General features: G+C 40.5%; 1 protein-coding gene across 1 annotated transcript; it reads right to left on the reverse strand.

Annotated features, from left to right (window-relative positions):
- Nucleotides 1–4,010: 4,010 nt before the first annotated feature.
- Nucleotides 4,011–59,613, reverse strand: TAOK1 (TAO kinase 1). Its single transcript, XM_026055193.1, has 20 exons — nt 59,343–59,613; nt 40,610–40,836; nt 36,339–36,410; nt 33,305–33,406; nt 31,360–31,405; nt 30,342–30,438; nt 29,401–29,514; nt 28,418–28,509; nt 25,729–25,822; nt 24,247–24,328; nt 22,113–22,280; nt 21,008–21,211; nt 19,767–19,901; nt 18,914–19,150; nt 18,016–18,144; nt 16,177–16,380; nt 15,430–15,669; nt 11,449–11,661; nt 10,171–10,353; nt 4,011–7,042 (listed from the first exon to the last, which is right to left on the reverse strand). The coding sequence occupies exons 2-20, from the start codon at nt 40,739–40,741 to the stop codon at nt 6,581–6,583; spliced, it is 3,006 nt and encodes a 1,001-aa protein (XP_025910978.1). The 5' UTR covers nt 40,742–40,836; nt 59,343–59,613; the 3' UTR covers nt 4,011–6,580.
- Between the last annotated feature and the right edge of the window lie 12,028 nt (nt 59,614–71,641).

Here is a 71,641-nt window from a genome sequence, read left to right on the forward strand (position 1 = left end):
CCCGCGCTGCTCCGAGGGAGGCCGGACCCGCCGCTCCCGGAGCGCCCGGCAGCCTCGCGCCAAGCGGCGGCGGCGTGCTGCAGCTCAGCGACTGCGCGCTCGTTCCCAAACTCCGCTGAGCTCTGAGTTGCCATAGAAATGCAGGATCCTGGCACTGAAAGCAGGCAACGGTCTGAAATGAAATGCATCTTTTCCTCCAGTAGGTTTAGATTACCTCAGGTTTAAGACAAAAGCATCCAGAAGGGGAAAACATCTCGTTTCTATAGAGTTTGAAAAGCACAGTAATAAGACGCTGTTAAACTGCAGCGAAGAAACCGAACTCGGTTCGCAGTGAGTTCAGCCCCAGAAAAAGCTCCGAGCCATCGCTCCCGTCCCTCGTACTGACTACGTCACAGCGCCCGCACGGAAAACGCAAGGGAAAAGTTCCCCGGCAGCAATCAGGGGTAACCAGGCGGGCCGGGGAGCTGAAGGTACGGCCCGCCGCCCGCCCCGCGGCCTCGGCTCCCGCACCCCAGCTCCCGCAGCCCGGCTCGCGCCGTCGGAGCACGATTCCCTAGTGCCGCTCGGACGACGCCCGGGGGTTAGATGCACGCTGAACTACATCTGGCAATTACAGTAGCTTTTTGCTAGCTGGCACATACTGTATCTATAAATTTTAGTACAAAAACTTAAAAAATACAGAAACTAGGTCAATTTGTTAACTACATATTTACAGATAATTACAGTATTTTCACTCACAATAATTAAACTAATTGTCAGTGAAAAATTCAAACTGTGCATGTTCTGAGGTACCCGTACTCAGGGGGTGGGGAGCAGGGGCAGGGGGTGAGGCAGGGGCGGACGACACCCCTGGTTTTGTTCACATCCGCGGTGGTAACTCCCGCCTCTCCTCGGCGGATTACCTCCAGGTTTCTGGACTCAGTGTGTGCACTCGGAGAAAGCAAGCAGAGAGGGAACTGATCTCGGGGGGGTTTATTTGTGTTGTTTTTTTTTTCCTAAAACATGGCTTTAAGATGTTTTGAGGACACCAGACGGGTGCAAAGCAAATGGTCATGTACCAAACTGCCTTCCTCCCACCCCCCCAGAGGACTCTTCAGGTGAAGTGCAAGTATTCAGAGACCCACAGCTTGGTGGTTAAGGTGCTTGTTTGCTGGCAAATCCCAATTTACTAGGTCCCTCTGCAGCTGGCAAAGGCCTTTCCTTCCCCAGCAGTCGGGGAGGTCGGGCCCGGACGAGGGGCGGGGAGGGATGCGACGAGTAAACGGCACAGGCCCAACTGGTTGAATCCCGCCATGCGGCAGGAATCGGGGTTATCTGCTTCCCTCTCTCCCTGGTGGGGTCACGTTTAATACAACCGCTAGATCTATCAGCTTCTTTTTGGCTGTCAACAGCTACCCACAACCCTATGGACTGTCTTACACGCATTTCTCAATAGACTCTGGCTCAATCGACTCATAAAAGTGCAAATTGAAACGAACACAGCAGACGGACATCAGCCAGCGTCAGGCTGGGCATCCACCACTCCTCCGCTCTTGGCACACTACTCGAGGCTCGCCACGCCGTGGTGCCAGGGTGGAAAAGTCCCACAGGCAGAGCACAGGCAAGTTTAAGACGACACTACTTGTGAAAGGGCAAGGATGTCACAACCAAACCCAAGCATCTCCTAAAAAGCTCGCAAGAGACTTTTAGGAAGGGGAGAGGGAAAATTGCCTTCCATCTTTCCAGTGGCACAAAGAAGAGAGCCCCTGTGTTTGGCACGCTCTTAAGCCTGGCTGGGCTTTGATGCTGGTCTTGCCCACGGCGTAAATATCCTGGCTGGATACGCAGTTGTGATTTGACGCACCCAAGAACCATTTCTCCCCCAAACTGCCAAATGTCTCGCTAAGATGCTGGGGTCTTTAGAGGGCAAAGGAGAAGGGTAGAAGAAAGGGACTCCACAGCTTGAGAAGCTCATGGTTGAAGGCTGCCACTTGTCCAGCATGGCTTTTACTCCTCTGCTAAGAGAAAGACCATRGCACGATTTACTAGAATTGGACAGAAACATCAAGTAGGCATCCAGGGAAAGAATAAGGCTGTCCCCTACCTACCATGCTCAAGGAACAAAACCCACACGCCTAAGCTGGAGGAGCAGGAAGGGAGCAGAATAGAGAACAGAACAACTGTGTGCGTATGTGTATATACACATATAAAAACTTATATATGTATATATACACACACATTTTTTAAAATTTCCCCATTTCACTTCTCTTTCAGACTTTCACAAAATCTGTTCCAGTTATTAGACATGAACAAAGGTAGATGCAGTGTTCAGAGTTAGCGGCAGCTTAAACCCAGGAATGCCAAAAGTTAGYGCCTGTGCAGCGTGCCAAGACCTTGCTGGGCTTGTGATCTTCCGTGGTGAGACACAGCTGGGGAATCTGAGCTCAGCCTGCTGAGCACTTCACCTGCCCACTCACCGCCTCTCTAGCAGATCCGCACATTGCCTGAAGTGCTTTCCTATCGCTACACCATCTTGTTTTCTTCTCTGCTGCCTCCCGACTTTCTGGTACCCTTTGAGCTCCCTTTTCTCCTTTACAGCACACCAAGAGCAGCTATCCTACCCTCCCGCTCCCCCACAAAAGAAAGCTATAATTAACAGGGCAGTATTTAGGCAAGGGCTTTTCACCGTATTCAGCCCTAGCACATTTTGCTCGGATGCGGGAGCGCTTGCCCTAGCGGAGCCCTGCCGCCCGGTGCTGGTAGCTCAGGAGCAGAGGGAGCGCTAAGAACAGCAGCACTGAAGTGCCCTGACAGAAATGCACAGCGCGAGGCGTGTGCAGGCAGAGCTGCACACACATACACGTAGAGTAGATAAATATATACAAATGAGATATCATATACATATCCAGAGAGATGTGCGTATTCAACAGAGTAATGGTAGACAGTGGTACAATACAATTTATTGCCTCCCAAGAAATGGCACATAAACAGGGTCACTGTGGAAGGGCAGCCCGAAGTTCAAGGGGCCCTTCTCCCTGCGGGGTGAATAAACAGCATCATCCCAGGATCTACCATAGTGCTTTCTGCACCGGTTACAGCGAAYGTGCAAGGCACATTCTTCTGAAATGTGAGGGATGAACGGGATACAGGGTGAAGCCAGCCTGTTCCCAAGCCAGGCAAGGAATGGCTGCAGGGAAGTTTCTGTGGAAACCTTGGTATCGTACCACAACTTCAACCCCTTTGAGGCTCGCAGGCTTGGACCGAATGCAGGTGAAAGAGAGCTGACCTCCATTTCAATGCTGCATCCGAGGAACAAAGCACAAAACATTCAACATGGATGGGAGAGGTGGCTGCTGACTCCCTGGGACCATGGAGAACAAGAAAAACGTGGTCCCTTTCGCTCATTTTAATTAAATAAAATCAAAAGAATTCCAAATCAGATAAAGAGGTGAAAATGCTGGCTCCTCTGGTTTTATATCTCTGGGCTAAACTTCATCAGAACTTCAGGTGTTTGCAAAGGGGAAAGAAAAATAATCACAGAATAACAGATTTTAGGTGTCAAGCTGGTGATCTGAAAATACTGCAACAAAATTTGCAGAGTAGTCCATACAGAAGAATTTCCCCAGTGTTAAGTTATTAACACAGAAGATGTAAAAACATCTTTGCTGAGGTACTGGAGTAGTTTCCACAATTTACGGATTACAATATTTTTAAAACCAAGTTTAGGGCATGACTGCGACAAGTACAATATGGAGTAATTTGTCTTACTTTTTAAAACAGAGTTTGCAAACTGATTCAGAAAGTGTTTGCTTCTCTCTAGCATATTTTACAGTTGTTCATATATCTCACAAATATATTTGAGATATATCAAAATTCTCAACACCAATGACCTCCTCCTATACCTCCAATGTACAACCTGATCTTGAGTCTCTGGCTACACCTGCTTTCTCTTGAGATCAGGCTTATTTAGGACATCTTTCCTTCCCACAGGTACACACAGGGACACACACATTTAGACCAGTTGATCTGAATCAGTTTTTGCAAACTATTTTAATTAAAATATTAACTTGTTGGAATAGTCCAGGTCTGCACATGATATACATGTAAAAATGGTTACTACACAATTCTTTTTGAATACAAAAAAGCCAATATGGGATAGCCATCATTTGGATTCAGCATTCAGTCATGCTTGACATTACACAGAGATGGGTTGAGAGAATTCTGTTGAAGTAGCTCAATTTAAGCCAGAGACTTTGACCAAATTCAAACCATAACAGAAGCAAAAGAATGAACCCACTGAACTCGCAGGTACAGCCTGTCCCTGCTGTTGCTGCTGCTGTTTGTGATTGAGGAGCTGAACTGCAAAACATTGTGTTAGCACCACGCTCTGGGCACACCCTCCACACTCGCATTGTAAATTCCAATACAATTTGGGGTTTGGGGATTTTCATTTCTTTTTTTTTTTTCTTTTCTTCTAAACCCAGGAAAATATAGGTACCTTTCCTAAATCGGTTTTGCTGCATTTCAACAATGTTGCAATGCAAAAGAATGACCCCCAAAATCCAATTCCACATTAAAAAAAAAAAAACATAGCTGAAGAAGGAATAGGACAATCCACGGTCATCGCTTGCCACAGGGGGCAACCAAACCAACCCCCTCCTTGGGACCACTGCCTCATCCCAAGCTTCCATGAACTGTTAATACTACAAAGCTCCTTACTAAGGGGCTGCTCAAACAGATTTTGGTATTGTTTCCATCTTTGATTAGTGATATGTTATGCCAAAGTGCTGGAAATCCCACTTGGATTCACCAGACWTTGGCAGAGAGTTAAGGATTGGGAGTGGATGTTAATTTAGCTAATGAAAAAACATCGCCGTGTTGAGAGTACTGAACAGCAGCGAGACTAGAGCATTTACTAYATAAATATGTCACATGGACAAACACATTCGGAAAACCTTGCTTTTGAGCCCTATAAACATATTAAAGGCAAATCCTAGAGTTAGCAGCTAGTGTTTTCTTCAAGATGATTAGTGTGCAAGGAAAAACATTTACAAAGAACCCTGGCTGGTCAGTCCCCAAGACAGAAATCTTTGCCTCAAGCCAAACTTCATCTACCTGCTCTTCTCCTAACCCCACAGTGCTGGCTGACGCAGAACACGCTGCCACGAGAGCATGGGGGTATCTCCAATTCCCAGCACTAAGGGATGACACTGTGCCACAAAGTCATTGGACTCCCCGACCCTTTATCACTGGATTGATTTCACAACCACCTTTGCTTCCTTTCAGTAGTACAGCAGCTCCAAGGAGCCTCCGGAAGTAGTGCCTTCTCGCATGGTGTGACATGCTGCCAAACAATCACAGCATCTCAAGGGACTGTAAAAGTTGTAAAATATTGCAGCAACCAAAATAATAAAAAAGGAGCCTCACATGCAGCAAGATCTACAGTGGTGATTTGGGTTAGTCATCAGCTGGGAAAGAGTCATTGGCTCAGCTCCTCCTGGTACACTGTGGCAACTAAACATTTAAACAGTTGGCTACACTCTACATGTAAACAGGAAATTGCAACAAGCCAAAAAGGTAATAAATTGGTGGATGTAGTGTAATAATGAAAAACCCGATCAATGGCATTTTGCAACTATGGCATTCTTCAAAATACCTCTGGCATTTGAGATTGATTGGCTGAAAATCTAACATTTCTGAATGGAGCAAAAAGGACTATGCTGGGCTCCAAGAATTATTCTGATGCTTAGCTAAAATGAGATGTCACAGTATTAGCTATACAAGTGCATTACTTATGCTCCTCTGCCCAACCTCATCTGAGCTAACAGCAGCACAGTCAGGGAGTGCCAAAGCAGGAAAACAGCTTTGAACATTTCTAGCCTGTTCCCTCCAGACAGGTTTACCCATGCAGTTCTYGGGAAGCTGACCAGTGCCTTCTGAGAGAACGTCACTTCTTAAACACCACGGAGTGGGCACTTGGGTTGCAGGGCCCTGCTGAGCCCTGGTGTCTCTTGGCCTCTCTTCTCACCCTTCTTTCTCACCTACAAGTCTCTGAAAATGCCTCTTGGCAGAGGCAATACCCTAGAAATGTATCCAATTTAATGACAAATAAAAATGGAACAGAAGATCCAGCTGTTCCTCCCTTGGATGTTGGTTTAAAGGCAGCTCACCTGGTTTTTGCAGGGTGGCAGTTAGAAATTTATGGACATGGGAGGAGGTCTYCACTCTCGCTCAGACTTCCTATGGATGGCATGACAACGGCAGCCTGAGGCCCTGCTGTCACGTCAGTGTGACAATCACCAGCCAACTCTTCTGACTAATTGCATATATTTCTCAGATGCCCTCCCAARTCCCCTCCAAAAAGTAAAAACAAACAGACAAACAAACAAAAACCAACCCTCCCAACCCTGCAGCCAAATACTATGACATCCCAGTTAGTAAACACAAAACATAATGCTTTACAAAATGAATACAATATTCCATGTGCACCCAGCTTCCACACGTCAGCACCGCACTGAGGAGGCTGCTGGGCTGGTGTCTGTAGGCAGTTTCTGTTGGCAGACAGCTCCAGTGGAATTGCCACCCTCAGTTATTGTTTAAGTTATGTATAAGACATGTGTGAACCATTGGATATTTGTGAAGTAACACTTGTGCTCCTGCTCATGCCCTGTTCCGTCCGTCCCCCAGAAGCTGTCCGCCTCAGAGCCTGGGGGCTGTTGCGGACCCCTATAGCACTACCTCGAGGTACCCCCTGCATGGGCCCCGAGGGGTGACCCCATGGCTGAGGTCCACCTTGCATTGGATGGCCCCAAGCTTGTGGTGGGCCACCCATGGGATGACCCCAGTGAGGTCCTGCGCCCCCAGTAGGATTGTGGGACCAGCCAGAAGCTCCCGGGTAGCTGTGGCTGAACGCCTCGGGGGAGAGATTAGAAAGAACCATATTACTAAAACCTAGCCTCATGCTTTCTGAGTCAAAGGCTTCGATCTCGCGAGCTTGACGCTCCAGCAGGCTTCGTATCCGTTCGGTACGCTCGTTCTGCAACGCCAGCATCTCCTCCTCAATCTGGGAAGGGAAAAAGAAAAAGACATTCTGTAGCAGCAGGACTTCTTTGCAGGCATGGCCTCAAGCCTCTGAAGGACTTGTAACAGCAAGTTAACGGGGGGAACCTTCTCCCCATGTTTCTACAAAAGACTGAATCTCAATAAGGTGTCCCTCAAAACACGATCTGAGGAAAAGGATTAAAAGCAATGGCCAAGACTAACTTAGTTCATTAGCATCTCCCCTGCTGTCAGCAACCACACGGCCAAAAGGTTGTCTTGGTCTGTACTGAAGGCACTGGAGAGAGCACTGTACTTGTAAGCATTCTATTGCCTTAGTCAGGGAATATGCAAAGTGATTTCATCTGGAATTTAGGAAACAATCTGCTCCAGTGTGAGTCATCTCCTGAGCCATTTGGGGCTTTCAGAAACTGTCTTATTCACTTGCTGTTTCTTAGTGCTGGGAGAGCAATACTGATTCTCCACAGAGCAGCCTTGCTTACTCTTGCTGAAAGCTGCGCAGTGGTCAGCTGGCTCGGAAATGACAGAGTAGGAAGAAGGTGCTTTCTCTAATGTTAGCTCTTTAAAATTCTGCACTTGTTTCTTCCAATATTACTATCTAAGAAGAATTTCTCCTTTCCTTTCAAAACTAGTGTCCAGTATGTGAAGCTGCACATAATTTTCAGTCTTTGTGACAACATAACAAACAGGACTTAGTGTGACTGAACTTCACAGAAAGATATACCTAATGCACTGCATTAAAATAACATCACTTAGGAATGACCTCAGGATGCAGGACTCTGAAGATGAGGTGTCAGAGGCGCGTGGGAAAGAAATGAGTAAATCTAAAGTCTTTTAAAGACACTCTTGGGACATGCTCATTACCGTTGCAACATGAGCAATACAGAATCAGGGTATAACATGTACAAGTGCCTCAGTAAAACTTAAAAACTGCCCATTGATGGGGCTGGCTACTCCCTCCTTAGCCTAAGTCAGAGACACGTATGCTCGTTGAGTCACTATGGTGAAGGGCACCATCAAAAATAAAAAGCGCTACACTGAAAAAGAAGCAGAGTCCTATGCACACACTGACATCTGGAATCTGGTTTATTGTTGAGTATCAGAGACTGACCTTGCCATAGGCTATATATATGTTTGCGCATATAAATTCAGAGGTTCATCTTGTGCACGCACCTGACCTTCCTCTGGCTGCCAGACAGCTTCAGTTAGCACACATACGCAAATACCAGGTGACATYGCTGAGCTACCCACACCAGAATACTTGCAATTGTTAACTCTTCCAAAACAAAACCAAAAAACCCCAGACCCTAGCGACTGGAAAGCACATCTACCTGYGCATACAGGTAGTGCAATGTTTTCCCTTGAGCTGCCACTAAGTAACTGTAATCCCAGTAGAAAACCAGTGGCCCATGACTTGGTGAGTTGCAATGCACGAGTACTACATATATTTCTAAGTAAAGACTCCAGCCTATGGAAGCTGAAGGACTATCCAATTTTTTGCTATTCTAAGGCAGTAATCACATTGAAACCTGCAATAGGCTAAACTCATTATCAACAGCCAGGGACACTCAGSATACAAAAACTTAAATAACAACAACAACAACCAAACACTGCTGCAAAAAGATGCCTAAAGTTGATTTGCAGGGGCCTCCTATGCCCAGAGACTCTGATCCCAGCTCACACTGAAAGATTTGCACAACATTATTATTGGCTGATGTGTGTTTCCTTAAGCCACTGGCCTCACTTCAGCTTTTAACACAGCATTATGTCCAGTGTAACACAAGCTGATCCCACAGACACGGAGCAATGGCCAGCAGTAGGCTTGCTATGGCATACTTCTTCTCAGAGCTCCTGTTAGATCATGCCGGCAGAGGGCAATGCAGACCCAGCATAAATATATATTCAAATGCAGGGCTGGGATGGGAGCCGTCCTCTCCTGGATGGGAACAAAATAATAGAACCAGACCAACCTAGAGCTGGGGTTTAAATACAGGTATAACACCCTTGAGTGCCACAGGGGAATCTTGTTTTCACAAATTAAATTGCTTCCAGAGTTTCAACTTTCTGTAAGAGACCAAAGTGCAATAGGACTGTGCTGTCTTCTCAGAGGTGCTTTCTCTGCTGACCATGAGGTGGAGCAGTTTTATTCTGATGAGGCACCTCTACCAGCTAAGCATTCATCTGGTAGCCTCTGGGGGAAGTAAGTGTGAAGAACCTTGAGGCCACAGAGTAATTGTCATAATTTAATAATCGCTGATCAGCATCAAAAAGTTTGGAACTGTCATGTGAACAGTGACGGCTGGCACCCACAGGGCAAATCAAGAGGGGAAAAACTCGTAGGAGGAATGCTGACTGTGCATTTCCTTTCACAGACTAGTGCATTACCCTTCCCCTGTTTTGTGTAGGCCACTCGCACACATTTCTACACACACCACGTGTCTGGCACTGGATAGGAAAGCATGCTCCAACAGGAAAGCCCTTAAATACACGTAGTCAATTCAAGTTGAAATCTAGGGAGCAGCAGGTTCCATGCCTGTGTGTCTGGCTGCTTCAATTTGCTTAGAACAATAGTGCAGACATAAGCTTTTCCACAACTTAAATGTCATTTCACTGGAAAACTACAGCTCAGTGTCCACAGACTGACAAATGGAACAGAGCCGCAGTAAAATAAAAACTGTATTGCCATAAAATACAGGGCCTCAAATCACAAATTCATCCTAATGCATTCTACCTTTTTTAATCTCAAGCTACCTACTGCTGATACCATGGAAATTAAAACAAAAAACCCCTTAGTTTTGGGTTGTTGTCTGTCCTCTAACAAACTGGGGAAGTCAATCTGCAGCTCAGGGACTGAAAGAACAGTTCACTTTCCCTTCTGCCCAGAGAGGCACRACTTCCTCCAGCAGGCAGGGCTTCAAAAGCAGCCGGAAGCAGCTCACAAAGGCTAAACTTTCTGCCAGCTCAACCATCCTATGTGTCACTGAGCTATCATCCTGGAAAGTCCAATATCGAAATGATCTATGTTGCTATACGCAACAGGGTAAGAGCAATTTCTCTCTCTGCTGATGAGCATGGTGCAAATTAAGATCTGAAACAAGGACAGTGCTAATGATGCTCTCCTGCCCGTTTTACCTTCTGCTCAAGGAGGGCCCGGCGGAGGGATACCCTCTGCTCAAGGTCACGCAGCTCCCGATCATGCTGGGCTTCTGCCTGCATCTTGATTTTACTCTGATATGCATTCAGCAGCTCCAATTCCTGCTGCAGCTGCATCTTCAAAACCTGGCACTCTGCTTCCTGTGCTTCATCCAAACGCAGCTGGGAAAGGCAGACAATAGAGACATTTCACTATGGGGTAACCACTCATGACACTCTGGGGGAGGACTGCGGGGAGGGGAAGAGAATGGGATGGGACTTTGTTTTCTTAGCAATACAATTGGCCTCTATTGTACTTAGTTTCACTGAACAGAGAACCTATAGTGACAAAGACCGGTGACAGTGAGCCCACAGCGCTGATGCAAGTGATGCTGCTGAGCAGTGGTGCCTGAGGAATCATGATCCATACTGCAAAGACCAGACTGCTGGAAGTGGTAGCATTCACAGCTCTCCTTTTCATTAGGGGCAAAGTTTAAAGAAAGAAAAGCTCTCCTGTCCTCTGTTCAACTGGATTAACCAATCTCCTGTATGTGGGAGACTTAAGTCCATATCCCTGCCAATCGTGGACTTAGGATGAAAGAATAAAATGACAAACTTAGAAGCCTGTAAGCAACATGATACTGAACTTTTAAACTTCCCATACATAAATTAAGCCAGCTACCCTGCCTCACAGTGTTAAATTTGTGCACAGAGTGATGTGTGCAGGATGCAATGTGCAAGAAGTGCAAAGAAAATTGTACATTCATTGTAGCAGGGACTCAAAGCATTGCTCATGGAGTCATTCCTTAAAGGAGAGTTTACAGAACTTTCGCACCAGTTTTAACGTTATTTCAGATTTACAATCAAAAGTCTGAACTCCTCCATGACTCACTGAGCATCTTCCACCAGTGAGACATGCTTTGGTTGCTATCATTGAAAACTCAAAACCTCAGTGACTTAGACAGCAGCCTGCACGTTATTTAATGAAGCTCTAACAGGAGCTTTCACATTGCCAGACTTCATGCAAAAGCAGTCCTTTGGCCACACAGATGCATCATCTTGCATCTCTGCAACAGCGGCTTCAGTTTCAACCTGCCTGACGTGGGTAATACTTCTTTCCTATGAATTGGAACGCTGCTTTTTAAATACAGAGGACTGTGCTGTGCATGGCGTATGCAGCACGGAAGCAGATACCCTGGGCTATCAGGATACAGACTGGTTAAAATGTAAACATCCCCATTTGGCTGAGGAACCCTGGGTCCCTGGGAGGCGACTCACAGCTTGTGTAGAGAGCATTTCATTAATGCTGTGATCATACTGCTCAGCCAGGATAGCCAGCTTCCGGGTCTGCTCCTCCTTGAGCCGTTTGAGGACAGCTTTATGTTCACTCTTTGGCGTGGTCTCCAGCAGATGGTTTCTCAGTGCTTTGTACTGTCTGGTTTGGATCTTGCACGTATCCTGAAACTGCTTCTTTATCTGTAGTTCTTTTGACTGGAAAGATGGAGGGGACACAAACAAAAAGAAAAACAGCACATTTCAAATGGGAGAAATATCCATTCAAATGGATATTTAGGATTACATTAAGGATATGAGTTCAAGAATCCACAAATGTATATTAACATCTACAGTGCAAGGAGGGAAGCAAATACACAAGAGGCAACGACTACTGCTGCAGCTGCTTTGACACTGCTACTGTGCAAAACAATTACAATACAGACACTTTTATAACAAAGCTCCAGCCTAAATACAGCTGTCTCTACACAAAGAGCCTCACATTTGTCACTGGACTGGATCCAGTCCTGGGTGTTGCTTTTCAAGAAAAGTTCTTGAGGGATAGGACTAATATTTATTAGCACTGAAAGCCATACTCACACATGGTGGTGCTTGTATGGCACATATATATGAAGAGCACTTAATGTTATGAAAAGAAGCAGATCTGGTACATGGAAGGGACAGGGAAAAAGGGCAACACTTTTTCCATTAAGGTTTTCATGAATGAAGGATGTTCTAACCCTCTGATATTAAGAGTTTGATTTTCATAAGGATACTCAAAAATGGCTTGGAAAGATTAGACATCTGAAGAAGTGCACCACAAGCAACACTAGCAGCACGCTAGCTTAGCAAACAAAACAATTCCCCAGTCCCATTGGAGGCTTACTGGAGACTGATTTTTCCCTTTGCACTTGCTAGCATCTCTGTATTGTTTAGAGACATGATTTTGTGACTGCGCACAGGACTGAGACATTAATCCTGGAAAAGGTACCTGGAGTTGCCATCCACTTTGCTGTATCACCTTGGATAAACTCATTCTTTCTTTCACCTATCCTACTGGCCCCCAGAGCAGCTTTATAAGGGTTAAGATCTACAAAGTGTTTTAAGATCCTGAAAAGGAAGCTTCTCTAGAGTTCCCTGCATCTTTCTACATGAGGACTGGCTGGGATACTTCTAACTAAGCAAAATCCAGAAGTGATGAGTGATGGTGGTTAAATGATGGATAGTTAAGTTTCCCATGGGAAAGAAAAAAAAAAAAAAAAAAAAAAGGCAAAAAGCAGAGCCAGACACATCAGCACAGTCAGTACAGTCTGGGCCATTTATACTGTCAACCACCATGGTCAAATCCTGAAGTGCTGGGGACAAGCAACAAGTATAGGAACAGATTCCTGTTCCTTGAATAGCTTGGAAGAACTCTGGGTTCTGAACCAGCAAAGCAGATATGTGCATGTCTCCCGTCAGCTCCTCCACTGAGTGCTCCTGGCACTAACTCAAGGCTCAGCAGGGTAGGTGATAAGCACAGCACTTGCAGCTACCTATAAAGATTGAGAGCGATCAGACAATATATCCAGCCCAATTTAGATGTCAACATGCTTTGTTGCATAAACAAACAATTTGTTTTTGCTAAACTGATGCAGAAGACCGGACAGAGATGGTTTTGATTCAACCAAAACATACCATCATGGAGAGGAAGACATCACTTTTACCCTTTCTAAATTCACAGAAAGTTATTTTCCTCCAGGAAAACTTTAAGGTTGTTTCTCCCCCGTCCCTAAGGGAAACATCCACAGGTTGCATGCTCACATCAAGGATCTGGTCATAGCAAAACACTAACGATCTATTTTGTCCTCACTTTCTGTGAAGTTTCACTTGGACACCAGACCTCTGTTTACAGCCTTCCAATCCAAAGGCTTCAACAACAGGAAACAGAAGGGAGGGGTAAGGTTTCCAGTCAGACTTCTGACAAGATCATTTTGACCTAGCATTGTGAAATACCAGCAAGAGGGTATTTGCATCACAATTAAAACACAAAATAATAACAGAGCTGTTTTCACCGAAGGGTGAATTCTAGTCCTCATTCCTTCCAGTGCTGTAATAATTGCAACAGATACTGACCATTAAAAACCGCTTTCAGGACAAAGGACTTCATTAAAAACAAAGGGAAAGCCTGAAACCTGTGCTCTCCAAGGCAAATACTGCTGCAGAGAGAAACTAAGCAAATAGTTAAATTATCTAGTCAAATAAGAGCACTTGCCTGCGTTAGTCAGAAGCAAGAGAAAGAGTTAATACTAGGGAACAGTCTCAATAAATAGGGGATTGTACTACAAACTGAGCGATTGTCCAGCAGGCTGCATTATTAGCACTGTGTGTACGCGGAGGTGCTAGATTGACAGCTCAAGCCTGAAATCCTTCGCTAATCGCAGAGCGGCCACGCAAGGTGAAGTGCAAGCTTTCCATGCTCCTCACCAAAATGCTCCAGCCCTCTCCCCACTGCAAAGGGGAAGGGGGCCGAATAGTCTGCAAAGGTGAGAGGGGAGCCAAAACTGTACAGCCTGGGCAGACCTCCGATTTCACTGTCCCTGCTGCCAGCAAGGGAATGAATAGAGACATGCTGCCCACTCGTGTTTGCATCACATCACCTTGGGGAGGCAGATCTCATTCATGCTAATCTCGGAAGGATCAACCTAATGCAGCTGCTTCAGTTTTATTCAGCTCAGAGCGCAGTGCAGCTTCTTTGTGAAGTCACCAGCTATTTATACATTATATCCTTGGAGATTCTCAGCAGTGATCAGATGGTCCCTGGTACTCACAAGCTAGGTTTTTCACTGTTTAGTATTATTTTAATATTGACAAACTACACATTTTACTCTTGCTGCAATTCTATTTTCGGTTGGTTACTTTCCAGACAATCTCTGTAAGAAGATAGCTTGCAGGTGGTGCAAACTAAGTCAGATGGAAATATCACAAAGCAGGAAGACCTAGAACAATAGAAAACCCCATGCTCAGTATGCCATCCACTCATTTTGTTACTGGCACAGCTGAACACTGGGTGGAGAGAAGGCGGCTGCCTCCTCAAAGGAAACGTACCCGGCAGCTATGTGAAAGGCCTTATACTCCACTCTCACACTTCAGAATAAACCACTGGACTTCTTTCGATGAAGTGAAGGCTTACAATGAAAACACTAAGAGCCTCAATTACAGAGGCCCTATAGTTCTGGTCAGCCACCAGTGGCAAGGGCAGCGTGAGAAACCCATGGGAGCACAACACAGCAAAGGTCAGTGTTGGTATCTTGCTCTTCCTGAGGATGCTGCAATTGGTTGGTATCTCTCCCCCCACATCTGCTGGCATATCACATTAATACAAAAAGTAACGAGGTGTGCTAGCCAAGACAGACAGTGCATTTCACTTTGATGCACATGGCAACACAAAGCCTTAAAAAAGGCCCACACCCAAAACACTGCTTCTTCACAGAAAGACAGATTATCTTCTTGTGCGTGTGGGGAGAAGATGATCAGAAAACGGTGTAGGAGGAAGACGGAAAAAGGGCACTGCAAAGATTAAATGCATTTTAAAGTAACACAAAAAGGACGGCACATTGCTGAGAACAGTACGCTTTTCAAATTAAATGATGGAATGGTGTTGTTAGAGCCTGCCTATACTACACTGCAACCCTGATCACCATTGCTACAGTTCATACATACGGTGCTTGTAGGGCTGCAGTCACACAGCTTGACAAACATGACACTTCTCTAAGAACATATTAACTACAGAATTAGATACCTCTTCAAATTAGCAAGCTTCAAAATACCTTGGATCCACATGCACTGCAAATAAGAACTCAGCTGCAGCCTGGTCTCATGCTGCACCACTCATGTGCATTGCGTGCACAAGCACGCACACTGAGCTGCAGTGTACCACTTTCCCACTACCACCAGCGGTGTCCTGCTCCTGCAGCTCGCTCCCAGCGCTCCTGCATTACATAATACCTTCAGGCTCTTGGGCTGCTGCCGGACCTCCATGACGTGCTTACGCCGCAGCTCCCGCTCTCGGCGCTTGTTGTATTCCAGCTGGTTGGTGAGCTCAGTCTGGTGCTGGAGTCGGATCAGCTCACAGCGCATCTTCTGGATGGTACTGAGATGGCGGAACTCCAGCTCCTGCATGGACTCATGCTGACGCAGCAGCATGGCATGCTCCAGGTCCTTCTGTGTCTGCCTTTTGTTTAACTCCTAACAGAAGGACAGAGGGAATTATTAGATCCTTTGCTTACTCGGATTTGCATTCGTGATGTGACATTTCACTTGGTCTACAAGGTATTTCCCTCTTTCCAACGCATTTGAGGACAGAGCACAGTTTCTACACCTTATCAGAAGTAAACAACATTGTCATAGGTAGTTTTTCCTTCCTCATTTCACTTTTCTTTTTCCTGCCCCGGACGTTCAACAGGATTCACAGGAAGCATTTTCTGGAAAGGACGGTAATTGTTTTCCCCATTAACTTTTTGGATCTAACAGTTCTCTCAAAATAGAGCACTAAACTGAACATTTGATTCTGAATGATCATCCCTTAAATGCCATGTTGATTCCCATCACAAGTTGTGAAAAATATCAAGCCATTATTTTACCAAAAAAATTTCTGATTTGGTGATTAATATTTCAGCGAGATTGCAGGTGTTCTACAAGGCGCATTTCAGACCGGAGAMAGTTCCAGGGTCTCATCTCTACCTATTCTCTTACCTCCCGAACCAGGTCCTGCTCCAGATTATGGCGGCCAAGGAGCATCCGTCTCTTAAAGCGACGACACTCCAGCTCCAAGTACTGTCTCTGACGCCTCAGTAAGTTGGCTTCTTCCTCTGCCTGGAAATGCTGGATATTCTCCTTCTGCTTGGAGAGCCACTCCTGCTTCTCCTTCTTTGGAGTACTCTGGTTTTCATTCAGCTCCTGATAACAGTAAAGTAATTAATTGTGGAATAATTACATTAAGCTCCTTGGCACTGACCAACTGGACAGACCTGCCTAATAAGCCACATTTCAGGCAAAGCTGTTCCACCTTGTTTTCTCAGGGCCAGTACCATCAAAGCCTTTGCAAAATGCATCATATCACATATCTAAGGGAACATCAGGAGACAGCTTGGACTGGAGCAAATTGAACTGCAACTTCTTTTGCATTGACCATTTTAGCTAATCAAAATGCTGGTTCATGTTCACAGTTTCCAGGCACATATAATAGTCCAAAACTTAAAAATGATGATGTGAAACTGAAAACATAAAGGCACAATGAGATCCAGCCATACTGCCTAATAGATATTTTTACAGAGCCCCAGGGGGTTGGAGGAAGGGGAAATTTTTGTCATCCTATCTCATTCACAAACATCATCATACAGAACTCCAGGCCCATAAGCACATCAGAAAATTATTATATGTCTTGCTGAATCAGAACACATATACACTTTACAAGCAACTCACTGAGGCAGGGCCACTCACTGAGATTCCATAACTTACAAAAACAATATAAAGAAGTTCACAGGTGAAACTTAAGGCCACATTTTCCACATTAGTATTAAATTCAATATATAGCTTGAAACATCTCTGATAAAAGAAGTTGAGTGCTTGAATTTCATACTAGAGAATTCCATGCAATAATTAGACTTGTCACAATACGTTTCAGCTCAAGTATTAGACAGAACTGTATTTCATCAAGGGGTCAACCTACTGTGTCCTGGTGTGCTGTGATCTACTGCCTGTCTAGGAAAAGATTCCAAGTTATTATAAAGAGCCCACACTGCTACGGTTTCGCTGTTAGACCTCTCAGCTTTGCTGCTGTTCAGCCTTTTAACTCCCAGGAAATGTCTATTTTTGAGAATATTTCCCTTTGGATTGCATGGCTGCAAGTTCCAAAGTTGCATCACACAAGTTGATGGTTGAACAGTAAATAGTTCTTTCAAAAACATTATTTATAGTGCCTATAATTTCAGCTGCTCTTTAAAAGGAACTAGGAAGTTCGATTCTAGAATTCTTCTCTATTTCACAAAGGTCGTTCACTAAAATATAGTGATTATTAAACTATTAGACAGCTTCCTCCGTTAAAATTAACTACTGTTTTACAGATATTTTTCTTAAAAAACAAACAAACAAAAAAAACCACTGCAGGTCACCTTTACTGCTCTATTTTCTTGCTGTCACAGAGACATCATTTAAATGATGAGAAACTTCACTAATTGCTGCAGTGCATGGTCAATATTGCAGCTACAAGATATGAGAGAAATGCCCATTGCCTTTCTTGAACTATTTTCATTCCTTAGAATCGCTAAATGTGCATGCTTCTGGCTAAAAAAATAATACTGAACACAAGGCAAATATATACGTGCCAACATTAGGATAAATCCTCTTATTCTAAGGTCAGATATACAAAACAAATACAGTACATAACAGGACTCTGCTCATGAAATGCAGAACTTGCTGAAACCAGTAAGTTTTCTTGCTCATAGTGGCACTCTTATTTCTGAATGTTCACTGCTCTTGTATTGCATTTTACACTCTACTATTGGTTCACATTTCTCATTAAAGATGAGTTACCTCTTTCAGCTGCTCTTTACGGAGCTTATATTCTCTCTTCTGGGATTCCAGGAAACTGTTCAGTTCTTTTTTCTGCTGGGCCTGAATATGCTGTTGAAATTTCTTTTCTTCATTGGCCATCACTTTAGCCTACAGCAAGTCGTCCAGAAGCAAATCAGTCTGAGGCCTGATTGATTACAACCCATCCTCCATTTCAGCCCCAATACCCAGAACTCATGGTACAGTCACCACAATACTCACCATGACTCTGAAAAAGAGCGAGTCTCAGGAGCTTGCCCTCACCCTCTTTTCATTCCCCTCCCTCCCCCCAAATCACACCCAGCAGGAGTCCTTTTTCAGTGCTTCGTTTTCTCAACCCTAACGTTCAGCTACTCTTACCAAAATCAACTCTTTATGACAAGCTCTATCTTTAGCCTTCCACCGAGAGATGCAAGATAAACATATCATCAGGAATGATCTTTGCAGACACCACCACTTTGTTATCGATTATTTAAAAGCATGAAAAAACCCATATCCATAAGCAACTAAAGGGTGAAAGTTCTAAGCACAGTTGGCACATTTCTGTGCAAGCCAATCTGCTTCCATAACTCTCAGCAGTCAGATACTGACAGCACATACGTGACAAAAGAAAGGAAAACCCTTACAGTATTTTTTCTGGGGTCAGTATACTAACATTTAGTATAATGCACTGTGATGAAGGACATACCTTTCCTCTAGTTACATAAACCCCTTAGTGTAAGGAGGTGATGTATTAGCCTTTTTCTAATTAGCAATTTGCTTGGTTCCTGAAAACAGACACGTAAGAGACTACAATGTCATCTCTTCGTCAGTGAGGGGAAGTGGACAATTCAATGTAATTAACAAATAGAGACCAGTCTGCTAAACTGTAATCTCATACCTCTTTTTCCATGGCTGCTTGGTGCTTTTTAATTAGCTTTTCCATTTCTGCAGCAAAATTGTTACGCTGCGTTTCAAGATCTTTGTCCAACCTGAGGCGATGCTCGTCCATCTCTGCCTTCAGTTTATTCTCTAATGCCATCAGTTGCTTCTGGTGTTGCCGTCTCATGCGTTTATAGCCAGACATCTGCTCTCGGAGTTCAGAGTCTTGCTCATGTTCCTGCATTTGCCTTGTCACCTAAGACGACAACCACAGCAGGGCAAAATAAGTTAATGCTTCTTAATCTGCTTTTCAGCAGCCTTCAAACCACACAAGAAAACTACTTGTGAAATAAATATGATTTTGCTGTAAAGGAAAGCACATGTCCTAATGACAGCAGACCAGATTAAAAACTGAATTCTGCTGTAGCAGAGAAGACACTCAATGGGCTCCAGCAGAAAACTGGAGGACTGTTATAAAGCTGTTACTTTACTTACTGTTACTTTACTAGCTGTTTCTTAGTGTCTTTTTAGCCCACTGCTATATGAATGTATGCATATACACACATACATGTATACACGCAAACATACATAATATACACATGAAAATAAACCACAACTACTTATTATAAACTGTTCCCTGCATTCTACTAGGCACACTGGTTTTGAAAATATCTAATATATAGAAATCATATTTGCCCAGGTGTCACATTTAAGCATTTATTAACTTAAACTATTTCAGTGATAATATGATATGAGGATATGAGGACAGCTCATATTTTGATGAAATCCTAAAAACTGCACATAGTTTCATAGCTCCACGTACAAAGGCATCCTGTCTATACAACTTCCTCAAAAGAAAAGTCTTAACATACCAGTGATGCTGTGCGTATAGTAGCAAAGTGCTCCCGGTTGCGATAATGAGACTTGTGGCGAGACACTTGGGGAGGAGACTGGGGTTCTGATGCCCTTGTTCGAGGATCTGATTCTTCTCTGTAGTTTTCTTCCTCCTTATGAGGAAATATTAACAAGAGAGTGAATAAAAAGAATCCACGTTACAGAAGATTTCTATGTTGGTCTGTTTCAAAAGACATATAAAACCAAAAGGAGGCAAAACTGTTTTACATTCATCCTGCCACTAAGTTGGACAAAAAAATATACTGTAAGAAGAGCTATACTATGCTATCTCTGATGTTGGGAATTTCATTGTGCAATTTTATTACTAGAATAAAAATTACTAGTTACCACTGTAAATGAAAAAAATAAATGGAAAACTGAAAAACGAGTTAAATAGTTTACAAAACGTAAAAGCTATAAAGTAGATTATATCCAGTCAGAAAGACAAAAACAACATTTCTGTAACCCTGAAAGACAGAGGATGATTTTCATTACAACCACTGCAGAAATACTTCAAAGCAAATTTTAAAATTTGTCATGGTGTATTCCACATTCTTATTTTGAGTTTGTCATTCATCACAGAGCGATCAGTAGTTAGATATGATATACCAATTAACTCCCCGAGGAAATACTTGTGTCTTTGTTGCATATCTGGGCAAAGAACAAAACATTCTAACCACACCTATCATTAGCTAGGGAAACATTACTCGTTTGAGAAAACACATCATAACCCCTCCACAGCAAGAGCAGCATGGTTCAGATAGACACGCTGCAGCTGAGCCTTCATCATGTGCAGGTAAGGCAAGGAAGTGGTTTCACAGCCTGTCATGCCCAAAGTGCTGCATTGTTTTTCTACCCACCTTTCTTCATTAATCAAATATTCAACTCAAGTGCTGGGAAGCTGAGTCAGGTTTTACCCACCACTGTGAGTCTAGTATTTAAGAATCCACTAACAAGGAGGCAGAAAGTGGGAACTCTCACACCTTTTGTCCCATGAAACAGTGCTCTGTACATCAAGGGCATTCACTAAATAAACTTGCTGTTCCAAGCCCTCATGATAAAGCAAACTGGTTTTGAAACAATTCAATTAGTAAAATAGTTGTTACCAAATCAATAGAAATAAATGACAAAGTACATAAGCACAAAGCCATTTATACCAACCAAACCCACTCCTGTTTCACACTTTTAAAGTTATCCAGCCAAAAAACTCAATGCTCACCGGCTTTAAATGAATGACAGAGCTATTTGACATCACGGTGTGGTCTCCCTCCATCATATCCAGCTCGCTCTTATCATCCGAGGCATCTGGAAGACTGTTAACACTACTGCTTTGGCTACTGGCACTGATAGACATACTGGGAATGGACTGATTACTTCCGACACTATTCACTGTTCCTGTCCTGCCAACACCATGATCTTGTTCCTAGGAGAAAGGAATTACACTTTTAAATAACAAATCCATCACAGTTGTATCTACGGACATTACCAAATGATATGTTCATTCTACTCTTTTATATAGGCATCTACCTGCCATGTCACAGTAGCTCCCACCCTCCAGGCATTGCCATGAAACACTTCTCTTGTGGGATGCTGGGGCTGGAAAGAATCAACCTTGTCAAGATTAACCGGCTGATGTCAGATTCTTTTCAACAGCGAGCCTGTTAACAAGCTGAACTCTATCACGAATCAGCAACAGTGTGTCACCAGAAACTGCTCTGACACCAGCATCATCTAAGTAAGTGTTCGGCCAGCACCCCGCGCTTGCACAGTTCCCTTCTGTACATGAGAGAACTGGACTGTATTCTGCAGTTCAAAAAGCCTCAACTTCTGCGTGGCGACTGCAGCACACCATTCCAAAGAAAAGAAAAGAAAAAAAAAAAAAAAGGGGAACTACCTCATTTTTTTTTTTTTAATCAATTACAACTTTCTAGGTCTTAGACTTGAAAGGAAAACATTCCCCAGATGAACCAGAAGACTGCCAGGGGCCTTGTATACATGGCCAAAATAGGGGCTAACTAACTACAGTTGCTGAAAGAGCCTGCATAAAGTCTTATACGCACACAAAGAAAGCTAAGATTTATGCCACTGGAAGCTAACTGTTCAAGCACGGACACATGGCACAGCTTCTTGCCAGCACTAGGCATCTTCCCTGCTTGTCCTCGTTTGTGCCTTGCGGTAGCTTTATCCCAAGCACAGACAAGAACACAGAGTTTACAGTCAGGTGTGTAAACAGCCTCCATTCATTTTAGCAAGATCTGAGTTATGGCTATTTAAGTGACAGCATCATTCTTTGGCTCAGTGATGAAATTCCAAGTTTCTCTCACCTCCTCCTCCTCCTGTGCTTCAACTGCAGGGCCATTGTGCGCCTCCTGGAARAGGAGCTTCTTCATCTTACGATACTGCAGATTGTCCAGTTCTCTCACTGCATCCTTTGTTCTCTGAATCAAGTCTATTAACACTGTTTCGGGCCGCTCCCGAAGAACAAACATGTGCTGTAGAACACACAAATAGGTGAGTGATACCTCACACCTCCAGTGCGCATACTTTGGAGGATACAATTATGAACTTTGTTAGCCTTCTTTCCTGGATAGGAGGAAAAGATCTTCACAGCCTATTTGGTACCATTTTTAGACTTCGTGATCCAGATGGCTATCAGAATGATTGTTTTCTGATGGGAGACACCCACTAAAAATGAAGATGTAAAAAACCAAAAATGGTATTTCAAATACTATGAAAACAGGGGCTCAAATTAAACCTACGCTTCTTTGAGTTGGAGTATTTAGAGAAATTATCTAGTTGTGGCCCAGTGCGGGGAGAACAACAAATAATATGTAAATTCTAAAAGTGTAAAATTGGTCCCCTCTTGGTGCTCAGCATCTCTAACCAAATATTAATATCTCATCAGCTAACTCTCACTATAAAAACCTTTTCCAAGTTTAGAAAGGCCTAAAAATCAAACATTCAGCATACAGCTCTGAGTCATAAAATGGGTTGTGGACCTTTGCTCCTGGTCTTAGAATAATTAGCCCACRTTATGCTCCCCTTTGGAGATATTCACTGTGTTTCATTGCAAAGGTAGCTACATTTTGCCAATAGGCAAAATGAGTCTCGCCTATGTCTGTTGGAAGCAGTTTTTGCAGTCTCCAGATGAAATGTGCTGTGCAAGCATGAGTCATTAACATCACTAGTTTCATTTTGTTCCTTTGGAGGACTGTACTGCCATTTCTAACATGTTTTCCTACCTGTCCCTGTAAAGTGGCATGCAGCTGTTTGAGACTACTGATATGAAGGGAATATATTCACAAACATTTAATTTCTACCAATGTTCTCTTTAATTGTAGTGCAATGCTCAAAATAAAACTGGTCTGCAGAATTCTGAAATGGCAGGACTACACACCCACATCAAAACCTTTAGTGGATCATTGCATTTACTTTCTGAATACACAATTTTTAAAGAGGCAAAAGTCCTCACAACCATTTAATCCTAAAAACATGCAAAAATGTGATGATTAAACCTTCATGAATAGCATCCATTTGCTGGTAGTGCAAAATTTGGGAATATCACTGTTTAGTAGAAACATGGCCAGCATAAAATCTCCCCAAATAATGTCACAAGAACTGTAAAGAGAATGACAAGTTAACAAAATTCTGAATGCCACTTGATATCACAAAGGAAATCCACCAAAGTTACGCTTAAAATAAAGCTGTAACACCTAAATTTCATGTGAGTTGCGTTCACTTAGGAACATGCCATCTTTTTGCAACCATCTAACACACTTGCTTTGTTTCCAGACTAGTGCAAAGAAAATCAACTATTTGCAGCACACAGGAGCACAAATGAAGAAAGAAAAGCTAAGAAATAAAGCAGAAGAAAATCTGCAAATGACTGAGGCTTATTCATGTCAAGAAAAGAAATGTGGGGAGGAAAAATTGCTTTTCTCTGTTCCCCTTCCCCCCAGGGATACTATTAGAACAGCAGATTTCAGTTCTACGTGTAAAGCACATAGGTGATGRGAGAGGATAAAAAGCCTGCAGGGGTATATATAGCATAGAATAAAGAGGGAAGTAAAGAAAGGTATTTGTTAACTGATGCATGGCAGCTTTGTCAGGATTAATTATAGTCACTGGAAGGAGAGACTGAGCTTAAGAAACTGAAACTCTCTACAAGCTGATGGTCACTCAGCGTCACTTGCTGAGATGTTCTTTTATGCCGAGAACGTAGCTGGCTCGGTGAGTCACCTGGTAACTGCTTGAGACACTGCAAAGGGGCAGTAAAGCTGGGCAAACCAGCACATTACAGTCCACAGCATCCGTTAGTTCTTAGCTCAGAAGTGTTAGGGATAACAGGCAGAGCATCATTAACCATGACCCAGTATTGTAGGTGAGACAGGAAGAAAATTGCAGGGCACGTCCCTTTTTTAATACCACGTTGAGAACAGAAAGGACAAGCAAGCCAACCTTCAGAAGCTCCTCTGATGTAGGCCTGTCTTGAGGAATTTTCTGGAGGCAAGAATCTACGAAGTTTCGAAAATAATCAGACCTGTGGCAAGGACAGGAAAAGAATCCATCTGAATTAACTCCCCAATTTAATTTAAAAGCTCAGTCAGGAACCACGACATTCACATCTGTGTGCTGCTAGTAGAAAGAGTAGGGAGAAACCACACATACCCAGTACTTTACACAACAGCCTCTGACATCCCTATGCACACCAAAGCCCACAGCTACTAGTAGGTGGATTCCTTTAACCTCAGCTTCCAGGCAAAAWGATTATTACAAATGTAAAAATATGGGGCAATTCAAGAGGAAGGAAAAAGTTCTGTATAAAGACACAGACACCCATATATTTCCGTGCTAGGATCAACACTGTCAAATTCAATATTGCACAAACAGTGCTCAAGGCCTAATCAGAGCTTCCAGCCTGTTCTGACCTCTTTGTGCAGGCGTGTTTCATCCTCAAACTGCATTAACACACAGTTCCTGAAATACTTTTGGCTCCTTAGACAAAACTTCCACACTATTGTGCAAACTGTCAGAGGTACGACTTAAGGCCATGATTTGTTCAGGAAAAACATCTCTCCCTCTGTAAGTGAAGATTCTGTATTTTGCCCTTTCTTTTTCTGAACATAAGTTTTCAGAAGGGCATGACTGTACCCTGAACATGGCAGTAGGTCAGTTGAACAGGTTTTATTTCTGTCCCTCCCCATCTTTCCCTCTCCCCCATACAATTTGGAGTGTTGCTACTGCATTTTTTCAGTAAATTAAATTCCTGCATTTTTTAGTCACAAAAATGCATAAAAGGAGTCAAATGTTTTGTCAAGCACCAGGGTGTGAAATAGCCTAACCAGAATATTTCAGAAGTAGAGAAAAATTTCTAAAAATATGGCAGAATGTATTATATTAGAGAGCTAGGACTATGGCTCAGAAAAACACAGTTTGGAATTTTTAAAATTTTTACATTAGTTTACTGCATTTGCTGTTTCTAAAGACAGTCTTCAAGGCTGGGAGGCACAAAGTGTTACTACTATGCTTTATGCTTCTGAAGTTTATGCAGCAGAAATTCGCCACGCACAAGCAACATCTTCATCTTGCAAGCAATACTCCAACAAAAAAAAAGATTTAGGAACTGACAGTGTGGTTTGCGATTAAAAAACACTTTTTTGGCTAGCCTCTGAGCTTCAAAAGTTTACTGACCCACGAACTGAGCTTATTACAGCATCTTACATTCTTTCAAGAACTTTGTCCTACTTCTACTACGTTCTAGAGTCTAAAATGTGTATTTAGTAAATGGTCAATTTTGTATATAAGATGTACAGCAAACCTAATAAGAACCTTCCAGCTCACATCTTCCCAATAGGAATCCAGCCATTTCAGGAACTCAGCATGACAAAGCACTCCATTTATAGCATTTCCCTACAACATTCCTCCCTCAGTAATACTCACCATTCATTAGACTGTAGTGTAGGGGATTCATTCTGCGCTATGTGATATAAGGCACTCATTGCGTTCATATTAAACAAAGGAGGCTTCCTTTCCGCTACACACAAAAGAAAATAATTTTTATATAGGGAGATAGTCTCATGCTTTTCCTTTATTATTTTTTTTTTAAATTTACATCCCTTTAAAAAGAAATCACATCAGCAGAATCACTATTGCCTGAACACAGAGCCCCAAACCAACCCTACCCTGCAATCAGACAGATATGTTGGCATATGTCCTATACCATCAGTTTCTCCACTGCAGAAGATGAAAGCATTTTGAAGATCAAATGCCTTGTCCTCTCAAGCTTTTAAATTACGTGGTTTATCATAGTTGAGTTCTCTGACTCATTTTAATGTACTAAAATAGGAGCAAGTTAACAGTAAGTTCTATACTCAGCGCTTAGCCACTAAGTGTTCTTGGTTTCGTTTTTGCCCCCTCTTCTTTTTTCTTTCTTTCTTTCTTTTTTTTTTTTAACTACAGTTGCTTAAAAACTAACAAATATTAAATTCTAGTAAGACAGCAGTGATGAAGCAAAAGCTGGTTACAACAGCCACCAAATCACACTTAACTGACTAAGCACACAGGCAGGAAGTCAGGAACAGGCTAACTCTTTATACTATTTTGAGAGTCGCCTTCTCTTTGGCTCTTCTCTCTTTCAAGCTTGTGTTACTCTTATAGACTGACACAGCATGAAAGCTTAATGAGGAAGGAGATGATCTCACTGTAACAACAGAATTGAAGCTTCATCAGAATGTTTATAGGGTAAATCTATAAAGTGCAGCCTCACTATAAACATTCCAGAGAAACTGGTCAAGCTGTAAGGACATTCTTACACCAGTGAAAATGCAACAGAAACTTTCCTTCCTGAAAAAAACAAACAGGGGGGAAAAAATCCCAGGCTTTCATTCCGCTTCTCAATTTTGAATCTAATAGTAGCATTGTGACAAATGCAAACTCAGGCTTGTTTCTATCAAATATTTTACAGTAACCTAAGTATTAGAGATCRTGGTTAACTCATCAAGATTAGGGAACAGATTAAGCCCTACAAATTCCTCAGAACTGGCAAATTGAGGAATTAAACCTTTCCTGAAATGTAGCAGTTTATCTTCTCTAATCTGTCAGATAACCGCTTGTGTCTACTTGGGACTGGACTAATTACCCATTAAGCTATTTTAAATAACTGTTCTCCCTATCTTTGCTCTCTTAACTCACCTGAATAAAATGTAAAATCTTCAGAAAACAGTGAGACTGAGCCTTCAACAAGGGCCATTTATAAGACTAAGTAATAGCTTGAGAAGATTATTAGACATCTCATTTCTCTGCCTTCTTTCCAGGTTTATTCAAACCAACCCAATTTAGATAACCGTGCAGATCCAGCTTATAATGCTCTACTGTCTTGACCCAGTCTCACCTCCCACCAAGCTGAAAGCCAGCCACAAAGCCTAACGCTTCATATTGCAAAAATGCAGCGTGCAGTAAGGCGCCCGGGGGTGTGGTCGCCATGAGCTAAGTGCATTCCTGGAGCAGCGCATGCAGCCAAATCACCCCAGTCCACTCCGAGCAGGATTCTGTCATGACAGTCACACCCCTTCAACTTGCTTTATATTGGCAACAAAAAAATTGCTGCTCTGAAGAAAGAATCTATTTCTCGTCCTGGAAGAAAATGAAGTTGACAGTTTGGAATGCCAGACAGCGTTTTTAGCTAAACTGCGCAGTTCACATGGATTAGTGCGTTCCCGAGAGCTCGCTCTGCCCAGGCAGACTGCTCCTCCATCAAGGTTGTTTTAGAACACAAGCAATAAGATCTGACAAGGATGGTAGGACAGCCTCAGGTACAACGAGCAGCACTAAACCTCACCATCCCAAGAACTTACAGCTAAGCGATTCTAGAGAGTTGGATCTTGACTATAAAGTAAATCTAAGTATTGCCGTATATTGTGTTGTGCTTTACTGAGTGCATTTGTGTCCCAAGAAAAGATTACACATTAAATTTAAATAAAATGCCACTTTAATATAGCCCTTTTAAACTGATGTTTTGCTTTAAGGAGTCTGTTCTAACAGCAGCGTCATCCCCCCCCCACAACCCCCCCAAGTTTAGGAGTTAACACTTCAAAAACTGGATCATTTCAAATTTTTCTTAAGAGGTTTTCCAGCCAAATGTAATAACAAGTGACAACATACATTGAATATAGCTATGAAACTGTCCACTTACCCCAAACTTCATAATGGTAGAAGTCTTCAGTATATCTTAAATTTTCATGCAAACGATATCACCATTTTACCACTAAATATATTTTCATATTGGTAGTTTTAATAGTTCATTTCTAATGCTGTTCAACAAGTGTTTTTCAATTCAAAAGTTAACTACCTCTCCCACAGAATGCGAACACCTTTAGCACTGTAATTTGGCTATTTTCTTTGTCTGTACAAATCTTTTTCTTTGGGTAATGAAAACACCAATTCAATCAACATCAGACTGGAGACTCAGTCTTGAATTCTGGGGAGCACATTTAGCTCTTTTCTCTAAAATTTAAGCCCCAAAGAAACCAGACAGGGAAGGAAGCATGGATACTCTATACTGTAATTCAGATGAGTAAGTTTTACATATTAAATTACTCAATTTTACAATTTTTCAAAGAAAATAACTTACCTAACTCAATACAGGTAATTCCAAGAGACCAAACATCTACTTTGCCATCATATTGCCCTTCATCCATGGCTAAAATTACTTCTGGGGCCATCCTAAAACAGGAAATAGATGCTCATAAAATTCTGTGCATTGGAACATACTATCATCATCAGTATTTCAGTGAATTTCACTAATTTCATCTACCATAAACAAATCATTCCCCAAGATATCAAGCACGAACACAGGTTACTGGGAACAAAGACCAGTTCTGATGTGGATAACCATTAAAATGCCACACAGCTGGGCACCCACACTAGCACAAGCCTATAAAGAGGCTGCACAATGTTTTCTTGTGCTCTGCCCAGCTCTCCATTTATGAGTGTTACCACCTTCTGGCCCTCCCACCTTTCCAATAGTTTAGCTGGCTGGCCGACTCTGGTGAAATAATTATAGCATGCAGTTGTGTAAACACCACAGATTAGGTGTAAGAGATCAAAAGCATACAAGGGATCTGCAAAGGGTTTTGTTCAATGAACCTGGCCTTTCCTATGAAAGAAAAAACACTTCAGTTATTTCAACAGCCAGATGCAGTGAGAACATATGAATTGCTAAAACCACTGGGGGGAGTGATTAAAATATATTACAGATAATTAAATCCTACCTCTGTACCACTTAAAGTCAGAGTAAGTAGAACAGCAAAATATTTTTATTACTTTTTGTGAACTGTAAATACATGGAACCACAATTTCTTTAAGTCAGAACCTAATTACTTTTTTTTTTTTTTTTTTTTTTTTTTTTTTTGCATATGAATTTTATTGTAACTTTATTGTAATTTTCCTTCCTGAGTTTTCATTTTTTTTTTTTTTTTTTGCAAAGGACATTTTATCACTACAACTACTGTAGGATCACAAAGCTAATTCTTCTAATAGAGCCCAAGTACGTTAAATACCCAGTAAACAATCCTTTTACTTCAAAGCCAAAAATGTGCAAGACACTTAGCTTACCAATATGGCGTCCCCACAAATGAATTGGCAGGAGATGCTATGGAAGCAGATCCAAAGTCAGCAAGCTTCACCTGTCCTGGCTCCGTCAGCAGGATGTTTCCTGCCTTGATATCTCTGGTTATAGAATACAAATGTTAGTATTATTCCTCCCCAATAAAGAAAACCTTCTACAGGACAGACTAAAAGACATGCTAGTATTGATATATTCAAGCTGCAAAATACCTGCATTTTCTCCAAATACGAAATCTTTAATCTTTGGGTTAATAGCTTAACATGGTCCTTGACCTTGGAATCTAGTTCGTCTTAAATATCAACTTAAAACTTCAGCTACTTCTAATGGTACACCTGAATGAGCTTCAAATACAGTTCAGCAAAACCTGAACCAACTACATCCTTTATAAATGTTTTTACAGGAAGTTCCAATAGTGCAATCATCCAAATCACACATCATACTAAAATGCAGCAGGTAGTTTAAATATCAGGAACATTTGCATCTCAAACTTACTGTGCATTTCTCAATACACGTGTTCACTTAAAACTTTTCTTTGTTTGTTTGTTTAAGTATTAGCACTTTTTCCCCTTTGCCAAGCAATCTTTGCACTGAAGTCGCTACAAGCTATTTAGGTAAACTGTGTACTCAGCCTGTCTTGCTATTCTCTGCTGCAAGGGACAATCAGCACCGCACTGTATCAAGCAGGGAAAAGCTTAGCAGATTCAAAGCACTTCCACAGAAATTATGAACACCAGATGCAAGAAATATTACGTAAGGAGATACATAGCTTGCTAGTATTTTACTATTATTTAATTACTAATTCAGGAACATACAGACACTGCAAGAAGAGAATATTTGCTTACAAACATTAAACCTGGGATGAAGGGGATGCAATCAACAAGGTAAATTACCTGTAAGTGCGTGACACAGCAAATCTATAGCCACTTACCTATGGATCATATTGTGAGAATGCAAGTATGCTAATCCCTGGAGAGCACCATGGGTAATTGCCGCTATTTCCACTTCTTGCAATGGCTTTTTATGAACTTAAGGAAAGAATTTATTTGAAATTCAATATTAAAGAAAACAATGTAGTTTGCAAACATGCAGTGAGTACTGTTAACAATGCAAACACAGAGAAAATACTAAACCTTGATTTTACTAGGTCCAGCATGAGAATCAAACGTACAGTTTAAAAACAGTTCACAGCATAGCACACATTCTATAACCAGATATAATCTAACTGTAATATAGCAGCTATTTACTATCAGAAAGAGACTACTTTGAGATTTTAAACTACATTCCCATCAGTTCTGTGATCATTCTCCCAAATACCTATTTGAGACTCAATATTCAGTTTTCCATTAAAGTAGCTAAATCCCAAACCCTAGAACTTTATGACAATTCACACATGAATAAATTGTAGCAATACAGGTGACTCCCAGGCAGCTCAGCCTTTTGTCCTAAAATGTTTCTGGCAAGGAAAGGAGATGAACAACTTACTGGCCACACAAATAACTTCAAAAGAAAGTTCACTTCAAGCAGCCTGATAGAAAAATGACCATTTAACAAAAGACCTCATCAAACAAGCCCCTAATACTGCTGCAGTACTATTTTAGTCAACAGGACTACAGTAGTTAGTAAGCATTAGGATCAACAGCAAGGGTTTTCAAAAATAAATCTTGCGCTGTCATGACAGGAGAACCTCAAACTCAAAAGAAAACAAACAGCTGACTGACAACTTACTTTAAAATAACATGAAACAAAGATAAACCACGCACCTAGGAAAACTGGTATTCTGCAGAAAAATATTATAGCCATATGAGATTTTGAATTAGTGCAACTGTTCATACATGTGCTCTGCCCCAAAATAAAACCATATACTCAAGGACAACTCTGTGATTCCGTAACTTCCTATTTCAGTATTATGCTTCTGACTTTCAATCAAATAAATGTTCATGACATACCTTCTAATAAGTCTGACGCTGATCCTAAACAATATTCCATAACAAGCTGTACGGGAAGAAATCAAAACAGTTGTTAGAAAATCACTATTAGTAAATGCATGTTTTCCAGATTTCTATGGAGGTTAAATTATCACTGGTACATACAATGCTACCTAGATTGAGTCTGCGTCCAGCAACGAGGAAAAGGAAGGGACATGACTTCAGTCCCAAGTTAACATTTTATGAAAACAGACTGCCTTCTTATAAACTCTGTACCTTTAGATATGTAGCTCTTATACAAGAGGGAAAGGAGGGAAAAAATTTTCCCAGGATACATTGTATTCATTAGAAGTGGCAAATTATTGTTTAGCAAAACAAACGTATAAACAACAATAAAACGGCATTTAGAGTGAACAGCACTCTTTTAAAAGAATTCTGCCAGTATAACAATGTCAGTTACAACGTGCTTTTCTTTCAACTACTCAATACAAGCAAAAATCCTAGCAGAGATTAGTTATAACAGCATAAAAGCGCTTTTGCTGGTATGGTTCACTCTGCTAACTGGCGTATACTGTATCAACAAAAGCACTTTTTTTTTGCTGGCACAAACTGTCCCTACCGTAAAAAGATTTGCTGGTCTAACCATATTGACACACCTTTTTTGATGAAAGCTCAACTTAGCTGGAAAACAACAGAACTCAGCTATAACAATGCAGTTCCTTATAATAAAAGCCCCATCCTGGCACTGTCATACCGAGCCCTCACACAGGGACAGCTCCCACTGAAGTCAGCAGAGCCTTCCTGTGTAAGATGCTAGGTAATAAAGCTTCTAAGGAAGGCAAGAGCTCGTTCATAGCCAGTTACATATTGCATTACGTATCTTATTTTATAAGCAGGTACCTAGCAGGAATGTTAAAATTGCATCCAACAAGGTTATCAGAGTATTACAGGGCTATTTAAGGATTTACTTAACATTTTGTTCGGGCAAATTTCAAAACCAGAAATTAAAACTTTGTCCTACAGATTTACTGAAGCTGATGCACGAACAGTACTTACAATTTAAATCGTAATTTCAACAACGTGATTTCTTTAGTATGCTCTACTACAACAACTTTGTCAATGAAAGGTACTAAATCACATTTTTAGTTTGACAGGATTCTTCCTCTGCATAACCAAATGCATCTATTCATACACAAACATTTTATGCAAGCCAACTCAAATGAACCAAATTCAGTTTTGGGGTTTGCTTTTTTGTTTAAAGCAAGTGTATGAAGTCTGTTGTGATATAACAGCCAGAAATAAAACTAGCTAGTTGTTTTTGTTACCTAAACATACACAAATTAAATGACAAAAGAGGTAAACAATATACAACAGAAGAGTTTAGTTAAATAGTTGAAATACTAACAATTCAACTAACAATTCAAAGGTTATTTTAATTAAACTTATCAGTAGGGGATTCTAATCTGTTCCATTAAAATACAACTGACCACTTACTTCTGGAAAACATTCAGCCAGCCTGTAAATACTGAGTCACCATTAATAAACTCAGTGGCATACCAAATATGCCGTTACATGACCTGCAAGTGGGTAACAAAACTGCCATACTTGTCTCCCAGGCACTACAGGTGAAACTCTCTCTCCTTTCCTTAGAGCAAGAACAGTGACCACAATCTTTTTTTTTTTTCTGCTAATATTTGTTTTTAAATAATCAGTCCAACAAGCTAAATACACTGAAATAACAACGTATCAATCACCTCACTCTGCAAAAGAAAGGGGAAATTTCCCCAAATCTTGTTTCCAAAAGCTACACTCAGTTTTGCTGAGCATCTGTAAGAGTCCTTGGCTACRCTTATCAGTGTCTGTGCGATGCAAACGTTCAGGTGCCTCTTGAGCGCCAGCTGGAGATATTTTACTTAAAGTGCCCTTAACCAAGGCAAGAGAAGCACAGAGTGCAGCAGATGCTTACCCATGCTGTATGCTCCCGCAAATAGCAGCCTTTGTATTCTATACTGTTAGGGTGCTTTATTCTTTGGAGGAACTTGACTTCCTTAATAATATCCTGCCATTTCTGTAGAAAAGAAAAGAAATTGAAAGACTTTACAAAACTGTTACCTTATTTTTCTTGGTGAAGTTAGTATGTCATTTATTTATTTTAAAAGGCAGAAAGCATCTTAATATTCCAAATTAAAATAAATTTACATCAACACCATGATTTTCACTGCTCAACTCCTCAACAGATTCACAAAGTAAGTAGTCAATTGATCAAGCTATACGGCAAAGATCTCTTATTAACGTAGTATTTTTTATTTACCATTGTATCCTATCCATACATACAAACACTTGATATCTGAGCAAGTCCTCAAAAAAGACGCAATCCCTTTCTAAGGGATACCATTTCTGCTGTCAAATCAAACACATATCCCACCCCGAAAGACGCAGATGACAAAAAGTGTCCTTTGGTAGGATCAGCTCTCTCTCACTTGCTCTGGAAGATGCAAAGATCTATCGCTACAAGTAGCTACATTACATCAGATGGGGCTCCACTTGTCAGCTCCTGAACATCTAAGTTTTTGATAACATTTCTCCATTGCTAGTTTAGTCTTTACAAGTAACAATTTAAACCGAGTTGCCTATTGGATAAGGGAGTAGTTTGGAAGGAGTAAAAGAGTAAACAGATCAAACAAAAAACAGGTTTATAATAAGAGGAACTCTGCCAGTGTAATTTTAAGGTACAAAAGAGGCCAAGAAAACGCCATTTTCCACTGTAGAGCTAGCCACTGCTCCATCCTGAGGGAATCGCCAAATCTCCTGTCGTGCAGCCTCAAGTGAGAAAAGCAAAAGCTTGGAAGTGCAATGGYGAAACCAAAACTGCCGAGAAAGATGTTCAAGAACAAATGCAGTACCCAAAGCCATTTAAGTACACAGATGTCAACATGTCAGTGTTGACACTGAAAATGTTTTCAAGGAAGAGTATCAGTCTTGAAGTTAATCAGGAGCCAAGAAACCTCCCTCAAAACTAAGAGGTTCAAAAGCTGTTTTCCAGGTCCTGTAAGCATACACTTCTTCAGACACACATATGTGGCTAGGATATGTAGATGGAAAGTGGTTCCAACTCACAAACAGGTTGTCATGTACTCAAATGCTTTGGAAAATATGTACAAAACCCAAATCTACTCAATAAAAAAATTTAGGGTTAGAGAGACAAGGGAAACCTGGGCACGTGGTACCCACAGACAAAGCAGCTTACTAAGCATTTCTGACACAAGAAATTTCATGAGTTGCATTAGTGGAGTTATATTGAGATAAACTCTCTCACTGACACTCTCACTTTAGTGTAAGAGTTACTTAGTTGCCTTTGAGGTACTAAGCAATAAGACCAAAAACAAGTAAGCACCGCTCTAACTGGAACAAGCATTTCTTCTACACTGGGAAGAGAAAAGCATTGCATTTGTTTATCAAGACATATTTTTGATTTCCTGCACAAAAAAAGCTCCAAGATCACAATAAGAGCACAGCACTACATATTATAAAGGTCCCTAACTTATCTTTGGAATGAAATAGGTACTTATTATAAGGAATCATTGTTCCCAAAGATAAAATCTTATTATGAAACCAAGTAAATATAAATGATGCTGGAATGCCCTTAATCAATGTTATCTACATAGGCTAGACCATAACTCTAGCAAACTTCTGAACAAAATAAATAAATACAGAAGTAAAATAGAAAGTGTTTTAATCCTGGTCTGATTACTTTCTTCAAAATAAAGACACATATGCAATTGAAGACAAACAAAAGCTATTTCTGAAGCATGCACAGTTTGTTTCATGTGATAGGGTATTTATAGCTCATAGTAATTAAAACAGTAGGACAAGTAGTAGGTACAAATTATTCTTTCATCAGTACATGGTTAAACAAGCCACTGCAGTGACAAAATAGAGACATGCAGAGCAAATTTAACTATGAAGCTAGAATTTAGGATTGCTGAAGGTGCTACCATCCCCCACCACATGCACACAGAAAGGAAATAATACTTTAGTTCCTTGCTGTACAGATGATCAATACACAAAAGATATGCACAGAAAGCAAGGAGAATCGATAGTCAAACTCGGAGCAAGACTGCTTCTAAGAGTGGAATACAGAGAACCATAAGTGCCTTCAACAACATGCTTACAGTACTTCTATTAAAAAAAATGATTCCACAACCTGATACATGTCAATACCAGAAATAATACCAAACAAGCTGTTCAACTTCAAGCCATGGTGGGCTTTTCAAGAATCTATATTAGCACTTAAACGTCTGAAGCATAAAACCAATTATCTCTATTAAGTGTCCTAGGAAAAACCACGCAACTGGGGTGGCCATGAAAACATTTAATGTTTAAATCTCAGATGCCTACTTTTGCAGCTGACTCTTCAAAGACTACCTAAACCCCTAGCTCTGACAGTTCTTCCGTAATTACGCCACTGTTCAGATTTTCATATTCATTCATTCACTGTTGTTGTTTTGCTTTTGTTTTAGCTCCTCATCAGCAGAGTCATTTCAGGGGAGGATGCATTCTGCCTTACTGCTTTATACCAACAAGATTCTTTCTGAATCTTTCACTACCGCATCCATTGCTACCATCGCTAACAAGCAAAATGGTATTTTAAAAATAATTTAGAATGGAATGTTTAAGTGCAAAAAGATAATTTTTTTTATTTAGCTCTAATACAAATATATTATTTCTAATTTTATTGCTTTCTGTACATTTATGTGGTCCCATAGAAGAGCCTTTTATGTCCGAAAGCAATGAATCCTACCAAACTTTTCCAAGAGCAGACTAGGCAGAAATTTGCTGGGAACAGTGACACTGATTTGTTTTGTTTACACAGTACCCTCATTCACCTTTACTGCCATAGGAAAGACCTCTCCTGCTGGGCAGCCCAGGCTAATTAAAATCATCCCATATAATAACCGTTTGCAACTGTCTAGATTTAATGCACGAGACACTCCACATACCTCATTGGACTGCTTCCCGCTATATGACATTTTCTTGATGGCCACCACTTCATTGGTGCGCACATCACGTGCCTGTAACATTAAAACATGATGCATCAGTTTATTCAGATCATAAATATGATGGGAACCAAACACACACACAAGGATTTATGTCTGTGGAGAAAGCAGTGAAAAATCCTTAATTCTCTGCAAAAGCTAACCAGAGTGGATAAATTTAAGCATCTTCTAAGTGGTGTGAATGTAGTATCTGTTAGAAATTTCCTTCCAAAGCTGAAGATCACCCTCCTGTTTGTGAGATAAGGTAGGACTATTTTCCCTGTTTTCAGCGTTTAGCAAGTCTCTGCAGGAGTCAAAATACTGTCACTTTTAAACTAAAAATCATAGCTTATAAAGGCAGCTGTTTTTTAAGTTGAATGGATTTTATCTAAATCAACTTCTTTCCCTGCCCAGGTACATTTCCGGCAAGGCAGAAGCAAGGCTCAACGCCCTGACTCCATTTCAAACACACACAAAGACATCACAGTATGTGTAGGAGATACCTGCTCCAGACAATACTTTCTTCCCTGTGCTCTCAGGAAATAGCTATTGTTAAAGCAAGACAGATTATATAGCGAAAGATGGCAGCGATCTAAGTGACTAAAGCTTAGTTTCCAAGTCAAACTTTTATTTTTGCTGTCCAATAGTATTGCTGTTTATACAGCACAATAAATGAACATGGTTTTTCACACTTCAAAGGCAGACTTCCTGACTTCAGACAATACTAGTCTAAGATAAGAGAAGACAAGAAGTTCTGTTTAATTTAGCACCAAAGCTATGGCTCAATCACCCTTGCGGGAAGAGAGACAGCATTACTTCACCTTGCAGAAATGATGGGTCCAAACAACATCCCAGCCAATCCTCTGGTAGGAATTTCAGTAGCATTGGGTGGTGGACAAGGAAAAAACCTCCGAGTCTCTCTGATAAGCATAATCAACTTGGACACAAAGCCAAATGATATAAATCAAAATACTGTACCTCACAGCATTCATGATGACTGATGAAAATGCTGATATTTAAATACAGCTGTACTATCAAATGCAGTCTATCAGAACATGGATTATTGAAGTACCAGGACTCTATCTTTTGTAAAAATGTTTCAGTCATATTTTAACTCTGCTGTTCATTAAAAAGAGATTCCCAGAATCCCTGTCAGTCCTTATTTCAACAAGTTTACTTATGATAAGCTTGAACCAATAGTATTTTTAGTTTTCCTTTTGTTTGAAAGAATATTTCCTACCTTCTTGCTAATGTTACAACAGAACAAAGATTTGAAGTTTTTATTTTTGTTTTTAAGACAAAAAAGGAAGAATATAATTCTAGCTCCTAGATCTTTACTAATTAGAGGCAAGCTCTGAAACATTCAAATCAGCGAACAGCCACAATAAAACCGGCAAACAGAACAGTGGAGCAGAAGGAACATAGCTGTAACAAAAGAGAGTGGGGTTATTCTTCTGCTCCATCTGCACTATTTCAGTATAGTAGGTTTCCTGTGTCAAATGAAAGCTATTATTACATTGCAGAACACGGAGTAGGGTAAGGATAATACCAAAATGATTCCAAGGTGCCAGACTTGCAATTTCTAAGAAACTAAAACCATGAGGTGAACCAGCAGAGTTCATGTCAATTATAAAAGAAATAAAGAAACTTTCTGTCAATGCAGGATGTTTTAAGTGACAGAAACAAAGAAGAAAATAGTTAGTGAACATTCTTAGCCAGTTATCACACACAATAAGCATATCACCCCTGTCTCGGGGATCACTAGTAAAGGGAAAGAAAGGAAAGTACAACTAAGAGTAAACTGCATTAAAAAAAAATGGAAAATTTCAGGACTGGTTTTTTTTTATTTATTAATTATTCCCACATATATTTGTTATGATTATTTTTGATCCAGGCTGTATGCAATGAAAGCAGACTGGTGGTGGCGGTGCTATTTATCCAAAAACCCAAGCAAACAATCGCTGATTGTGTTTGTGTAACACCTACAGTTCCTCACTGCTGTGGTTGGACTAGAAAGAGAGAACCACCATGGCTGAGACAGCCGTGAATGTTAAAATCACTGAGTTTAGTTAGCTTCCCCCCCCCTCCAGTTTCCTTGTGATCTTGAATAGTTAAAAAAGACAGTTCCTAGACAAAAGATATGAAGATGTTATAAGGCCAGCTACTTAAAACAATTCAAACAAACCAGGCTTTATTATTATTATTTTTTAAATGACAGACATTTATGTGCACATATTCTGCTTTCCTCTGAGAACTCCACACACGGGATCAAAATCAGGTGACTATAGTAACTTCAGCAGTAATACAAGAGCTGCATGAGCAAAGAAGAGGTGAAGCACATCATCGGCTTTGGTAATATGCTTTTAAACAGTTATTAACTATAATCTGATATCATTGATTAGAAAATGTTTAATAGTTTACATTGGCTGAATTCAAATCTTGTTAAAGAAACTTAAGAGATTTTTTTCCCCCTAGTTTTACAGAAGAAGAAAACATCCACGACATACACTCCTCTAATTTATTTCTTTATACATACTTCATTTACACTAAATTTCTCTTCCCGTGCTGCCTTTCTCATCTTTTTGGCTTGTGCTTGACATATGAAGTATGTTGAACAGTTTCATATTCAAGATCCCTTGGAAGTGGTAGCAGTGAGAAGATTCTATATATTTAACTTATAGGTTAAAGCTTCCTAACACAGAAATTATAATAGCTAACAACGTATCCTCTTTGTAGGAAGCACCCCCTTACTTAGCCAAATTATCCCCTCCCCTCTCCCCCGTGGACTGGAGTAGTGTAATGCATGCTTATACTCCATCTTTTTGCAAGTGCCAAATTAGACTTACTTTCTGCCAAAGCAGCACAATCTGAACTGAGTAGAGGTAGACGTGCTCTTTAGTGAATGAAAGCTAGCCTACACTGAATTAATTTCCACCATTTTAGACCATTAACGACCTCTTATTTCTTATCTCCTTGGAAAAGGAGCTGGTAATGGGCAGTCAGCCCTTACAAACACTACGAAGTTAAGACAGTCAACAGATGCTGCGAATGCAGCTTCTTGCCGATGTTTGCTAAAGCCATTAGCATCCGACTCGCAGGTTATCTCTAGCTGTATGCTGTTTTGCATACCCCTGTGGCTCGTGCATACCATTATAAGATACAGTAGTCCTGAAAAACTTCAGTAATATTTCCACACAGCAGGAAGACAGATTTATCATTTCTTTCCTTTTATAGCCACTGTTTCGCCAGAGTGATTAAATTATATTAAGTCAAGACCGCAGGTGAGTACTGTTTCGTTAGAAAACATTTCCCTCCCCCAGATCTGTTCCCAGACAGTGGCAGCTCATAGTTTTAAGCAGGGAACAAAATTAAGAAGCTTTTCCTAATTAGTTCATCTGTGCTGCATTAAATTTGTGCTGGAAGGTTCCCAACATGGTCTGCTGCAATTATTAACAATGAATAGGCATCTCATAAAATACTGACACAAATGGCTTTCTGAAGGAAAATTGGCAGGTTTGGCCACACCTCCCATAATTATAAATGAGAAAAGGTTTTCTGAGAAAAAAGGGGTTTTAATGAAGGTCTCACAGTATGCACTTAGGTTAACATACAGCAACCTGCAAATGAGGTTACCGTGAAATATCCCACCTCCAGCTATACACACAGCCTGGGAAAAATTCTGCTGTCCAGAAGCTTGTGTCAAATAAGAAGCTTTAYACAGATGAATACTGGGATTCTTGCCTGCAGCAGGAAAGGATGTGACAGGACAACTGATAAGCACCAACATTCAGGTGGCCAAACTCGAAGAATGGCTTTAAGGGAGCCTGTGGGGTATGCAAGACGGGAGAGAGAACTCAGTTGTTCTCAAGGGACAAGAGCTGATAAGGAGGCATACAGACCAACAGAACTGCATTGCCAATCATAATGGATGGAGTAGAAGTACAAGTTTTAATTTGCAGATAAATTTCTACTTGCAACACACATAAGACTACCAGGCAAGGACCAAGTTCCCAGTTTTTCTTTTCAGTTTGCATGCAAACACCTTACAGATGCTGCAAGTCTGTGAATGGCCTGAGACTGTACAGACACACCACAAGAAAAGCATCCTTGTCCCAAAGATCATACAAAGAGATCCACATAAGTTTCTTTTCCTCACTATGTGCAAGTAGTCAATGTCCAGAGTCTAAAGATAAAAAGAAACACAGCTAACATTCACAAGTCATGAAGCTACTTACAAAATAAACTGCTCCGAAGCTTCCATGGCCAATCTCTCGGAGATCTGTGAAGAGCTTTTCTGGATCTTCTTTGAAGAAGAGCTCTGCAATTTCTGGGTCCTTCAGGCTGCCCGCTCGGCTGGTTGATGGCATCCTGCTGGGCAGTTAGCCGACCGACTATCTGGGTTTAAAGTGCTGCCTCAACCCTTGGTTCATCTGTATGAATGGAGCCTCTTCAGCATGGATTACTGCAAGAAAAAGATTGCAATCCTTCACTGATTATCCCGCTCTCAAAGAGTCAGAAACAAAGCTACAGAAGAGCAGTTTCCACTTCTTCCAGAGCAAGCATCCCAGTTACACAAAACAACGCAATCTATCTGATGTGATAATATCAAAGTCCCACTGTGACACCAGTCAGGCATTTCTACAGAACACAAATCAAAATCAAAACACAAAATGAGACAACATTCCTCACTCCATCATCTGCTCAGTCACCTGCACAAAAGTCAACAGAATCTCTTTTGACCTACAATGATAACCGGTTTGTCATTAGTGAGCCCAGATCATCTTGATAACTTTCCTTTGAAGAGTTACACATGCTATCTGCTAAATTATCAGTTGGATTTTTTTTTTTTTAAATGGACTACACAATTGCGTATGTCATGGTCTTTGCAAGACAAACTATAGGGTGTTAGTTTGACATATATGAACTACCACTCCCATTTACATCTTCTTAATTCAGTTCTGTATTCTTTTCTTCTGTAACTGTACTCCAGTTAAGAAGAAGCCAGTGACTAATTTTTACTCATTTCAGCATGCACACAGAGAATTCTTTAAGGCTGCTCCTTCCATGACTAAATAAGTCCTAGTCCCTTCTGTCTTTTCTCATATCTAAATTCAAGAGGTCTATCTTAAAATGCTCTTCCTCTTCAGATTCTTATTCACAGCTTTTTTTTTTTTTTTTTTTTTTTTTAGAGGAATAGTATCTAGGACAGGAGCTACCAACTTCCACATACCACATATGTCTTTCTCCTCTGTTTAAGCAGATGCAAACATGCATTTTAATTGTGATAGCGCATTATACAACCCTCTACAATAGCCTACTGGCAAGCAGTTTCTTCAGAGGAACTTGCAACTTCAGATGCCATTAGGAATGTATGAAATCTTCCGTTTACACTGTGCATTTGCTTTCCTTTATTCAAAGTGTGTGTCTTGGAATCTATCCACTTAGGAATGAAAGTATACTTTAAGTTGTGCTAAAATCTTGTTGTATCTTTACAACAGGTGAAGCTAAACAACCATCACAAGTAAAATGCACATTCTTTTCCTCTTAAAGGAAGGGGCCTTGACAAGTGGGGTTTCCTCTCAGTTCTCCATAAATTGTCACCAACAAAAACAGTTGTGCGTCCCTGGCAAACAGCTAATCACACAGCTCACTTCTTTCACAAAATCCTTCTGTCTGGTTAAGACTTGCACTTTTATGATTTGTATTTTATATTTTAAATCTGTTTTTTTTTAAAAAAAGTTTTACAACTTCACAATCGGAAAAAAGACACTTAATCTGAGTTTAACAGATACACCAGAAGGCCCTATCCCTGTCCATTTTTCCTCCTTTTCTGGACTCTGTAAACTCCACCTTTCTCCAAGTCTCTAGACCATCAATGAATCACTTGTTTTCTCCTCCCTGTGGAGTAATTCCTACAAGGATGGAAAAAGACATACCCTTGAATGTTTATGCTTTGTGGTACTCTTCTTCAGACAGTTGCAGCACGTGAAAGTGCCAAAGATTGCCTGATCCCTGTTAGTTCGAGTAACTGCCAGCATGACTACAAGGAAAGCATGACTGTGTGAGAGACAGCCAAGACGTACCTAGTTGTAAAGCCTGCAAGATTCTCCAATTTTTCTGATCAAGACACGCGTGGGAGAGAGAATGCAGAGAAGGGAAATGAAATCCAGCGTTTTCATAGCTTTCCTCCAAGCAGTCAGGTTTTAAAAAGACTTATAATGTAACCCAAAACATGTTTTCACGATAGCCCACTCTCAGCGGCTAAGGAGAAAATGACATTCAAACCTCAGGGATGGACCAAGTACAAAAAATACCCGTATACAAACTATGCAGCTGTTCACAGCCGTTCCGCTGCACTTGTGAGCATGCACGCACTCCTCTCATCGATGCGGGCAGCCTTATAGCAACCTTCAAAACAGACAGCACTGGCACATGACACCCAACTGCCAGTGAGGCACAGTTAGACGTATAGGACTGCGATATCTCCACCTTCTGTCACATAACACAGCAACACACACAGTGTAGGAGGGATAATAATTAGCTGCAGTTCGGGCCATACCTGAAGCATGCTACATTTATGAAGACTGGAAGAAAAGTTTTTTTGTTATTTCTGTCTGGCTTTCAAAAAAGCCAACAATATTCCACTTGATTCCAGCTCTAACAAGCACATAACACTGAAAGACAACTGTTTCGCATTTACAGCCCTGAACTAAACAATAGACAAAAAGCATCAGTCAGAAGCGAGCGAGAGGCGCTGGGGGAAGGGAGCTGATAACCAGAGCACACTCAGTATTATTGAAGGAATGTTTCTTGGATCGACGGTAATGATGTCATGTTCCATCTTTTAAGAAGCATCAGATTCTTACAAAAAGGACATTGTTGTTCAAAAGCAACTGCTGCAATCCCACAATGCCCTTTTCCCTACATCTGTTAGTCAGAGGGGCTAGGCTTGGATAAACCTGCTAATGTGGCCAAAAGTCACATGTCCCCTTGAGCGAGCGAGTGTGCCTGCGTGCGAGAAAGGGAGAGCGCCGAGCACCCCCTGCGCGCATGCAGCTGAAAGGGATTACAGCTCCCCCCTCCCCATTCACCCCTTATGCCAAACCAGCCACTAGCCTCATTCTTGGCATGATGTTTGAGCGTGCCTCTGAAATGCCATCAACAGGCAACGCTTTTTCCCATTGCTAAAACTCTTACCGGGCTAATTGGCAATGTATGCAGAAGTGGTACAGGGCTGGCTACTGCTCTGCCCTGCTTCAAATGGCAAATGAGAGGAGACTTGGCAAGACCAGAACTCTCGCCTATTGAGAGGCACCTTAAAATACATGTTTTTCACTTTAATCCTGAGAATTTAGTTATCTTGATTCTTGGAAATAATTGTTACTTTCAAAGGTATGAAAATAAAAACATTACATATTGAAAACTCCATTTAATGGAATAGTTACGATTGTGCACGTGATGCTATGCCTATCGCTCCATCTGTTTAGAGGGAACAATGAAATGCATTAATGTAAATTCCATCTATAGGAAAGCTTTACACAGTCTTACTTAATAAAGTGCTCCCATTTTTTTAAAGGATGCTACAATATTAAATTCCCTCAGTCTTCTTTCTAATCCAGACAACACACACTGCCTGCCAAAGCCCAACCGCTCCAGCAGCTGAGATGCTCTGTCTCCCTTCTTGCAGTAATGACACCTGAATACTTTGGGGAAATGGAAGTGAAGGTAGGAGAAGTGGCATGCAAAGTGGTTACCACATTATTTTAAATATATTAAAAATACAGATGAGCCTTAAGATAAAGAAAAAAAAAGAAAAAGAAAAAAGCTGCAACTAAACTGCACTGAAAATTAAGTCATACACCAGCAGGCAGCTGATTTTTTACATTACAGTCAACCTGTATTTCAGCACTTCACATTCTTTCACTAGCGCAGCCTCTTTCCTAAAGTTTTTTAAATTAGTGCAGCTATACTGTTAAGCATAATTGTTTCCAACGGACGGGACTGATCACCTCATTTTAGAGGACTCGGATCGGGCGGCCAGATTCTCGCCGTGGCCAAGGAAGAGACGGGCCCTTCAGACAGGATACGGTATCCCCTGACTGTGCCTGTCTCTCTCCGCTGGCTGAAGAGCAGCCTACATTTTAGCTAAGGCTAGAAGCCTACCTCGTAGGCTGCTAAAATTAGATAAAAATAAATTGCAATTTTTTTTCCCAGTTGTCAGTTGAAGAAAGACTAGTACAATATGTACAACTGGTATTTAGATTGATTTTGAATCTTTTTCAGGTTCCTACATCATGTTGTTGATTATGCATGGAATCAGTGAGGGAATGACCAAGGTACAAGACCCAACCAACTCTATTCCTGTACAGTAGGCCGAACTGCATTTCGTTACTGGATACCAATCCTTGTGTAACCGACACTGGTTACAGGCCAAAATGTTTTATCAAATTACTTTCATCTGAACAACTATCAATTAGTAGGAACTGCATGCACACACCCACAAAAGTCTATATGTAAATAAGACTTTACGTTCCCTACAATCATAGCTATATTAAATCTACACATACACACCCCTCGAACAAATGACATCATGGAGCCAGAGGAGGAGGAAGGGGGTCTTCTGGGTTTTCTGCCTCCCTGCCCATCATGTCGTCTCTTGCTCAAGTCAGACCCACCCTTGTGACTAAGATCCCCTGGGATCCCGCAGGGCAGTTCACGCAAAGCCCTAAGCAGCCAGTGCCATATTTAAAGTAGAGATTTAAACCTTATGCTATACAGACCTTAGAAAAAAATGCAATCAAAACTGAGCACATGTTTAGCAAGGCTGTTAAAAACAAAAAATCTGTTAGTCAACTGCTGTCCCTGCTACAATAAATCACCTGACTGCTGCTAGTGTCATAGTCAACTGCTTTCATGCAATAAGCGGCTATACTAGGAAGTGAATATAGTCTTCTCTGCAGAAGAAAAGTGAACCGATTTATTAAGACTTACACCCATCCATAGTATTATTTTTCAGGTCCATATCCAGACCCAGATCTGTGAGAATGGCAACAACCTGAACGTATTAGACTGCACTAAACGTCCGCAAATCAAAGGATTGGTAGTTCCACAAGGTAGTTCACAAGGTTGTAGAAACCACAACGTGACAATTAGCATATAGGCTTGCTTGGAGATTATTACCATTAAAAAGCAGCACACCTTCTCCATACAAATCAAGTTTCAAAGAATCAACATATTCAATGTCCTTCAGCTTCTATAAATAGGAATATTATAACCAAAGTTAAACGAATACCGCACAAGCATAAAATGGAAGCAGATTTATGCACTGTAAAACAGCCCATCATCCTGGGTTGCTCTCCACTTCACCGGGTGTCAAGCGGCATGCTACATGGACTCCTCAAAGCTGGATTCCTACGACGTCTAATGAGAACAACGGGAATGGTGTCCTCCACCACTGAATTAAGAACAAAAATAATTTGCAATTTGAAGTGTAAATGTTGTATTATATTAAAGTTTTCTGTCATATGATACCCTTCATACGGTAAAACCTCTAAAAATTTATCTTTAGTATCAAATGTAGGTACACTATATATTTCTTCCTGGTAAAATATATGCCACATTTAAAAATAAATTCAGGTATCCAGCTACAGCACCCAAGATCTTTAGAGCTGTATTCACTAACAGCAACGACTGTGAATGTCCAACACAGAAAACCACTGTTCCTTCAGACTTTTTACCCAAAGTAAAAGGAAACCCTCCACCCCCACCAAAGCACAACTTTATTTGGAAATTGGCATTTAGGATTTTTTTTTCTCTTTGGTAAAGCATCTACAATGCATATAGTGCAAGCAGTTGCTAAATTTTAGAGTAATTTCCTCTGTCAGGATATAATCCAAGAGCATCAAATAGATGGGGAATGAGTGTCATCATGCAACTGTCAAAAGAGGGGAAAAGGGATTTTCTCTTACTTGCATATGGGTCAGTTCCGGGGAGTGTATGAAGCAGAGATTAAATYATCCTCTCAACACACCATTAAAATTTTCCTGAATGGCTTCCAGCTGACACTGAAAATTTCCACCACTATCACAAATATGGTAAACTGGAACTATTGGAAGTACTGCCTTTAAAATCTTTTTTCTTTTACTTACAATTATGCCTAAAGCTAGAGTTAGATGGAAAGATGCTTAAAAGACAAACTAACTTGTTAAAATTTCTGTTCATTTTCAGTATAGAATTGAAGGCTTGAGCTGCAAGCACAATTTTTTGAAGCAGCAGACAAACTGCTCCTTTTTTTTTTTGACAGATTCTGAATAAAAGCACGTAAGACAAAAAATTAAGCTAAATTATAGAATGCATATTGCTGCTTGCACACAAATGTGAAGAAGTCAGTATTTCATGTATTTTCACAAAAAAAATCTTAACCAAGAGTTTTATTCTTACACTATAATACAGACCAGATATACCAGCATGTCTGAGCTGTATAGTATATACCATGCAGAGAAACCCTCATCTGGACTTTTAAAATAAAAGTTACTTATCACAGAGAAAATGTCTTCTTTGACATATATTTAAATCACCAATGAGGTTCTCCCAGCACTACATGCAACTGTGTAGCCCTGGCACATCATCATTTTATCACGGCTATACCAACATGAAGCTGAGCACTAGCTGTTATGCGACTGGTAGTAAAATACCTTATCTACAACACTGCAAAACAAGGCCACAACGTATGGAAAGAGAAGACAATGTGATGAATAGCGTACATAGCAGTTGAGAGAAAAAAAAAAAATCCTCATTTTACTCTGAAATGTACTCTCCTCTGGCAGAAATGAGATGTTGCAATACCCACCCCTCGAATTTGTGGGGATGCAAGTGAGAGATGAGACATATCGGAAAAGATGCTGGTTTCAGCATCAAAAGAAATGAACATATTATGCCCTCATCACACCAGGAAGTGCTGATATATGTGACCTTAAGAATGATGCTACTATATGTGACTTATCCTGTGATCTTCGTATGAATCTCCTCCCTATATATCAGCCTTTAAAATTTCAGCCAGATGAATACTATGAGTGGAGTAATCTTACCTGGAAATGGGAAGGCCAGACAGATTACCTACTATACATCCCATCACTTTATTTGCCACGTATCAGAAGTCAGGCACTAGCCAGCCTGCTGCGGTGGGGCTGCACAGCAGGACGGGCGTCAGTAGATCCTTTCTGTAAGGCACAGACACCAAAAGTTCTGTTGGCTGATCTAAAGTTCAGGGGATCTGCAGCCAGTGCAACACTGCCAGATTCAGGATTGCCTCTTCCTACTCGTCCTTCTGCAGATCTCAGCAAATGCAGGGACATATGCCCATCAGGTTCATCAGGATCCCTGAGAAAGGAGGTTCTTGATCACTGCACCCAACATCTCCTTCCAGCAAGCTCACCTGAACTACATGACTATATACCACGTTTTTATTGTTCCCCAAACCAAAAAAATGCCCTGCCAGCTTACCAAGTGCTGTGGCTGTTCCTTAAAACATCTCAACATAGGTTCTAGTCCACCCAGTCTATTCTTTTTCCTGTTCTGATAAAAGCAGAGCAACTCTCAAGTGGCTTAACATGCACTGCACACATGCAAAACAAGTTATTCTGCTCACAGCAGAAAAAGGCTGTTTTCTCAAACAGCTAAAAAACAGCTTTCCATCCATGCTCAATTACACCATGGCACATGGTACCAAAACACTTGTATTTTAGGTGACTATCACAATGGAAAGTCTATCAGCATCTTCAGGCCTCTCAAAAGGGACTGCAATTTTAGTCACTTGATTCATGTGAAACCACATACCACAGACTACTTACATACTTGGGTAAGCCTCTCCCACCAAACTAACAACATGTTGCTTTTTCCTCCTTCTAGTTCTGCAATTTGAAAGTCTTACTAGAGTGACAATTAGGAAAAAAATCCAGGAAATGAGACAGAAAAAATCCAGAGGTGCAGCAAGCGGCAATTAGCTCCTCCTGGGCTCTGCAGAAGGGGCAGGAGGGACACAGGAACATCTCCCTCGGGATTCTGGTAACTTACTTCTACCACTTAGTAGTGAGCTGCAGCTGAGATGGAAAAAAAAAATGCTGGCAAAGTCACAAACTTGCCTTTTTCTTCATTATCTTAAAACTATTCCTTTTTGGTACACTTGTTCTCTACACTGGATCCACTAGGACTATCTGTCACTAAAGAAGACAGAGATGCAAATGAATGGCATTCTACCAGAGACTGTTAGGAAAACATTTAATATTCAGAAAAAAATCCAAAGTGCTGTCACAAAACTGAATTAAAAAAAGGAACCATACTGAAATACTGCCAACCAGAAGCAAAACAAAGACACTTGGAAAGGGTTGAGAAAACTGGACTATAGAAGGGAGCTGTAGAGCAGGGAAAGCCCCCTTAAACAATGTTCTCTTCTATGTTTTGCTTTTCAGCCTCATGCATATATACACTAAATGCTCCTCTGTTTCCTCCCAGCCTCCTGGAGGAGACTGACAATAGAGTGACTGCCCTGTCTCCGAGTCAGGAATCAGTCCTGCTGCCAAAGGCTGAAGCAGGTGAGATCTATACAGCCATACTGGACAGTTATGCTGTCCCTTTTATACCTTTCACATTCTCTCATGTATGTATTTGTAGAAGGAATAGATTACAGGGATAAGTTAAATCTGCACCTGAATACTGTGAATTCTAGCAGCTTCTTCTATGTGTGAGCTTCTATGTTCAAACAGGCTTTTCTTCCCCAACAAAGTAAATTTTTCTTCATCTGACAAAGAGCCAGCCTACCATTCCAGCAAGATTCCTTTTGCAACTATTTTTTTCTTCTGCTTCTTCTYTTTTGGGGGGTAGGGGAGTGCTGAGGAATGGTTTCTTCCTGGAAAAAACTCTTTGGAGATAATTTTTTCTTCCTCTGCTTCACCACCTATATTTTTTTCTTGTATTATACTTCTTCACAGAATAGCCTCAGGAAGATACTTTTATCTCAGAGTACTGCTTGCATTCCCCTTATACATGCAGCTGTAGACTGCGTGGCTTGCTTTGATTTCCTCTCAAAATTCTGCCACTAAAATGTCCATCATCAACTCCCTGAATTACTTATCCCAGCAGACTTTCCAATCCTGCTGAGCTGTTCTGCTTGGATGCCTACTTTCCAGGAATGTCACTAGCACAAGGGTCGGAGAAGTATGTTTCCCATAGCTCAGTTGACAAGCCCAGAATCTATGCTCCTAGGTTGGGCATAACTATTTGTTAGGATGACCTGCACCAGCAGCAAAGCCAGCAGTGATTATCATGAACAATGTCAGAACAAGCAATCGTTTTCCTGTACTTTCCACTTCATTTGCTGTATATCTGATTATTTTTACAATCTTTTCAAATTTTTTTTAAGTGGTAGAAAAGACAGCTCTAACTAGATAAGCTTGTTACTGCATTCAAGACAGATATTCTAAACACAACAAAATCTATTTTCACAACATTTACATATGCCAGTTATAAACAAACATAAATACATCCAACACTAGCAGTACTCTTGAAAATACTACAGTTTTGTTAACTGGCAACTATTTGCAACTACACTCACCTGAGAAACAAAGCTTACCACTGATCTTATCACTTAAATAACACAAATAAAATACAGATTGCTGATGCAGTTGAAGAAAGAACATTAATGGCAAGAAGCATCCGGTATTTTATGAAATTTCTCCCATTTAAAACAAGGCATCCCATACAATCAGGAGTTAGATGTAGACCTACAGAATAGCTGAAGAACAGCCACTGTTCATTGACCAATGCTATGGAAGTTCAAGAAGCGCTAACCATACTCTGACATATCTAACACTAACATCTTCTGAATCTCTTTGCTTGCAATAGTTCTGATATATTTATTATGAAGGTCAGCTCTAAATTTAGTAATTCCTTAGGCTAGCAAAGCTTTGAGGAAGGCAACCAGAAAAAAATTAAATCTTCTGCCTCCCTTCTTTTGCAATTCATTAGATTCACAGTAGTTGCCAACTATTTTCCTCCACTACATAAAAGCATCACATTAATACACATTCTGTGTCTGAATCATCTACAGACAACCCTCTGTGGCCACATCTCTTGTCTTAAACTTTAATGACTGAAGAAGTTTTGAGCATTAAGTTATAAAAATTCCTGTGCAGGAGGTGCTGTGCTGGTAGCATACTGCTCAGGACAAGGTTAGCAAGCAACCCGCCGAGGAGAGCCAGATACAGCTAGAGGCAGAAATAATGGGCAACTCCAACTGCCCAGGTAAAGCTAGTCAGATGGCATAATGGGACAAGAGTCCAGAGAAACCTCTTCTTGACCTCCCCAGCCAATTTTGCCCCAGAACAACGAATACAGTAAACTTCAGCAAGTTGGGTATTTTTGATTCAGCATAAACAACGTACAACTTGAAAGCAAGCTACCAAAGCCCACATTATCCTTGAGAAAAGTAGTAATTAAAAAATAACAGTATCAAACTTGCTTTTAGAAAGCAGGACCAACAGAAAGTAATTCAAAGTCTTTCTGACCAGTAAGAAAATGAAAATATTTCAATTGTGCAAGCAAGTTAATTCACTACAGTGTAGAAGAATGATAGGAAGCATGTAAATTCCAACCCAAGGTCTGCTTCCTAATAGAACGGGTAGTTCACAGCTCAGAATCTTATTTGAGTGGGTGTTTTTCTGAAGAAGCAAGCCTGGCAAAATTGATGCCTGCAGGAAGGATCTAAGGTAGAAAAAAAAAGATAAAACACAAATTGAAAAAGCCAAGAGAAAATTGGAAGACTGTATGGCCATAGCGTTAAAACAAACACACTGTCTAAGCGGGAAGCCTCAGGCAGTCACCCAGCCTGTTCAGCTACCGGGGCGAGAAAAAGAAAGCCACGGAGGAGAGTAAGGATATAGGAAAGCAGCTACATTATTTGCACAAAGAAGATAACTTTACTCTGTGAAAAGACTAGGTAGAAGTTATTGTCACAGACCATATATCAAAAAAGCCGGTCCTTCAATAAATTTGTAAATCAAACATTATTGTGCCATCAAGATGAGTAAGTAGCTACTCTAAAAGTTTAAAATAACTCAAGAATGAAGTTTATTTTTGTCACAGAACCACTATCTCTTCCTTACAATAGCTACCGCTCCAGAGAATTATACAACTATGGACACAGCCAAACAGAAGAATTAATTGAACTAATAATTAGGGGAAATACATCACTCAATGACTATGAAGCACTAAGAACTAACAAACCAAACATTTATGCACTAGACTATCTGTCACCAAAATAACTGAAAAACTGAAGAGAACTTTCAAAAAGTACCGGGCATATGAAATTATTATGAGTATTAATTAGTTATGGGTGGAGAACAAAAATGTTACCTCTGAACTGAGAACCAAAATAGTGATACAATCTGAAAAAAAAAAAMCCCAAGACTCCAAATACATAATAATAAAACATTTCAAGCAGGGGAAAAAGCCCTTGCGAGCACAGGATGACCACAGATACTGTACAGACCCTGTACATGCATAATGTTTGTATGTAAGATCTAGAATGGAGGAAAAAAAAGAACATGACAAATTTCATTTAGGGCAGCTGATAGTAACAAAAATTGCATAAGAACCTTTAAAAACAGTGTGAATGAGCAACAAAACAGGAGATGAAAGTTTAAAAAGTAAAAACTGAACAAGCACACATCTAATCTTAAACTAAACAGAACTCAAGACGGGTCTTTCACAGACTGCTCAATGAAAATAGTTGCACAATGATGTGAGGACAATGTCACACTTTTTTTAGAATTAATTAGGAAAATAATATAGAATTTCTGACAAAATGTTAAGGAAATCGCTGGCATGCCTGCTTCTGGATATTGTTCCCCACTCACATCTACCAGCAACAAAACAAAAGTACAGCACAAAAGGGCTTCAGAAATAGGAAGTCATAAATGTCTGAGAAGACATTGAAGAGAAAAGGTGTAGAAGTTAAAAATCACAAACAAGCCACGTAAATTGCTCAGATTTCAAGAACAAGGGGACATGCTATAAAATGCAAGAGCAGCACATTTTCACAGGGTGAAGGAATTCAACCAACCAAGCTACAAAGAGCAAAACTAACCTACAGAAATTACTGCAAGGTACTGAGGCCAAGGGATACAAACATTGCTTTTCTAAACTAGACATTTACATGAATAAGAACATCCACAGACAGGTCAGGTAAGGTATTTCTGAACGCTCTTGGCACCTCTTCTGAAGCATGTAGTTGTTACCACCGTCAGAAACACAAGAGAGGACTAGATAGACAATGCATTAGATTCAGGACAGCAATTTCTACATTGCTATTCTTTCCTAGGATGAAACAAACATCATTTCATTTTAAAAAAATGGTTTAAAAAAGGTAAATTTTGGTTAACACAGGAGTTTATAAAATATACTACTACTACTACCAGATGCGGAAAACAAAATTTATTGAAAGGCGGCTGCACAGAAATAATGACAAAGTATCTTACTAGGTTCTAGTAATGTGTGTGTATGTGATGTACCTTCATCACTGGGAAAATGCTGATAAACTGTTTAAAATCAGATTACCAGTGAAAGGCTATTCTGTTCTTTATGAAGGAGTGACCAATCTAACGGAGTATCCTGAAATAGGGCATTAGGAGGAATTCTGCAAGGGTATATAGCTGTTTACTTAACTTTGTAACTTAAGGTAGATTCGAGAAAGGTAGAATGTATTTCAACATCAGAAGCAAAGAGTTTAAGCGGTTATAGATGATTTTAATCTATCAGATTATCTGTAGTACCTTTACCGAGCTATTACTTCGGACATTTCTAGAGCCCGTGAACATCTCATTTCCTGCTGGAATTCCCCGAAGTAATGGCATTTGGTTCAGTTTTACTGCAGCTGAAGTTGAGCATTTACCCCTCCTGTCTTCACATGACTGAACAGAACAACTTTTTAAATAGCACATGGCAAGAGAATGAGTCAAAAAATAATCAAAAACACCATCTTTTTTCTACGTTTTGCCTACTGGAAGAAATGCTTCTCTAGTGAGTTCTGCAAGGGCTAGATTACTTCTCCCTATCCCCTCTACTGACAACAAAAAGTTTTCAGTGTATATTAAGRTAACAAGCATACCCCTTTTATCTGACAAGTTTTATTTGGTCTCACAAGGGAAGATGCTTATTTCAACTAATATACAAACCAACTTAGGTACCAGTGGTCCAGATACAGAACATACCCCAGTTGGATAGTTAAGATCACAGGACTGGGGGTCCTATTAAAGTCCTGTACCTGCTATTTTAAGCAACTATATGATAGAATTCAGTTACCAACTAATGATCAACTCGTGAGAGCTTTTTAAAGCCCCTATTCTGCCTACAAGGTTGCTCCAGAATCCCACTCCTATGATGAGTAAAAAGACACTTTCTGACTGACAGTTTGTATTTATTAGTTGTCAGTTCACACTGACTTACTCTTTTGCCCATACTGTCTTTTAAGTTTAAACAGTTCTCTCCTCCTGTCAGTACTGAGGGATAAGCACAAGTACAGACATATAGTACAGCTCCCCTTAGCTTTCATTTGCTCACTGAACACAACAGGCCAATTTTGCCTCCCTTTATGAGACAGGAGAGATGATGCATTTCCTAGACCATCCTCACAGCCCTTTCACGCATCTGTTCCAAACTAAGGCTTTGTTTTTAAAATATCACTGACCAGAATTCTTCACATCTGCTTATTTCCTGGCCAGACAGCATTAAAGGCTCATAATCATCACGTTATCAATAAATATACTCAAGTCTTTCTCATTCTCCTATTTCTAACTGATAATCCCCACTATTCGGCTTTAACAACCTCCAGCATGGTGCTGTGTCCTATGCTTTACTGATGTTCACCCCATAAGATGAATCACATTCACAGGGCTACTCCATCCCAGCCGCTTTTCTGCTCCAAATGGTTCTCCAGCAACCTTCTCCTCTCTGCCCGGACACTTTCAGCATGGATAATCACCCCTCACAACCCTTCTGTCCCCAACCTGGAGAAATGCTGCACGAGCAGTTCTTAAACTGGAAGGTGTGGGTGGCCATACAAAATATATCCTTGCTACAGAGGGGGAAGGGAAGGGATGGAATGGGAAGTGCACAAGGAACCATCCTTTCCACTCCTATGTGGATGGTTGTCCTACGTTTCTGCCTGAYGCTCCACCAGATGCTCTTACTCCTCATCACCTTCCAGAAATGCCATGGCTGAGCAAGAACACCCTCTCACCAAGCTGCCCTAATGAAAGTGATTGCTTTTGGCACAGACTTTTAAAAACTAAACATCAGCTGCACTTCCCAAAATCAGTCTAGACAGGGCACCAACAGTGGGGGGGGGGGGGAGGAAGAGGGGGAGAGAGAGAATATGCCTGGAGACGCAGAGCCCATGGCAAACCCAACCCCGCAGTCCCTCCTCGGGCGCAGCGCAGCTGCAGGGTTGGAACAAGCCACCCGCCCGCAGCTCAGCTGGCCCCAGCCACCAAGCAAGGGGGACCGAGGGAGCCAGAGCAGGCGGCAGCAGCCTGTCCCAGCCAGTCTCTCCCAGGCCGTGCACACGTGGTTCGGCGGGTCAGCGCAAGTGCAACGGCCCTGGCACTCCCAGAGGCCAGGGTGGGACCACAGAGACCTCCCTCTCCTGGCACAGGAGGGAGGTCTGTGGTCTGTTTACCCAGACATTTTGGGCACGTCTGCTAAAATCCCATAAAACCAGAAGACTTCTTGTAGCGGTTCTGACGTCACTTTCGCATAGGAACGGACCTTCTGGCAGTAAAACAGGAGATYCAAGTAGAAGTTTGTAATGACCTGCTTCCCCAAATTCATGGCAATCATAGGTTTGTGTGTTAAATTACAGCTGGTCCATTTACTGTAATCTTATCTCTCATGTACTTATACACCCATTACCATAGTAACCAAATTCCTCAGAACATACAATGCAATTTTTGTACCTAGTATATTAAAACAAAATTAAGGTTACAAAGTCAAATACTCCAAAATTAGGAAGTGTCAGAATTAAGACTACCAGCTCCCTTGCCAACCCATCTTAGCTTGTTGCTTTCCTCCCCATCTCCAGGGCTCCCAAGTCACCTCTTCCGCAAATCTCCATCTCCATTTCTCTGTCAGTCATAGCTCCTTTCTCTCTAATCCCTCTGCAGTCCCAATCTCACTACACTTCCGTCCTGACCTATTCTTATCACTCCTTTCTCATCTGACTCGTACACCTTCTGCATTCACATCAGGCGTTTTCCTCCTCCACATTGCCTGGGTGCTCTCCAGGAACAATTCACTAAACAGGACAGAGATTCCCTATAGTCTAGGGAGCGGAAACTAAAGAAGCCGCTGCTGCAGGGAAAGTCCTTCCCATCTCCTGCAGCTCTGAGAGGTTAAGTGCCTGGTCAGCCCCAGGAGCTGCAAAAAGCCTAGGCAATGCATGGTGTTGGTTTACACTGTTACTACCTTCGAGTATTATACTAGAAGAGCATCCTAAGGAATAAGCCTCTATTTCAGGAGATGCTTTGCAAAAAAAAAAGTTGGTGTAAGACATCTGTGGAGTGCTCAAGTGCTACAGGTTTTAACACCAACACCTGCAAGCACTATAAAGCTGAAGAGGGAAACTACTTTCAATGAAATATATCCAGCAAAGACATCAGATCTCTCCTCAAAGAAGTTTCACTCAAATACTAATCAAATCAGGGACTTTTGCATCTTGTTGCTTGACTGCCTCTCTACTAGAAAGAGGTTAAGTCAATATAACACTGCACACACACAAAAGGCAAATGAGTAGATTTTTTCTCTGAAAACCTGCTTTAAAAAAAAATTAGCTGGCTCTTTTCTTGTTTTAGCAGTATCACTAAATATCCTAAAAAATAAGGAATGAAAAAGGTAGGTCAACATCTGCATCTGAAGGAAATACTTAGAAATACAGTTCAAAAACAAGGCCCACAAAGCAGGTTAATGCCCAAAGTCCATTCTACATAGGTTGACACATACTGAAAGTATTTTCAAAAAATTGTTCTCTTATACACAGATTCTTCAGCTCCCTAAGCAAGACATACTGTGCTCTCATCTGGGACTGAACAGAGGAGAAAAGCACTTAAGATGCTTGAATGTACCTAGTAAACTTTGAAATATTTTAAGGCTGAAAAGGCAATTTCAGCTAAAGTAGGAACACATCCATCCTAAATCTGACAGAAAACTGTAATAAGAAATCGGTCTATTCCAATAGCACAGATCCAACAATTTTATATTTCACATGTTCTTTGTGGGCTCACACACAAAGCTGCTTAATCCAGCTGTTCTCAGGATGCATTCACAAAAGGAAATGAATGAATAAGTAAGTAAAGCCAGCAACTATCTCCACTCCTATCCTTTAACTGAGGTGAACAATAATTTGACTGCTTCAGTTCACGGACGGACCTATTTTCTGTGCCTTTTAAAGAGGTTAATTGAGATATGGTGCAACCTGCTCTCACTTAGGCTTTCTGAAAACGTTGTCCTGCCTGTCCCAGGTACTCTGGCCTCAGCACTTGCATGAGGTGAGACAGGCAACTGGCCAGAAAGTGCCAATAACAGGTCACTTTTCTGACACCAGCCTGACCTTTGAGAGATGCAGTAAATGAATAGCATTGCAAAGAAAAGCCAATTAAAATGATCTTATACTCCTCCTTAAGCATCCACTGCTGACTACTGTCAGGGCCTGAGCTAGAAGGCCTTTGTCCAAGCTAGTGCTGTGCTGGATGGCAGTAGCGGTTGTTGTGAAGAGTCTCTGATCTAAAGGCAATCACTGATTTGGTCAAAGCTGAACTGTGCTACTCGCAGCACAATCGTGCCATCTAATGAAATATGGTAGCTGAAGAAGATAAAAGCTGCTCCCCAGGGCTATGACCACATTGCACAGCTTGAGTGGGATTAAGCTGTGTGGTGTAAAGGGCCTCCCTAAGATTGTCTGCAAATATGCAACATAGGAGTCTGGTTCTATTAAAATATGGAAGAAGTAAAGCAGCAGGGGACAGAGACAGCCATGAGAAGAGTCCCAAGAGAACAGTGGGACAGACCTCGCTAGGGAAGAAGGTTGGAAATTTTCAACAAGAAATAACTTTTTTCCCCCCCCCAAGAAACGGGGCTTTGTATTCTCCACTTTTGTTTTAACAAATGGACAATACACACAAAACACTATGCTTTTCTTACATGACATCTCCCCGACACCTTCCTATTTCCCTGCAGGGCATAACAAATACTTCTAGGCAAAATGAGAGGTTGGTTGCATTAGAGTTCAACAGTGTTACCTCATTTGTCTTGGTACTTTAAAATGGTCCTCTTTCTCACAGTATTTAAGCATCTATTTTATACACAGCTATGGCTGCAGTAAATCAGTCCTAAATTCTGTGGTACAAAATCTGCAGCATTTTTCACTTACATTTTAAGAAAACTAATGGAATTTTAAAAGCAAAAGAGTATATAACAACAACAGCCCTTATCCAAAATCCAACTTGTTTAATGCTGGCTATCTGTATGTTCAGATTTTATCATGCCACCACTATTTCATACTAACTCAGAAACTACATCTGAAAATTCATCATGGTGAACAGTAGAAGTACGAAGAGCTCTTTCTTTTTGGATGGAGGCTGTGGTTTGCACTGGGGTTGGTGGTACTCAGTTCTTGGTGAAAAGTAAAAAAAATGTCTCTGAAATAAAGATCATTCATTCTAAAGCTGAAAGATATCAATCTATGGTATTCACACATATTGTCAACACAGAATGAAGAAAACAGATCACAACTCTAGGTCTATTGCTTCTCATTCTGCAGAGTGAGGAGGACAGCTTTGCATAACTAACCTGAACCAACAGTATCAACAAGCATGATGGAAAAGACTGCACCTGCAACGTTTCCATTCACAGATTCCTTGGTATTGCTCAGGTCTTGTGCTGAGTCTGGAAAAGCATAAAAAGACCAGAACTCTGGTGACAAATGACTGCTCCCTCTCCTGTTTTTCCATTTTCACAACTTTCTCGCAAGAGGACATTATTCAATTGTCAAAACTGGTAATTGCACATCTGACCTAGACTTTCATTACAGACACTTAAAAAGCATCTTACTTTTACAGAGTACTTAGCAGAGTTGCAAAAAATATTCTTACCTTACAAACATRTAAACTACACGAATAAGAGGTGACCTGTCCAAGATCACAAGTTCACAGCAAGAACAGAAAGGTCCAACATCCTGTTTCTCATGCCAGCCATTAAATTAATAGTGCCTGATCTTTTTCGAGTTTCACCCAGTGCACAGCTTATTAAAATAAGGAGCAGCATTATTTACCTGGCTTTATAATCTTGTATCTCAATATGATTTACATGTATCACAAGACAGTGTAAAACCTCTGTGGGAGAACAGATAACTAAGTGAATCACAGAATTGTATCAAGAATCTTTCAACTGGAGACAAAGTCTGAATACAACGCAAGAATATGGTGGCTGAAAGTTGCCTCTGCTACAGTAGCTGTTTAGAAGTAGATGTTATCAAATTCCTTTCACATCTATTTAGATTTCAGGAGACAAGCACCCACATCACAAAAAATCCCAGCCTCACATCCTTTTGGCAGTTTCATCAAAGTGGCCAACTATTTAAATAGGCACAGAGAAAGAATGAGTTCCTGGCCCCGAGAGGCTGCCTGCGAAGGGCACTATTAAGGTATAACAGCAGAATAAAATAGGAAATTTTTGCACTACTGCAGCCTGCACTGTACCTAGGGATAAATAAAATTCCAATCTCCACAATCTCCAAGGCTGTCAATCTGACACCTTTTGTGAATACTAAATTCACACATACAAAGAACTTTCTTCTTTGTAGGTTTTGAAACATCTTACACACCATTTCCTACTGGTAACTGAACAAGCAGCATAATTTCATACCTGGCAATTTGATGATTCTTTTTCAGCAGTTTGGAATAATGGATTGTGCCTTTTGTTTGTCAGTAAAAACAGACAAATAAGGAAAAAACAAAATTCAAGCAATATTTCCTTTGTTAAAAGAAGATCTACTTGCTGACTGCTCCAGTTGGCTAATAAACAAAGAGAAAGTCAGGGGTCCATTTTACAAAGTTCTAAGGATCTTGGATTTTGAGCAGGGAAAAGTAGGACAACCTCCTGATACCTTGGGCAGATACTGCCCTAACAACCAACCAGCAAAAAGCAAGAAACTGCTCCCTCATAAGGCATGYAGGTCACCCGTGCAGTCCAGCTGGACAGGGAGTTACTGAGAATTCAACATGCCATGCCAGAAAACAGTATTTACTTTTTGTATGCAAGCTATAAAGAACAACCAAGAACTAATTAAGGTTCCTGAACACAAAAGGGCAAAGAATATTAGCTGTAGTGTTGTTTGCTGCCCAAAAGTTCTTACTACATCTGGACCACTTCTCAGAGACCACCAATCTCTCTTCTAACGACCAATACTCAGGGTTTATATCCTCCAAATACCTAAAAATGTCTCTCTGCAGATTATTTTGCAAAGTCATTATGAGTAAGGGAACATCTAAAACTCCAGCCTGTAAAAGAATAAACCTGTCTATATTTACATGAAACATATTGCTTAGTATAGCTAGTAACAAGCTTCAGGAAGGCCAGTTGCTGCTAGACAGCAAAAGTGCCCCCTTAAAGCAAGGGAGAGAACTCAGATACACTCTTATATTAAATTTCATAGGCTTGAACAAAATCAGCTTGGTTATATCAGTCATGGAGTTGGTTTTGGCTGCCCCCCTGACCCTGGCCAGGGCCCAACAGTAATCTTGGTGGAAGGCTGCTGTTAGTACTACCACGATATTAATATAAACATCTGAAGTGTACAGGATAGTTCCCTGGTAGAAAGAGACAAAATTGTGACAAGAAATCATTATGTAGTGCTTATTTAATATCTCCACAACAGTGAAACAGGGAGAGGTTATATTAAAAACAAACAAAAAAACAAACAAAAAAAACCCAAAAAACACACCACACAGAAGTATGAAGGACTTAAGTATTTATAAAGTGCCCATATAGTTGCATCTGGCACACAATGCATATCACATCCTTTACTACATACAGCATACAAAGCAGAAAGAAAAGTCTGAGAACTTGATAGTAAGAACTGAAAAGAAATAACTGTGCTTCTCTCTCTCTTTTTTTTTTCCTCTATTAAACTAATTCCTGTTGTATAAAGTCAGCTTGAAAGCTCCTTTCAAAGAAAAAGGGGGAGGGAGGAAAGGAGGAATTAGATCTGCTTGTTTTTTGCATTTGAAATTCAGGTCTCGTCTCCCCTGTTTTGTTTTCTTGGAAGATGCCGAAGCGGAGAACTCGCAGAATTATGACATCATGATTATAAAAACCCTAAAACCCAAACAACGCAGAGGAGCAGCTTTCGGTCAAGTAAGAATTTAAAATTTCAGACTGCTTGTGGTTGTTAACACTTGGACAACTCAAAATGCACCATGTTCATGGATAAAATAATTTTCCCTTCAGACCTCTGGCCCTTGGAAACAGCCCAGTCAAAATGGGGGAAGGCTGCAGTCCTGATGCTTCCAAGGTTGAGCAGAATAAAGTTAAAAAATGTTTAGCTGTTGTTCATCTATAAAGATACCTGTAAGGCTGCATTAGTATTTGCATTACTGAGTTGTACAGGCAAGTGGCTTTTACCATAACGAAACAAAGCAAAGAATAGCACGTTTACATCACTGTAAATTTGAAACTGTTATTACTTAAAGACTTCAYACATTTTTTCTTCCATACGATGCAAGCACTCTAAAAAGCATCTTTCCTGTAGAGCAAGTAAAATATGCCATACCAGAGACATGGTAGATGTGTATGCATGTAGAAAGCAGTATCTGCAGAAGGAAAAACCATGTTTCTTGTACTGAAGGATTTCATACCTTGTCTGTATTCATTAAAGCTCAGGAGAGGCCCATGCTAAAACATGCGAGCTGACTACTCCATGCCACAAGCAGGTTTACCCTCCATGCAATACCTGAACTCAGACTGACATGACTGGCAAGCTCAAAGACAAAAGGTTTCAAGTACAAAGTATCCTCAATATCTTAGAAGAGGAAATCTCCAAAAAGTAACCTGCAGACTGAGACACCAAACTAGACACTGTACAACCACTGTTCTTGCCCCAAACATTTTATGACTTAATTTCGAACAGAAAAAACAAACAAACCAGGAAAGCAAAAAGAAGCAGAAAAAGTACTGAAGTGGAAAATAATAAATCACATAAATCACATGGTTCCACTGATAGCTAACCAGTACAATGGTTACAAATCATTCAAAAACTCTTTGCCTTGATTTTTTGGTAATTAAATATGAAATTAATAAGATTGCCATCTCCACTTTATGCACAAGCTTATCAGTCTTAGCAGCCTGCTCAATTAAGCCAGAATTCCAGGAATTTCTCAAAACAGCAAAACAAATGTAGCGTGCTATTAACTTAGGGACAATGCTCCAATGATAACATCAACTAACCAGATATTCTTCTGAGACTTCATCCAGAGAAAGATTTTTAAACGATGCCATAGTGCAGGATCTCTCACACCTCTCCAGAAGTCTTATTATTACTATCTCTCCCTTGAGAAATCCTGGCATAACAACTGGTTGATTGCACATAAAATGCAATTATGGATTTCTGTGAAGCAGCTTAAGTTTTCTGTAGAGTTTGACTTTAAGACTTTAAACAGTAAAATGGTGAGGCACTGGAATACAATAAGTATCAGAATCTCCTGCCCTGGTAATTACAGTTAGACAAACAGCTATCATTAATGAAGCATTAAAAGGAGGAGGATAACTCCATTCAGGGAAGGAATTTTACTCAGAAGTTTTAACTCTGAGGTTTCATAAATCATATGGAAGCAATTAGGCGTGCGGGGTCCTGATGGGTTACCTTGGGAAACTAGTCGGGACAGGTGGACATTGACCATCACTAACTTGCTGTTTATGTACTTACAGGACGTATTTCAGTGGTATGACCATATGTGTCATGTACTTAAAAATGCAATCACATGCATGAAATCACACATAAAAGCTCCCTAAATCCGCAGGTGTTTGAAGCCTCCAAACCAGAAAATAAGCAGACAAGTAGAATCACAACTCAAACAACACTATCCTTTCCACTCATACTGATCCGAATCACCCTGGCTTCCCCAACAGCTATGTAAATAGGCAGGTAGATTTTGCAATGCACAGGATGAAGATAAACAGAACTAATAGTAAGAACTATTTCAAATCAAAAGGGGTAGTATTAGTTCCAAGGCAAAAGCAGCTTTAGAGAAAACTAGCTAAATTTCATACTCCACGGCTGTGACAAAATTGCACAAATAAAAACAAACAAACAACCCCCCACACACTCAGAAAATCTAGGTCCCCAAATATTGAGCACTCCCATACAAGGGCTCAAGTTTCAAGGTTTTTATTCTGTTTGGTTATTCTAGTTCAAAAATGACACGGTTGAAGCAACATAATCCTTCGTTTGATTATTTCCAAATAAGCTCCAGCAATTTTACTGTGTAGACATGCTTTAAATGAAAATCAACATTGTAAACGTCTCTGTAGAGACAATTAAAATAGACTCTAGAACAGATGAAAGTTACTTGTGATGCACTGAGCAACGTCTCGCCCAACGGTGCCTATAGATGCCTGACAGGAATAGGGGGCTCGAAGCTCCTCTTTCTAGCRCGTCAGGTGAGAGTGCTTTCAGCTTTTTACCGAAAACATCAGCGTGCATTCGTATTACATAATAACTGGACTCCAAGAAGATCTGACATTCAGCTCTAGCAGGGACTGTACGAACAGGACAGAAGGATACACTCTTCCTCCAACTATTGCCACAAAAATCTCCGGTTCTTGCAACTGTATGTGCAGAAGAATATTTTTACTTAGGTAAGCAGCCCCCAGGTACTCCTGTGTGCGACTGGCACACAATGAAAAGACTGAGTTTGTTATTCATCAGGTTCAAGAGATAAATATGAGAAATTATAATGCATTAAGGACTCCTTTCAGATTAAAAAAAAAAAAAAGTCAAATCAGGCAACATAACAGATTACAGATTTCAAGATTAAGCTAGCTCATTTAGCAACAGTATTAATTTGCCATAAAAATCTACATAGTGCTCATATGATGAAACAGAAAACCTATACTCCGTGTTATTACTAGGTCAGGCAGAATTCTAGGAAGGGATCTGGGACAGCGCCGCTGCTGAACTTTCGGACACCGATGCTGTTCCTCTGCACCCCGCAGAACAGGGCCTGCACGTGTAACGCCTGATCCAGGACACTTATGCTTCTAGCTTACAGCCTAGAAGGTAGCGGAGTCCTGTTGGTCAGGTGTTAACTGGGGACCAAAGAGACAAATTCTTCTACCTCTGTCACTGGTTAATCAGCAATGCTAGACAAACCACTCGCTTTTCCACCTATACTACAGTATAAAGTACACCTTATGAATGTGAAAAATAAATAGACATTGATCACCTGCTTAAAATACCTTGAGATCTATGGATGAAATTAAAAACTTGCAATTACTATTAGCATCTTACCACCTCAGAGAAAAGTATAAAAGCATTGCATATTTAAGATAATCTTTCAGTCTTATAGCTTCCTTAAATTTCTATTTGTATATTAGTATTTCATTTCTCATATTAACACTTAATGATACCTATTTCTATTTAAACATAAAAATATCTATAATACCTACATAAATGATTATACAAATGTATAGTCACAACAGTAATTAGTTCTCAATACCAAAGAGTGGGAAGAATATCAAAGCCCACTCAAATGAGAAACGTATACCCTGGTGCTGGTGGTGGACCAGCCGCAGCGCTGTGTGATGGCCTGCCTCCGCAGTCACCCACAATTACCAATTCCTGCAGCTGGAGCAAATACAAGATACTTAAAAAATTATTTCACGTATTATTTTAGGAGACAATGGCATCCGAGAAAAACTGCCTACCATTTAAATAAAAGATTTTGAAAAAAAATATAAGGACTTTTCTAAAATACTTTTTAAAAATAGTGTGTGTCAAAAACTACATATCAAACCTTTTCCAATAAATTAGCAAATAATTCTTTAAATGTTCTTTATTTATATCTTCCTGACCAACTGCGAGCTAGTGAACATAAATGATGCTCTTTATAAGGAAACTACATTCATCTAAATCTAATATCCAAGACACCCCTCTTCTTGTTGTCAAACCAAGAATAAGTCTTCTGCTTTGTTTTTGCAAATTAATTTAAAACATTAGTATTGCAAAGAAAAGAAAAGTAACGGTGAGGATAACTTGCTTCTTCAATGACACTTTTTTTTGAATAAAGCCTACTGAAATTAAGCTTCTTGTCTCTACTAATAGGTGAATCCTCAGGCGCCAATTTACACAGTGACATCTTCTTAAGTACAGATTATTTTAGTGCTTAGGACCCTGAGCTCTGTTCTTCCTAATCAGCAACAGACTGAAATTTTCTAGACTCTGGGCAGTTCAGTAGTGCTGCGCGGGCCTTCCACAACGCAACCGAGCTGCTAGCAGGCTGGTCAGCCTCTGAGCTAGCGGTTTATGGCAACATCTTCTGACTCTGGGAGAAGGAAATAACTCAAATGACTGTTAGGCAAGACAACGAAACTTAGCTGCGAGCATCCTCACAAAGCCCTCGCCTGCTTTGGCCTGCACACACTCACACTTGTATGCCTCTGGGTACGTGGCATGACTTTTGGAGCGGAGGTGCTCTAGGATTCATTTGCCCATGTACTGTGTCAGCTGAGGAAAAAACAATCTTCCATTCTCCCCAAAGGACAGACGATCAGCACTCAGATGGGTTTGCCTGCATTCTTGCTGCAAAACGGGCAGGTCCCAGCAAGAATTAACAGGAGGTTCTAACATACACCTCCAGCCAGAGACTAACCTAGTTTTAAATACTTCAAAGCATGGGCTAGAGAGGGTTTTTTTGTGAAAAGAAAAGAAGGAAAATTAAACCAAAAACGCAGGTAAGAGTTCAGAGTTTGCCTGTACAGCGACTAACCTACAAGAAAAATGGAGCTTGACATTCCTAGTAGGGCACTGCCTCTGAAACATACTATTATTTTCTTCCCAACTTTGATATATATTTCTAGAAGCTAGCATGAAATTTTGTCAAGACTTAGGCTACTTTCTTCTTTTTTAATTAAGACAGCAAACCCTCACAAAAGCCTCAGTCTAAGGGCCTGCCTGCATATTAGGATATCCTGAGCCGGTATAAAGTGGGGTTTGCACCACTGCAGCTGACTCCTAGGAAAATATTATCACTGCAACACATTTAGTTTTTATGGGGTGGTGAAACCACATTACTACCGTTAGTCCAGTACATAATTCTCAAGGTAAGCCTTAGATAAGCAAAGAATAACAAAAAAAGCCCAAACAGAAATGGGAGGGCTATGGACTTAAAGGCAGAAGATCATGTGCTGAGTTACAGTTATGCATACATCCAGTGTTTGATTTGACACCTAAAAAAGTAGAGAGCTTACCTAGGTGTACAGGGCCAAATCATGCATAAATGGATTTCAAAACCAGGGTTTAACTGTTTTGCTATCTAGGCCAAGAAACAGTTCTGGAACATATTTAACACAGTTTAATCGCATCAAATCATGGCTGGCCCAGAACTGATTTTAACAACTGTCAACTGCTTTTTAGAACAGGCAGAGCCAAAAAAACAAAGATCGCAGCACACAGTTTACTCTATGAAGAACACAGAGACAACCCAAACATTCATAGCAACAGCAGAAAAGCAAGGAACATTCAAATCCCATGATCTTTCTTCAGATTGGATTACAAGGAAGTGGGAATGGGGAGGAGCTAATGCTAGTGACAACTGCAAACCAGAACTAAGGAAGAAACATGTTGCACTGCCACTGGGACACAGCTTGAGAAATCCAAATATCCGATGGCTTCCCATGGAGGAAGTTACTGCGCTGCTTACTGTATACTGATGGCCTATTTGTGAAACATTAGCAAAAACAACCTCTCTCCTCATCTCCTGGGCTGGGGGTGACAGTCAACAGTTAAAAGGGGACTGAGGCGGGAAATAAGAGTTGCATATTAAGGGGGAGGAAAACAAAAATAACAAACATGCAATACCGCATGCAATTATTTCCAAGGAACCCCAATACAGTACTTCTCAGGGAAGCGGTTCATGGGTCTGTCACTGCCTTTGAGTAGCAGTATGTCAGGGAAGAGGAAGGATTTCTAGATGCTCTGGAAAACAGACTGAACACATGGATGGGGAACAAGCCATAGACTGTTATACGAAATATTCCCTATTCTTTCAATATACTTGCATTCACATACTCCACCTTCCCATGCTTCTGGATCCCAGCGCTTTCCTCAGCTTAGAAATTAGCCAGATCAAAATGAACTGAAGCTGAACCAGCAGACAGAGAGGCTGATCCTAAAGGAATTTCTAACCATTCAGGACCTGTTTCTACTGATGCTCAGTGAATGGCAGCAGACTAAGAGGAAGACAAAAATTTTTTTAAGTTTAGCTGAACTAAGTGAGAGCTTGAAAACAACTTCATTCTCCAGAGCAGCATTTTAAGAATTGACTTATAATACACATTGGCTTTCAGTCTGAAAGCTATGAGGAAAAATCTCTAAGATTAATATTAAGCATTGAAATTTATTTTTCAAACATGGCATTACATCACTGACATACAGCTAAAGCTTTTAACTAAATTCACAGACACCATTCATCCACATTCTAGTAGAACGCTGCCCTGTAAATATGCTACATTTGATGAGCATAGAACAAAACTCTGTTTTTATAAAATTACATATCACTATAAAGAAAATATTTGCATGGCTCTAGCCAGGACTATAACAAGGGTCAGTAGAAGATCACAGGCCCAGAAAACTGCAGAGCCTGCCAGCTTTAGAGTTCTGTGATTTTTGCTTCTTTCCTCAAAATCTAAGTTTCCCCTAAAACAAAACATTCCTAGTCCTTTCCATTCTGACAACAATATTCAACACGTAAGTCTCATGCTGTCACCCAGTTAACTGACCCCTAGAGAAAAAACAAAACCGTTCCTAGCCAAGCAATACAACAGGCAAAACTATTAGCTACCGTGCACTCACATTAAGAAGCCATCATCACAGTTCCTAAGGACAGCTGTTGGACTATCTTCACAATACCCCTAATAGAAGGAAAATATTATCTCTAAGCTACAAAAACTCCACGAACTAGAGCACATATAGCCAAAGGACCAAATACAAGAAGGAATGTAGGTGCTTAACTAACTTTGGGGATCTGGGCTTAGCCAGTACTGATTACACTGGGGCAACTTTTCTGCTTAGACAAAACTTACTGCTGCTTTGGCAATTTCACATAATGTTTACAAAGGCTACCCTGCCTTTTCTTCCGGCAAAGAAATCCAGAAGATTTAGGAGGATTCTCCCCCTCCCACCATTGTCAAGAGTGTCCGATGAAATAATTTCTAACAAAGTATTGAAAGTTCTCAATGGCTACCCTTTGGTAATGAACAAATACTGTCATCTAGCGATCATCAAATCTGTTTAAAAAATTGCTTAAAAAACCCATCTTTGGAGCCTCCATTGTGCTGCCTAATATCCACTGTGTTCCTAAAGACCTTCAGAAAGTATTTCTTCCTCCATGTTTCATACTGTAAACGAGCACTTAGATAAGAAGGAAGGAATATAGTGTCTAAAAGCCAACTGTGCTTTAAACAGCTCTCCATCCTTCCCTCCTGTTTTGTACACATTTTTTTTGCCTAAGACACTTTCACCTCTAATTTCAAGTTTTTATGTTTTAAATCCTGTTTTCACAGGGAGGACTCCTTGCTTTGCACTTCCGCACAGCTTAGGTCCCTCTGGAACTTCACATGAGTAGATTAGTGGTTTTCTGACCCTTTATCCACTGGATTCTTTCCCGTCTGTTCTCCCCACAGAAATCAATGTATGATGAGTATCTCCCCAGCCTGTTAAAGAACAACAAAAATAAAGAATCTCCAAATCCAGCTACTACAAATTTGAAATGCCCCCAACCATCTCTGTCTCCAAACATTTCTCTCTGATCAGGCTGATCATGGTTCAGCCCAGTCCCTTGAGCTGCCTCTAGCACTTGTTTAACACTACACTGAGCCATTTCAGCTCACCAAGCTGGCACAAAACTATTCAGATTTTTTCTTGGGTTAGCTTTCTGCTGTGTGGCTGGAGTGGCTCAGTGCAGGTTCAGACAAGGACCAGAGCTACTGGAATGGCATACAGGGAAAAGGAGGTGGAGGATGGGACTATGCAGCTAAACATCAAAATTTATTTGACCATAGGCAGTTTTAGCCTATCAGGAACTCACCAAAGAGCAGAAAATTGCACAGGCCAGGGATTCATCCTGCATTGTGTCAGTCAAGAATGAGAAGTTTATAGAGAAGAGTAAGACACGTTCAAGAGTTATAAAAGAAATGATAGCCATCAAGCTACGACAGGTATTAAATCATTCTTCTCTGCATCTCTGCAGGTAAGCTTGCCTCAAATATGGTTGACTGAAGGAGGATATGTAAGTTACCCATAACTGTTTAGGGTTGATTTGGGTCTTTTTCATAATCCAGAAGTGGTAAAGACACTGTCAGACACAGGATAGTTTTCTAATGCAGACAGGATTCTATTTCAGCATTGAAGTTAAGCTTCCCCTTTGTGCAGGTTCATGTAAGGAAATACAAAGAAAAACCTTCACACTAAATAGCATTCTTGAACAGGAAGCATACAATGGCCAACCGCAACCACCATAGCCCAGAAGACAGAAGCCTGGGTCATTGCTGTATACTAATAGCCAAAGAAAGAGCTTTAGTTCCTGGTGTGCACTTCAATGTAAAAATATATATGCTGGTTAAGCAGTTTTAATTCGAACAATGATAGAAAATGATTCTAAGCAAGCATCTTAGTAATTATGCAAGTGTTCCCCAAAAATATATTGGGAATGGAATAGGACAAGTGATATTTATCATAGCATCTTTACCACGCTTGCATTATAAAAAGACCCAAATCAACTCTAAGTATTTTCTTCTTTGATGAAGCATCTATACTGTCCAATATACTTATAAAAGGAATATTTTTCAAATGACTGTAATCTCTATTAAGATAGCTCAGAAGTATACCCTTGTAGGAGAGACAGAAAAGAGACAGAGCAGCAGTACATCCAGTCTTTCTTTGATAGATCAATTTATCTGAAAGAGAATTAGCACCTTAGGACTAAGTACCTGGAAGCAACGTAACATTCCTGTTCAGAATGCACAGGTTTTGACAAAAAGTGGAACTCATTACTGTAGAATTGGCTACCTACAACATCTTTAAAACAAATCTCTGAATTCTTTGCCATATCTATTGTTCTCTGCAAAACATCCTCATTACAGGAAATTCAGTAGTAGGATACATCTGAAGATGTAATTATTAGTATGATATTTGCTTCTCTATCTCACCGAGTCCAAAAAGTAGGCTCTCTTACAACCCATTAAAAATATGTTATTCAAATGACAAAAGCTAATGAATTATAATGGATAGGCAAAGATGAAAGCTGCACAAATGGAAATATTATTTAGAAGGAAGTAAACATTTTAAATGCTCCAGCCTAGTTTATAATAGAATTTAATGGAAGGGCATGCAATAGATAACTTTTAACAATAGTCTAACATGAGGCCTAAGTCACCTTATCTGCACTTCATTTTAACTCCAACATCTGGTCCTCTACAAGCAGCACTTAATTTTAGCTTAGTTTAAAAAAATGAAACCATCTAAGGAGTTTTTACTTCAAGCAGTTTTGAACAAGATTAAATTTAATTTAAACTGTTCTCCCAGAATCACTTTCTCTTTAGCAAGACATTCTTAACACAGAAGAAAAACATTCAAGTTCAAAGGACAAATTAAGATTCAAGTTTATCAATGTATTTGAGTCAACAGATAGAAGGAAGAGGAGACCTAAAAATGGCAAACATACCAGTCAGAACTAGGCCAATGTTGTGAAGAATCTAATATGAAGGCTCAAACCAATCGTTGATTAGGTTTGTCCTTGGGCATAAGTAGCAAAAACTATGACACATTCAATATGAACAGGGACAACAAAAATGAAAATGTAGAATCAAACTAGTTTCAGGAAAAACATATTTAAAAAGCATATTTATTGCAATAGAAGTTTTTATTCTGTAATCCTGAAAAAGGAAAACAAGCCTCTTATCACTGTCAAAGTATATCATATTTTTCCACAATATTTTCACTATTATGATGTGCTATATACTAAAGTTATTTTTCAAACACTAAAGATCTGAACTACAGCATTCCACAAGATATATACCATTAGGAACGGTATTTTGGGAACATTTCATCTGAAGCATTCCAAGCTGATAACCTTTATGCAAATACATAAAACAAGAACCATGTCACATGCACTATAAATAGCATTAATAGTAAGGAATCAATAACATTCAAACCTTTAGGTAACATCTTGTTAATCTGCCCTTGGCATGCATGGACACACTGCTGTAAAAGCTCTCAAAATGTAATAGTCAAAGGTGAAGGACACAATTTGTTCAACTAGTTAATGCAACTGCTATTTAACCAACTCAGCCACTAAAATGCTACCTAATCAAACAGTCCATACCATGATAAGCAGAAGAGACAAGCATGATAAATATTAAGTGGTTTTTTTATGAAAAGAAAAGAAGGTTCTCCAGGCTAGCACTATGCTGTCATTTTTACTAAGATATTTAAAGATCTACATTTGGCAACAACCATTGTCATCCTCTTTCTTTTCCCCCCCGTTTCTTGTACCGCGCCCAACACAATGGTACAACTGCATGCTACAGGCACCCAGGTATCTCTCTCTTATATTTATTTTTGTTTTCACAGTGACAAAGGTGAACTCCAGTACTCCGGAGATGCTTGCAGCACAGCAGGCTGAAAGGCATTTCTAAGCACATACCCGCACACAAGTTGCAGAAATCTACCCTCAATGTGATATTTTAACCTGCCAAATTAAAACGGCTGGGAAACGCTATTTGGCTAACGGGCCCAGCAGACACATGCCCATCTGAAGGGAAGCGATAAAAGGCCTTTAAAATAGGTCACTTTCCTCCAAATCCCACACCAGAGCTGAACAAAATGGTATTTACACTGAAAACTCACCACTTGGGGAGGAGCGAGAGATAGGGAAGAAGAAAAAAAAAAA

The sequence above is a fragment of the Apteryx rowi genome, unplaced genomic scaffold (genome assembly GCF_003343035.1).
Source record: "Apteryx rowi isolate R43461 unplaced genomic scaffold, aptRow1 scaffold_99, whole genome shotgun sequence".
NCBI lineage: Eukaryota > Metazoa > Chordata > Aves > Apterygiformes > Apterygidae > Apteryx > Apteryx rowi.